We start from the raw sequence: 60948 nt of genomic DNA, 5'->3' as shown, positions 1-60948 counted from the left end.
GAAGGAATACTCAAAATTCATCATCCACAATTCCATCTTAACACCCATTTCCCTAAACATAATAATAATAAAAAAAACCACAAGCCCATCCTGGTAGCCAAAGCATGCAATTTTCTTGCATAACAATTAAGCTGTGGATCAATAGAAATGTGGGAACATGAGTTAGGTAAAGAGCATGAATTGGGTAAAAGGAGGAAATAAAAAATTGATATTTCCATGTTGGACACTTCCATTTGTCGAAGTAATGATTATCCATGTGTTATCCTTTGTTTGATACTGAAGTTTTGGTATGTTTTTCATGCAAGTTATTATGCTTGTAGCATTTGGTTTGATGTCTTAGAAAAACAGTCTCTACAGGGAATGTAAACAAAGCAGGCAAATCAACTGGTTGGATTAGAGGGACACATTTCATCAAAGAAAGTTCTATGTCAAACATATTTACAAGTCACTCATCAACTGACCTATAAATAGAGGATTTAACGGGGGTCAATAAATTCAAAAGATTAAAAAAAAAAAAAAACTCCACTAAAAAAAACTCCACTAAAAATAAATCCATGTGAAGAAAATGAGTATTTTTGCTCATTTAAAATGATTTTTAAAAAATAACACAATTTTTTTAAAAAAATAAATAGCGAAACAATCTAAAAATTTTGGAAATGATTGGTTCAGCTTAATAAGTTTTGCTGTTAACGACATGTAAATGCTGTAAAGTTCAGAAATCCTTCTCTCGTTAAAATAGAATTGCAGGATTAGAGCAATAAGGTTCATCAGCTGGACACAGCTAAGAAAAGCATGATGAGAGAACATCAACAGTACAGAAACATAATAAGGCATCTCTTCAGCAATGGATGGTTTCCCAGGTGCACAGAAATTTGATTAGACCTTTGTCATCCTCTTCGCTAATGCAGACAGCCTATTTTGTGTTCTTTGCCTTTAGCTACTAGTGCTGGAAAACATTTGAAATTTCATTTATTTGCATCAATAATTAAATATAGTCAACTTTAAATGCAAATAATTCTCTAATATTCAAATACTACTTATAGTCAACTTTTAAATTACACGTATAAAGAAATTATTACGTAAATCTAATTTATCAACTCAAGCAACAACAGTTAGCAAATCTTCACATTCATCTTAGACAAATGCCCTCCACTTCCACATCAGTGAACATAGGATAATTAAGTAATTTAATTTTCACCAATCAACCACATAAAGCATGCCCCCAAAGAGATGGTGTTGATGTAAAGTCACATCAACAAGTCCATTTCAACAATTATACCAATGTAATGATTAACAAGACAATATATCATTAGCCACATGAATTGATGTGCTGACATGACAAGTTCAAATGCTTATCTACTAACTACCATTTTAACATATCCGATGCCTAGTTTTCAATGTCATTTGCAATGCCTTCAAAGGTTGTCTAAAGGGACCAAAACATATAATTTTTTTTAAAAAAATCTTTATATACCACAACTTGTTGAGCAAGGGTCGATATAGTGTCAATGCAAAGGTCAATGTTTGTAGTTTTACCAACATTGAGATTAACAAGACAACATTTTGGTTATCAACATCAATAAAAATGCTACCATGTCAGCATAAATATCAATATGACAATCAACATGTTTGACTTATTGACGCCATGTTAGCATACCTACTGACATATACATGTTGATAATAGAATATATCAACACTATAACACTACAGGCCAACAGGAATTCATCATAGTCAATATTTGAGAAATATCAATGGTGAAAATGACACCTCAACCTAATGCCATTTCCAAATGTATAGGTTTACTTGATGCCTTTTTCTATGCCTTTATAAGGAACTAAAAGGCATGTATATTCAAAACTTCTGAAAATTTTTTCAATACCTTTAAAACATTAGAGAGATAAGACACCCAGATTCTTTTACCCATCTTTAATGGCCAACATTAATCAAATTGAGTTTGTCATTATCTTTTTATAACTCATTACAATACATGCAAGATCTAAACAAGTCAATCTCAATAAATACAACAATTACCTTATTATCACAAACTACTTTAGGTCAAATTATGAGTTCATAACACTTAACAAATTATTGTGTAAGCTTAATCTACTTATTAATCCATAAACCAAACTAATAAAAAGCATGAAGACAAAAAAAATGTCACTCCCAGTCACCAGCTAAGAAGATTGAAATTGTTATTTGTCTTATCTTTATTGACCAAGACTATTAATAAATCGATACATCAAATCTACATAAAAATTATCTTTACAAGTAACATATTAACATCGTAAATGTATAATCTCATATCCTATTGCAAGATATAGCAACATCATACAGGCACAATCTAAAAGTCCAAGTCACAACTAACCTACGACTTAGAGCTAGCAAAGTCAATTAATCAATTCGTCCATAGTGAATTCTTAATAAATACAATCTACCTTCTAATATTCCATTATTAATATCCTATCCTTCTTGCTTAGATGATTTTAATAGTTTGAAAAACATGTCATAATATAAATGGTGGATGATTTCATTCCTCAATTGCTACATAATTGCAACTACGCAGGTTTTCACATTCCATCATAGCCATATATTCTCCCCTCCCAACTTTAACAGACATGGTTTGCAGGATAGCGAAGGAAATTTGTTTTTCACCGATAGAACACACCTACATACCACGAGAATGCTGAGATTCAATGTCAGTGTAGGAACGTCAGCATTAGTTCATCACACTTTAAACCCACGATTGTTTTCACAACTTAATATAGTAAAAAATAGGTCTCCGATATTTGAACATAGAGTCACTGAAACAACAACCTGCAAATGATGTTGAGCAACGAGCAGCAGAGAGCTACACTGTTTTGGACAAAAACAAACACAATAGATTACAGGACTCCAAAATGAATTGAATTCCAATACATACATGCTTGAATTTTCAAAAAAAAAAAATCAAGAACAAAGGGCAACAAAGCGGGAGAAAAAAACCCTTTAGTTTCAAATAATTATTTTTCTATATTATATACATAATATAGCACGTGGAGTAACAGTGTCAAAAAAAAGGAAAAAGGATCAATCAAGATTAGATATCTAAGAAAAGGCATAAAAACAAACTTTTGATGGTTGGGGGTTAGCCCGCGAAGCCATCACTGCCCGATCGAGGAACAAAGATCGGGCTCTGACCGCAGGCAGTCTTCATCGCAGAAATCGAACCTCGAAAATGACCAAAGACCAAATCTCTCCCCCTCTTTGCTCAATGGCGGAGCCTCCAGCAGACATGGCGACATGGAGGGTGGCTCTAAGAAGAGAGAGAGGGTTTTGGCTTGATTGAGAGTTCAGATCCCTGCTCAGATAAGATCAAGTAGTTAAGTTTTAGCGTTAGGGTTTTAGTTTGGTTTTATAGTGTCTCTTTTAGCTAGATAACCTAGCTTGTCTTCTTTTTTTGTGAGTTCTTAAATACCCTTGAGTTTGGTTAGTATCTGCCTCAGTCTAATGCATGTTCCGTCTTAATGGCAAGGGTATTTATGGGAAGTAGGATTGTGGGCAGACTAACTAATCAGATCAGTGCATGACATGTCGTGTGATAAAACTACGTACCACGTGTTTTGGAACGACATGTCTCCTTTGCATCAAATCATCACAAAGACTTTTTGTTGCTAGCATAGCTGTAAAAACCAGAACGGCCCGGCGCTTGGAGCAATTTGTGTTGAAGAAAAATAAAAGAATAAAAACACTTTGCTGACGTCATTAAAACCCTGGATTATCCACTCATATACAAAACACAACATCAAAGCATCAAGAGGGTATTTGTTTTTGTGCATTATAGTTTGAAAAATTAAGTATAAAAAAATTATTTTTAGTTATGATTGATTTGATTTTATATATAATATATTTAATTAAACTGTAATTAAAATTATTTTTTTAATAAAAATAATATATTCAATTAAAGATGAAAAATAATCATTAATTCTCATATCACTCTAATATTTTAATTGAATGGTTAATTGATTTTCAATAAAAATTGCTTCTACTTTACTATTATATATAGAATATAGATGGAAACATGCTCTTATACATATAGTTGGATTCTTAACTTTTTAGTGGTAATTAATGGAAAGTTTATACATAATCAAAGTTGATTAACAAGAACTAATTGGAGAGGGGAAATCATTATTCCTCTCTTCATAAAGTATTGTTTATTAGAATAATTTTTTTTAATATTATATTTATTAAAAATTGAGTTTTATAATTTATTTCGATTTGTTTTTTATAAGATTATCTCAATCTCATTATCTGAGGCGCGAGTTGCAAGTTTTTCTAATTCATAGATTTATTTTGAATTTTTTTTCTAATTGATCAATCTATTTCAAGGTTTTTCGAGTCATTTAAAAATTTATTTTAATATAGAAGTTAAATTATATTTTATCTACACTCGTATTATTTTCAACCAAATATTTTTTATATAAAATCATCAAATCATATTATATAATATTTGTATCTTAATAATTTTAAATAAATATGCATGGAGTTTATATATAGGATATCTTTTATGCGTTTGTGTTTTTAATATTTTATTTTTATTTATAATGTTGTTTTCTTATTTAAATATAGTTGATGCTATCATCTATGGATTTAAATAATTCGCAAATTAGAAAGGGTTGACCATGAACTTTATGAGAGATAGTGGTAAGCATGTTGAAGCTTGTGACTTCCAATTTCATTAGGGTTGATAGAGACAAGAACAAATTTCATTAGGGTTGAGGATGGCAGGGAAAGGGATTTGCCATAAGTTTTGATTTTGGAGAACATGTTTTCTGAAGTAACGATGGGTGCAATTATATAATAGACTCGAAATAGTATAGAGTCGTAGGAGGAGCTGAAAAAAGAAAAAAAAATAGAGATTGTTGCTGCAAATATATCAGTTGTGTTTTTTTTTTAATTAATGTTGATGTTCGGGTCAACTTGCATGTACCTCGACTAATCCAACGGGCCCTGAAGTTAACGACCATGTAAGCCTCCAGTGGTTCTGAGATTTGTGAGATTCAAACTGGTAACCTATAGAGAGCAAATTTAGAACTTAATCAGTGAGCTACACCCCTTAAGGTTAAAAGATTTTAGAAAACTAGTTGTGTTTTGATATAATGACTAATGATTAAAAGATTTTAGAAACCAAGCTCTAAAACTATAGTAAAATAAGAGAGAAAACTAATGAAGAGAAGGAGAAAAGAGATGTAAAAAAAACTTGGACAACAAACCCTAATAGAATTTATATAATGGATTATAATATAATTGATGTATCTAAACTTGGGTCTATGTATTTTTTTATGTAAAAATTGATATTTAGTTGATGCAAACACGCTTAAATAAATAAGATAAAACACTTTAGTTATAGTCTTGACCAAGTCAAATAAATTGATTTTATTTTAATTAGATGGTAAAAAAAAAGTGATGATAGTAAACTCACAATTCTTTTATTTAAAAAGAATGACCATGATAACATGGAAAAAAAACCTTTGTAAGTATAAAAAACTTGACAAAAAAAACTAGTTTAAGTCAACTAAAGCTAGCATGATAGATATTTAACATGGGTAATAAAGAGCGAGTTAACGTAAATTAACTCGCAAAACCAATGACCCATTCCACAAGACTGGGACAATACACAGAAAAAAATTGAAGAATACCACAAATTTATTTTAAAAAAATATTGAATGATGAAATCCGAAAAAGAAAATAAGCCACAAAAAAAAAAGATATTGACCTGTGTTAACTTTCTAAACTCGTGACCTGAGTCATTGGACTGAAAGCATTATACATTAAAAAAAAACACAAAACACAATCCCTAACAAATCAAAGGTTTAGGATGAAATTGGAAAAAAAAATACAAAATGATAAAAAAAAATAGCAATTAGAAGAACAAGGATAAAAATGAATAAAAAATAAATTAAAAGGCAATAAAAAAAACTTTCAATTGAAAGGTGAAATCAAAAAGGGAAAAAACTTTAACAAAAGGATAAAAAAAATCAAAAGAATGAGGATTAAATTGAAAAAGATAATACACCATAATTTTGGATTAAGAGATGAAATTAAAAACCAATAAAATTTGCACAAAAGAGTTAAGAAAAAAAATAAAAAAATCAGAAGAATGAGGATTATAGTATAAATAAACAACACATGACAAATTATGATAGAATGATGAAATTGAAAAAAAATCAAAACTTTACAAAAGAGCCAAGGATAAAAATTAGAAACTAAAAGAATTGGGATTAAATCCAAAGGCAAAACAAATTGAGGGGTAATTTTGAATATTTGAAAAGCTAGGCATTAAAATCAAGGAGGAGAGATAGAATAAAAAAAGAGGGGGGCTTTCAGCAACAGACCAGAGGTTTGTTCAGGACACGCATCGGGTAGTCATAGAGAGGTCACCAAGAAGATTCAGATGCTACCTCAGAAGACGCTATTTGGTTGTCGTCGTGGTGCAATGTACACATCAGCTATTTTTTAAATATTAAATTAAAAATTTTCCCCTAACCCCACTTAATAATAACCAGTACCAGAAAATCGATAAATACAAATGAAAATACCGAGGGAATATTTTTGTCGGTAAATTTCCGAGAGATTTTACCGACAAAACTATTTCTTCAGTGTATACCGAGGGAATTGCCATGGGAAAAAAATTAAAACAAAGCAAAAAAAAATGATTTTTACCGACGGAATTACCGACGGACTAAATTCCGTTGGTAAATCTGTCGGTAAATCCATTGGTAAACTGTGAACATTGTTCATCATGTCAATTATAAAGGGAATCATCGACAGAATTTTCCGTTGGTATTTTCCAGAGAGCTCCAGAATTGTTCACCTTCCAATTGCACTGTTAATTGTTGTTCTTTACGGATAAAATCATCGACGGATTGAAAAGTCCTCGGTGTTATTTGGCGGTTTTCTGAAAAAAATCAATTAATTTAAAATTTTCATTTAAATATTACAGACAGAATCACCGACGGATTGAAAAATCATCGGTAATTGTTGGCAGTTTCTGAAAACTTTTAACGAAATTGAAAATTTAAATTAAATATTACTGACGGAATAATTAAAAAAATATTAATATTCAATTATCCGTCGGTAAATCCGTCGCTAACGCGCCCCAATAAAAAGCCTGAATGCCCTTATTTCACAAGAGACAGACTCATTTCTTATAATTCTTCTTCTACTACTTCTTCTTCTTCAATATATGTATAAAACATCAATATCTATTTTTTTTTCTTCTTTTCTGTCCTCATCTCCTTCTCTTTTCCTCCATACTTGGGTATGTCTTCTTCTTCTTTCTTCTTTTATCCTCTTAGTTTTTTTTAATTAATATGCTTTACGAAATTTTTTCTCTCTCCTTAGCTTCACTTGCAACTACATTAAGGTAAGATTTTTCTTTTTTCTTCTTTTTTCATGATTTTTTTCACTATATTTGTTTTTTATTTTATTTTAATTGTTTTTGTTCTTAATAATTGTATAAATGTTGTTGTGAGATTTGTTTTTTCATATGAGACCAATTTTTAGTTGATTTATTTATAGGATTTTTAAATTTTTAGCAATTGCAACTTCATTTTTTTCATATGAATTTTTTTAATTGAATTTATTTTTTCATTTTATTTATTTGTTGCAAATTTGTTTGAGTTGATTTTCTTATTTTTTTTCCAAGCATTTTGAGTATATATTATACAGTGTTGATTTATGTTAATTTAATTATTTTATAATTTTATAAAATAATTTTTTTAAATGTTTTTAAATAATTACCGATGGAATTTCCGTCGGTAAATCCGTTGGTAATAAAAAAATTATTACCGAGAGATATACCGACAAAATAAAGCGGGTACTTTTATTTTTTTATTACCAACGGATTTACCGACGGATAAAAAATTACCGACGGATCATTTTCGTCGGTGATTTCATCGGTAAATTAATTACTAACAGAATATGTGTTTTACGCCGACGGAAAAATTCTGTTGGTAAAACTATTAAATCTAATAATAACAAAAAATACAAGGTTTAAAATGATGAAAATGACTCTTGACCAAAGCTTTTGTTTTTTTTTTTTACCTCAAGGGCATTCTAGTAACTTAACTATGCATTTGAAGTTGAAAATGAAAAAAAAAATCCTTATATAAGGGCCTAATTTTCTTGGTTCTGAGAGTATTTTCATATTTTTTACTGTTTAAAGAATAATTAAAACACCCAAATACCCTATCAACCAGGACAAAGTTTTATGTTTTACTATCACAATTTTGGTGTTTCCGTAAATGACACTGTTATTATACCCTTCTTTTTAGTTTATTTTGTTATAATGTTAATGCGATAGATAATTATACCTAGAATTATATCTAATCATATCGTTTCAATACTATATATTATTTTCTCATATTTCTTTTCCTAGAAGCACAAGTAATCTAACTCTTCACAATGTTCTACAAGTTTTGCAGCCTTGCCATGAAAGACGCTTCAGATCAGCCACTATCTGACCCAAAAAAGCATTGAAAACAAGGAAGGCCATCACAAATGTAGAAAATCTGTGCCCTTTTGAGTTCTGTGACCTTCGCAAAAATAAATCCCTGTTTAAATTTAATATTTTTTTGGAATAATATTTTGGTGTTTTTAGATCATTTTGATATATTGATATCAAAAATAATTTTTAAAAAATAAAAAATATATTATTTTAATGTATTTCTAAATAAAAAATATTTTAAAAAATAACCACAATCACCCTTCTAAACACGCTCATATGAATGCTGCAACTTGTATTTTTGAATAACAAGGTGTTTCTAGACTCTAAACAATTATCAAAAGCTTCTGGTTCGAAGGGTTTTTTTTTTTTTTTTTTAACTTTTTAAAACAAATTGTTAGCATGTCATTTACTTGGCTGCAAAGCACGTCTCATCACAAAACTTTCTTCGCACTATCTGGGCCTGCTGGAATTATAATTGAAACAATATATGAGCACTTGACAATCGCAGAAACTCCACCATTCAATCCTTTTTTCTCTTTATTATGTTTGTGATGAGATAATTATTTTAGCTTATTTTTTTTAAGACTTAAGAAAGTCTATAATAAAATGGGTATTGTGAGATGTCAAACTTAAAATAATTAAATTTAACGATTAGCCAAACTCAAAAAAATATATTTAAGTTCAACCATCGGTTAAACTTGAGGAAACATTAGTCTAGATGAATATATAAATTGAAAGTGTAGTGAGTTAGATGAACCATCATGTCCGTTAATTTAAGTTAGATTAATCAATTGAATCCGAAAAAACAAAGGCTTGACGAGATGCCAAATCTAATATATTTGAGTTCAACTGTCAGTTGAACCCAAAGAAACATGAACCTGGTGAGATGTCAGCTTCAACATACTTGACTTCAGTTGTTAGTTGAACCCAAGATAATACGAGTCTAGATGAATATTTAAACTAAAAGTATAACGATTTGAAGAACCATCATGCCCTTTAACCTATATCATGTTATATCTTTTGTCTTGAGTGTCCACTAAGGAATCCTGCTTCTAGAACGAGTATAAGAATCATTTGTATATGAGGTAATGATTTTTTTACACTTATAAATATACAAAAAAATTTTAAAAGACATACCATACTTACTATCTCATTAATGATATATAAGAGATATTTGTCCATCACTAATGTAATAAAAAATAAAAGACTTTTCAGTCCTTCCCTTCTCTAAATATAACAAGGTTTGGAGGTATAAATACCTCCTGAACCATCTAAGTAAGGGATTAGAATCTTTTTATTTTTTAAAAGCTTACATTTATTTCAAAGTATTAATCATCATAAAATATAAGAACAAATATAATTTGTTTTTGGAATTTAAAACTCTTTTAAGATTTTTATTGTTTTCCCATAAAATTAATGATTTTATTATCAAAGTATCTTCAAGTTTCCTGATTGAGACTAATTTTATAAATATTTAGAATTTTACCATTAATTTGATATTTTCTGAGCTAAAAAGAAAAAAATTATTCACCTAGATATCTTCATTAACCATACCCACAAACTAAATAACTTGTTATATAAATATTCTGGTTTTCAGACATCATCTTAATTTTGGCGATATAAAATGTGTCAATTGATGCCCACATAAATGGTGAGCACATCACAAGACAAACAGCTTACATTCCCGATGTTCTGTAAAAAAATACAATGGCCGCATATCTTTCCGAGTGCCCCAGAACATCCACTCTCTTATTAGGCTTTCCCTTAAATAATAATCTGTGGCGCCTGCAGCGTAGCGCGGGCATTCTGCAAGTGTTATCTATAATTAACAAGAATTTTAGTTAAATTTAGGAGCACTCTGGAAACTTCAATGATCTACCAGCCTTTGGAACAGGTATCAGGATGGAAGTCACAAGGAAAATTCACTTCAAGAATCAATAACGAATCCTTGATTTCCGTTTTGAATGTAATGATTTCTCAGTCTGACATTGAAGTGATGCTGTAAACCTGCAGATATAGCTTGGTAGGACAATGGATGGTTTTCTTCAATAATCTTGCAGTTAATCTTCTGTCATCTTATCACCGGTTGTTGCACAGATGCACTGGCCTTGTTCTGGAATGAGTTTCTTATTCTAGCCTGGAGAACTTCAAGTCTTGATCTCCCATGCCTACGCAAGGGTGTTCTCCAAGTGTAGGCCTGCATATTCGGGCTTTGCACTGCTATTCGCTCCACACTTTGGCCTGTATTGTTTGACTATTTTATTTTCTGGGGCGCTAGCACAGTCCCACTGTTTTTCCCTTCTTACCATCAACAGCATGTCATGGTTTATCATGTAGGATATTTCTATAAAAAATATATATACGTGAAGTAAACGAAACTGGGAATCTTGAAGCCTTTGACTTTTAAAAAGAGCCATAGCATGGCAGATTTTGACGGGCTAAATGACCAAGCATTTGAAATTTCATAGGGTGGCCTAATTTCAAATGTTGGGATTTATCTGTCCTTAGTCAAATCTCAAAAGATCAAGGTGTTGATTGATTTCCACCAATCTACCATATTAGAGGTGTTAAGCTTTCTCATGAGAAAACGAGCTGACACCACCCAATGGACCACACACTTAGAAGAAAAGAAACAGCAGCAAAACTTGACATAAGAAAATAACAAGTTGCTGTTAATTTAGTCACCACGATCCATTACAAAATAAAAAGACAAAATCATGAAGTTGAGAGAAAAAAAAGAGAGAACATCATTGCTTTTCTCTCTTCTTTCTCTCTACCAACCAGCTAGCTTCACTATTTTCCAACAAACAGCAGATCAAGAAGATAAACATCATCACCACCCACTTCCTCTATCCACAAGGTGATAAAAAGCAATCTTCCTTTTATCTGTCTTCTTTTGTTTCTGTTGTTTTGTTGGTAAGTTGCTAGTCTTGAAAGTGAATTGAAGGATGGTTTTATGTATACAAAATGAACCAATCTGCATTGCTACCTCAAAGATGATTGTAACAGATGGAAACTACTGAAGGATTAATAAATAATCTGTTGCCATTTCCTTGTAGCAATACTTGTTAGTGTGTAAAGAACTTCCATATTTCTTCATCCATAAGGTACAGAACATTTCTTTTTCTTTTTTTTCCTGTGAATTATATATGGTGCTGGTTGAGAACAACATATACAAAGTGCGAACAATCCAAGCTTGATGTAGTTTAAAGGTTCTTAGTTTGAACTTTAAAGGTTCATGTTTCTTTTTTTCTTTTTCTTTTTCCCACCTCTGATAATCCGTTTAATCTACCCCGTTCTTTTCTACTGCTCTGTTCTCTTTTTCAATCTTTGGTAATGTTCAATGGAGTTCGGATTTGATTTGTTGTCTTAAATCCTTGGCAGTGTACTTTCTAGTTCTTTTCATGCGTGTATTTGAGAGGATCTTTGCAGTAAGATTTTCTTTAGTCTTGAGGAAAAATAATCTGTCTCACTTTCTTGACATATGAAAGAATAGCAAGTTGTTTCTCTGTATGTTTTATTCTGCTAAATATTTGTACGAAGTGAAGAGGGCGTTAGGGGCATAAATCATCCTTATCATTTCATATATAGATGTCATCTTAAATAATAGAGATAGATTCTAATTTTGGCAGTGTCCCAAGGGGTCAATCTGTTAATTTTATCAAGAGTTATACCCCTTTTCTTGGATCATCGTGATTGAACATGTTCTACTTTTTAGATATATATCCATGATAGGATAAACAAACAAGTGCTCTAGATGTGAATATAGGATTTTACCTCCTGGAGATTCTAGCAAGTTGTTTTGAGAAGGATGTTCTGTTTTCTTTTGTTGCTTGATTCTTGTCCTCATTTCTTTTGATTCATTGTTTAGTTTATTTGGATGCTGTGCAGAGAAAGGGAGATGGAGGCTGAAATGGTGGATCAGTACTGGTGTCACATGTGTTCTCAGATGGTGAACCCGGCAACGGAAGCTGATATTAAATGCCCGTTTTGTGATAGTGGTTTTCTGGAAGAGATGGGCAGCACGAGAGAAGTCAATAACAGTGGCTTTAATTTAGGATCTGAACATGTATTCTCTCTTTGGGATACAATCTTACTGGACCTTACCGATGGCTTAGGCACTTCTGGTTTGAGAAGTACAGCTCAAGAACATATTAGCAGTCCCAGTTCACCATATGAAGATGATGAACTAGACTTTGAGTCTTTACCTCGGAGAAGGGGTAGAAGAAGCTCATCTTCAGTCCAGAGCTTACTTCAAGATCTTAATCTGGGAGCAGAGAATTATGAAAATGACAGAGAGAGCACTGGCAGCAGCAGCATTTTGATATTGGTTAATCCTTTTAATGAAGAGGCAATAATTCTTCAGAGTCCCGATGATATGAACCAAGCTGAAAACCCAATTCAAAACGTGTCAAGTTCTTTCCGGGACTACCTTATAGGACCTGGTGTGGATTTACTGCTACATCATTTGGCTGAGAGTGGTCCTAACCGTTACGGGACTCCTCCAGCAAATAAAGAAGCAGTTAAAGCAATGCCAACAGTTTCCATTAATCAGAATTTGCAGTGTTCAATATGCTTGGAAGAGTTTGAGATTGGATCTGAAGCAAAGGAGATGCCATGCAAACACAAATTCCATGGAGAGTGTATTGCTCCATGGCTGGAACTTCATAGTTCCTGCCCAGTTTGCAGGTTCCTAATGCCCTCAGATGATTCCAAGACTGAAGTAAGTCAGTGGAGAAGTGACGCAGACACAATGGAGAACAACGATGCTAGAAACACTTGGGTCCCTATCTCATGGCCTTTTGATGGTTTGTTTCCTTTATCAGGATCTCAAAATGGCGGGAGTTCTATTTCAGCACCCTCGTCGACTACCATGCCTGGAAGTACTTCCTTCACCGATGAAACTTGAACACTTGGTTTTTTGTTCCTTTCTCTGTTTCCTTGGCTTTCTTCTGTATATTGCCATCTTATCCTAGCAAAATGGTACCCTCTCCATATGTAAATGAAGTAATGATATTGGTGCCTTTTTGTATTGTGTAAGCAATTTTGACACATGATGATAAGATTCCATATAACTAGATTTCTGGAATTGGATTTGGGCAGTCTGGTTGACAAGTAGCACAGAAGAGAATTGCTAATAAATAATATCTTGTCTTGTTTGGTTGCGGTTAGAACAGTAAAGGGGAAACATGCACATAGAACGCAAGAATGTAATTTGTTTCCCTAGGTAGTTCTAAATCCTAGATTTTAAATCTGAGCTGATGATCTGCTTGACCGAATGACAGAGACCTTACAAGTCCCTCCTTTTCCTTTGCCGTCTTCGTCTCTGTCTTTGTTCGTTAGATAGAAAGACAGATTAGGCTCGCGAGAAAAGTTGATGCTGCTCATTTCAGGTTTGCAAATTCTTTCACCTGATACTAGGACTGCAGACTCAGAAATCTACTGAATTTTGGGCCTTGGAGCTTAAGGAAATGAGAGAAGGAGTTCTCAGAATTCCGCAGGTTTTGACGCTGCTTCTTCACTTCTTGAAAGATCTGTCCAGAAGAATGAGATGCCACTGCAGACAACACTTTTTTTAAAAAGTTGATTGCTTGAGTTGCTGCGCTTCATTTGTTACCGTCAGACTTGACGGAACCTTTTCTCGTTGTGGTTGGATTGGCTCCAAACTAAACAATGCAGCATTGCATTGGCCTCTGGGATTAGAACTGTTTACTACTAAATAGGCCAATAATATTTTTTAAAGGTGAAGAAAAACTAATGAAACATGGAAAAACAGAACTCATAATGCATCTACGCAGAGCACAAAATAAATTGCCAAAATTGTGAAGATGCTCTCTTCAATATTCAGTTACTTACCATTGTTCCAACATCACTTAAATTGACGATAAACTATTAAAAAATTAGATGCCTCATCATCTGTAAAATCTTTCAACCCAATCTGTCCACAATATGATCACTGCACTCGCAAGATCTTGATAACAGAAGCAGTACCAATCTTGTGCAATGCTACAACCGAGTCTCCTGGCTTGCACAGTCCCTTCATCTTCGCATATTGGAAGGCCATCTCAATTGTTTCTTCAGTGGACTCACTATGATAAACCTTTCCTGATACTGAGGTCAAAACAGGCAAAAGACCCCGGTAAATAAGGCTATGCCTCGCTGGAGCTTCATCACTGCATGACCCCTCGAAGGAATCAGTTCTAATATCTGGAACGATCATTGACAAAATTGGCATGCTTGGTCGGTACTTAGACACCAACTTTGCTGTGGTTCCACCCTTGGTTAGAACTAAAATAAATGCTGCTTTGATGGTGTTTGCTGTCTTGACTGCTGAAGAAGCCATACTTTCTAATGGGGTCATAGGCATAGGAGCTGTTGCCATAATTGTCTTGAAAAGATGCCCATAATCTATGAAGTTCTCAGCCTCCATGCATATTCTAGACATGGTTTGAACAGTAAGCTCAGGGTAGGCTCCAGCAGCAGTTTCTCCACTGAGCATCACACAATCAGTACCGTCAAGAACTGCATTGGCAACATCCGTAGCCTCAGCTCTAGTAGGCCTTGGAGACTTGATCATGGACTCCAACATCTGAGTAGCAGTCACTACAGGCTTTCCTTTTATGTTGGCCTTGTTTATCATCACTTTCTGAGCTAGGAATATTTTCTCAATTGGAATTTCCATTCCCAGGTCACCTCGTGCAACCATAAATGCATCAGAATTTGCAAGAATGTCATCAAAATTAGCAACCCCTTCTTGATTTTCAACCTGCCAAAATATAGAACCAAAAGGTCAATTTGATGATAGTTTTGCTTCAAGACTGTAACTCAGCAGCATATAGCCTGTTCTTAGCTAATCATCATGGAGTCACTATGTAGGCATTTCTATGTTATTTGTGTCAATTAAAAATTCTAAATCCTAAGAAGTCACCCTTTAGTTCTAACAGAGAAAATTAAGGCCCATTTTGAAAGTTAACTCTAGAGGCAAATTGGCATAAGATTCAGATATTATCAACTTACCTTTGACATGAGAAGGATGTTCTTTCCATCATTCCCTAGCAGCTTTCTGACCTCCACGAGATCTGAACCTTTTCGAACAAAGGACAGTGCGATCATGTCAATCTTATTAGGGACACCCCACTTCAGGATATCCTCCTTATCCTTCTCTGTTAAGGTAGGGAGATCGACGACAACTCCAGGAAGATTGACATTCTTCTTCTCACCCAAAACAGCAGAATTTTCACAGCGACAACGGACCAATCCTGAGTCCTTGTCACAAGCCAAAACTGTTAGTGAAATTGTGCCATCAGAACACAAAATAACACTTCCTGGCTGAACATCTTCAGCCAACTTCATGTAGCTCATACAGATCATATTCTCATCACCCTTTAAGCTATAATCAGTAGTGATAAGTATCTCCATGCCCTGCTTGAGCTGCACAGGCTTCCCATCCTTCAAGAATCCAGTCCGAATTTCCGGTCCCTGTACTCATCACAATTTGAGAATATTCATAGTCAGTCAAGTTCCAAGTATTGCACTAGAATTCAGAAATAGCTGGCAAAATTCAGTATGATCTTTAAATCATCTCATGGCAAAATAAAGACATTTAACTCATTATTGAGAAAAAAAAATAGGGCAGCATCCAAGGTAGAAGATATTTTTGCAAACCAAATCCAATAACCATAAAAGAACATTGATTCCCTATGCAGCCTATCCCCCCAAATGCAATTATGCAAAGCTTCACACATAATCGACAAGTTTTTATTCTTTTAAAAGCAGAGAACATATTATGTAGAACTAAACATGCATTCCATTGTCTCTTTCCATATGTATTGATTGTACTAAAACAATGGCTAAAGGAAGTTTATACTGAGAATAATGATATGGGACAGGGTTGGCCTAAAGAAAAAATTAGTAATTCCCACAGAGAGAAGCACATCAAATTGATGATATTGGGCACAGAAAAAAGAATGTTAATAATCTAATGTAAATTTCACATGGGAATCTCAAGAGAATTAACATCAAATTAGCAGCAATATTATCATGGAAAATTAAGGAACAAAGTAACAGAATTCAAAGAAAAAACAAAAAAAACACTCTAATCCCCTAAAACAAGAAACATTAAGAAATAAAAAAAAATTTCTATAAACAAACGCTAATGCATTAAATGGAGGAAAAAAAAAAAAACAGGAGTTAAGAGAGATATTGGCACCTTGGTGTCCAACATGACAGCACAGAGAATGCCAGTATTGTTCATGGCAGTCCTAAGATTATCAAGGGTTTCTTGGTGATAAGCATGGGTTCCATGCGAAAAGTTGAAGCGAGCAACGTTCATGCCAGCCCTTAAAAGCCTCTCAATCATCTCAACAGACCTTGACTGTGGCCCTAACGTGCATACTATCTTCGTCTTTCTCGTCCTCTTGTCCTCCCCTACCATCAAGCTTTGACCACCCAGAACATTCTCCATTGTCTCTAATTAAAAACTTGCAGAGAAAACGAAAACAGAGATTTTTATGTTACTACAAAAGTAGTGGAAGTCTAAAAGGGTTTATGGAGGGTTTTTTAGTTGGAGAAATGGTAAGGACAAGGGCTAAGGGCTGTGTGTGTGTCTATATAAGGCTAGGATTTTACTTGCTGGTTAGTCCCAATATTCATGGTATTAATAAAAGTTTAACAATTTAAAACTCTTTGTGAACGAGGGAGATAAAGAAATATTCCCTTTTTTTTTTAAAAAAAAAGAATAATTAGTATGCCTTATGAGTCAAGGAAACAAAAGGAGAAAAGTTCTAAAATTTTGTTTTGCTTGTTTAGGAAAACAATTTCTCGAGGGACAAACAAATAGATATTAATCATTGTTTAAAACACTGTTTACTCTCTCAATGGATTATAATAGTGTAATTTTTGAAAATCTTTAATTTGATCCTTGAATATTTTTGTTGCACAATTAAGCCCTTTTAAGACCAAATTAGAGCCTAATTATGTGTTTTTTTTATAAGGGATAGTTGAATTAAAAGAAAGATAACCAAAGTGAAAAGGCGAGTAACATAAATGAAATTGAAAATTTCGGTCAAAAATTCATTTGAGTCCCTTGTTTATTTTAGCTATTAGGTAACTATTCTTTTTAATTTTACAAAATTCAATTTTGATATCAAATTTTATTTTACTTATTTTCACTTTTTTTTTTGTTGGAGGAGAGAGAGGAGGTCATTGGATTTCAGTTTAGAGAGAGAAAGTGTTCATTGATGAGGAATTTGAACACCAACACAATTGTTTTTTTTTTTTGTTAAATGGTTTCATATGATGAGAAGAGTTAAGATTACGTATTTTCTTTTATCTTGATAACACCTAAAAAATCAAATCTGAACTCGAGAAGTTTTTTTTGTTTCGGGTGCATTTCAGGTTTAAGGGCAATTTAATGTTTTTCGTGGTCATGAATTTGTTTTTTTTCCCCGGCCACCACAGTGGCTAGATTATGAGATGAACAGACGATGCGTTATCTGCTGATGTAGGCGACATGCGATTTGTTTTTTTTTCCCGATGCATGAGGCAGACGACACGTTGTCCACCCCATTAAACTTAAAAAAAATATAGGCCTGTGAGTAGGCCAGACGCTAGGCCTGACTCACTAGGCCCTAGCAATGCTTGACCTGATTTTTTATATTTAATTTTGAATTTTTTAAAAGAAATAATGCATTTGTTGATTTTTTTTTCAAATAAATTTTGTGTTTATGTTTTAATTAGTTTGTGATGATTTTCTTAATGATATTGAGCGTGTTTAGTTTTTAAAGAGTTATGAATGATTCATTTGTGATTTTTCTTAATTTTATATAGATTATATTTGTTTTATTTTTAATATTGATTTGTTTTATAAGATTTTTTTATGTGAGTAGCCTTGCATTGTTTTTTGTTTTAATTCAATAAATTTTATGTGCGTGTTGATTTCTATTATAAATTTTATGTGTTTTTCTATTACAAATTTATTTTGATAGAGAAATTCATTAAACACAATAAGATAAATTACTCGTGTTGCAATGTTAAATATTTTGATCTTCATTTATCACTTGTTTTTTTACAGCATCTCAATATTAGGTTGATGTTTTATTTTACGATTATATATATATATATTAAAAATAGTTTTGGAAAATAAATATTATAATGTCACTGGAGTCCATAATTTGGTTCATAAGCTTGATGTGGTAGCCCGACTTACCCAATTAATAGGTTTGACGAGTTCACCTACTAGTCGAATATGTTTTTTTGTTTTTGGTTTTTTAATTATTTTTAATAGTTTTTTTTTTAATTTTATCCTTTAATATTGGATTGGTTGGGAAATAAACTATACGATTTAATTTAAAACTCGAGTTAGACAAATAATTAAGTTAAGAGATTTTAAAATTAACTCATCATGCACGGTTTAATAACAAAGTCAAAATTTGTTTTGCTCTCTAAACATTTTTTTATAATTTAAAAAAATTATTTAACTCGCGGTATAGCGGACTAATAGACTAGTGCTAGCCATGCCCCGTTCATGCATATAAAAATATAAAAGCAGGAAAAGAATCTTGAAAGAAAAAATTACTTTTTTTTCGTGTACAAGGAGAAAATTCCTCTCATTTGTTTTATAAAAAGAGAAAATTAATTTGTGAGTTGGATTAATTCGTCTTTCCCAAACTTTAAAATAACAAGAAAAAGAAAAGCTGAAGTATATTTTACCCTTGGATTCCTCTTTCCCAAAATTAAATTAATAATAAAATATGGCTAAAGTACATTTCACTATATATTCTAGTGTCTACGTACCATGTAATCCTAATTCCATGAATCGCTAATTTTAGTGTGGAGAGGTGTAATTATAATATGATAACTAGCCCTAGGAGATATCCGGATTGCAAAATCAAATAAAAATAAAAGAAAATAAAATTTATGTAATTAATTAATAATTATTTTATGTTACTAACTTAATTACTTACTAATATCAATTGATAAGCACTCTAGATAAATAAATTTATCTCTTTATTATTCTGTATATATATAACGTGGAAATTCTGAGGGTGATATTAGTGGGGTGAGTAAAAAAATTGAAAAATCAATTAAACCGAGAAAACAAAAAAAAATAACAAAAAAAACAAACCGTGAAAAAAAACTGGTTAAACAGATTAAAATTTTAAAAAAACCGACCAATTTGGTTTGGTTTCGGTTTTATAAGCCTGACACAAAAAAAAAACAGACCGAATCTAAACCGAAAAAAACCGAGTCAAACCAGTTTGAACCGGTTTTGTCCTAAAAACCGAACCGAAACCGGTCGGTTTGAACCGGTTTCGGTTTTTTTTAAAAAAAATTTGGTTTGGTTACTATTTTTTAATAAAAACCAAATCAAACCGAAAATGATCACCCCTAGATATTAAAACATATATTCTGCTAAATATTTTTAAATTTGGATAAACTACAATAACCTTTCTTAAATATCAAAGTGAAATGTGAAATTATAAAGGCCGTCTAAGTAAAATCTTGAATATTTGACAAGAATTCCTTCACATTAAACAAAATATTTTTTAAAAAATCCCTTTTAATTATATCTAAAACTCATTCGATAATATTAAATTCATTCCCTAGAGGAATTTTTAAAGTGCTAAGGACATTGCACGTACAAGAGAATATGGAAGAAGAGAGGAAAAGCTGGGAAACCAATATTCTTTCCTTGATGTTTGGATGACAAAAAAAGAGGAAATTCAAAGAATATAATCAAACACCGAAAGCTTCTCTTCTTCCAAAAAAAAAAAAACACAGAAAGCTTCTCCTTCACAGACTAATGTCCATTGATCTTTCATGTAATAATAATTAATGATTGGTGGAATCGAGTGCTGCACCACCCTAAAGAAGCATAAGGTATAATCCTCTGTCGGTGGCTTGTATGATCAACTTGGACCATTGATTTTCATATCCATTATCAAAATAAAAAGCTCGGTAATACTGAGCTGAAGAACAATGGTAGTCTGGCTAAAACTAAACAGCTATGATTTAACTCGTGTTAAATCATAACCTAACACAAAGGCTTGAAATACCAGCAAGGAGTTAATATCCTAGTTGTAAGACCCGACTGGGTGGGGCCGGCATGCCGACCCGGGCCTAGTCCGGTCCATAGAAAAACCTCGACTTTCTTTTAATGATGTCTTTTCGAGCTTAAACAAATATTTGGGTTGATGCAAGTTAATCTGTTAGACCTGTGATTCAAGTTTTGGACCGGGTCGTGGGAAGAAAAGATAAGAGATCTCGCAGAGCGTGCATACTAAGCCAGAAACAATGGAAGTGATGCATGTTGTCTGATACCGAGGATGCCATTTATGCAGTAAGCAAACAAAACTGATTCAATGATAGAAGAACATGGTGTTGTAGAGGATTCATTAAGAACAAAATCTTGGCTGGCCATCCATTCTAAGAATACAACAAAGTGCAACCTAACCAAATGGCTGAAGCAATGCCACGCAGCTTCAACAGTTACTGGTGCGAAGTGAGCAGAACAGAGCAGCAAAACAGCAGGGGAAAATGGAAGAGAAGATGCCCAGATAAAAAAAGCAACAAACAAACAGCTGCTAAGGACAAAAACATGGAGCGGAAAGGGCATTAATCTCAACGAAAAAGGATTTTAAAAAATCTATTAATCATGCTGGCATGCTCAACAACAAATCAAAGATGACGTAGTCTACATATGCAACTAAACCAACACTGATCACCCAAAATTGCTAGCAACTGCCAGTAATCCAAACAGAATGTCCATGTATTATCCTTCTTCTTAACCAAGAGAATTGGAGACGCAAAGGGGTTGCAACTGTTGAATAACTCCAATTATCAACATCTCTTTCACCAACTTTTTTTTTATTTCATCTTTGTGAATAAAAGAGCTTCTATAAGGTCCATGTTTACTGGTTTAGATCCTGGAATAAGAGAGATTTTATGATCAAGTTTCCTTTCTGGTGGTAAAGTCTTTGGCTCAGCAGATACAGATTGAAATTCTTTCAATAATGTTGTCACTTCTGCATTTACTGTCTTCTTATTAGATTCTTCTGAGACTGTTAAAGAAAACAGTTGACCAACAAAACCAAATATAGCCTCCTTAGGATTCTTGTGGACCTTTGTTGCAACCATCACATGTAGTTTAGCTTCTTCAACCATTCCCTTTAACTCAATGGTTCTTCCTTCTTTCTTAAAAGAAATCTTCATCTTGATGAAGTCAACTCTTAATACCATATCACATCTCCCTAGTTTTAGCAATCTTAGATCAGCTTGAGACTGATATCCTTCCATAAATCATGAAAGTTTTGGGCAGCAGGCATTTCATTTCATCACACTTCCATTGGCTACTGTGACAGCCAATGTAGTAGTTCTTTTCAGCGTTACCTTGACTTCTTCGACAAAACATTAATTAATGAAACTGTGGGTACTCCCACTGTCAATAAAGATTACAAAATCTCTTCCAAGATAGCTTCCTCCAATCCTAATTGTATTATGAGCATAGCTTTCTTCCAATTCATTCAGTGATAGGCCATATTCTTCAATATCTTCAGCATCAATCTCTTTGTTGCTACCTTCCAAAGATTCCACAATTTCATCATCTTCCTCCTCATTGCCTTCTATCAAATGTATACCCTTCTACTTTTCTCCACATTCATAACACTGTCTCAATCACCTTCTTTATTCATATACAAACTCTTGAGGTTGTTTTGAGCTTTATGCTGCCTCATTCTTAACTGGATTGTAAGACTTCTAAGGTTGACTGTTTGTCAATCTACTAGTGCTAACTGGAACCATTGATCTTGTGACCATCTTATTCCTCCTAGCCATAGCAAGATTTGATTCCTCCTGCCATTTGGATTGTTCAAAAGCCTGCATCAACGTGACAAGCTTCAGGATCTTCAACATAGGCTTTACATCTTCTTTAGTAATAAGATTCTAGTAATGTAGGGTTCTTGGCAGTCATTATGGATTTAAGTTCCTCAAACTTCTAAATGTATTTTTCTATTCCACTCTCCTGTGTCAATTTATTGAATTCTTCTACCACATCTTCTTTGCTACCGAATCTCATACAAATTCCTTTTGTAAAATCATCCCAACTAGCTACATCTCTACTACTCTGAATGTACCCTTCAAACTATACCTCAGCTCTTCCTTTTGTGTACATAGAAGCTATTTCAGAATTAACGGCCGAGTACAACAAGATTTTAACTTGGGAAGAAGTCTTTTGGTATCAGAAATCGAGTTGCCAATGAATTTTGCTCGGAGACAAGAACACCAAGTACTTTTACATGAAAGCAGTCATCGGGGGCAGAAGAATAGAATCTGTTGTTTGAAAGGGGTCGATAATCAGTGCGTATGGGATGAAGAATTGCTCAGAACTATAGCAGTAGAGTTTTACAAGATTTTTTTCATTGGATAGGAAGGTTCAGGTTAGAGATTTCCCTTGTTAGGGGCTTTTCCTCTTATTGATCATGAGAGCCGCTCTCAGCTCCTAAACTAGCTAGGTGACTAATGAGGAGATTAAGAAGGCTGTTTGACATGAAGCCATATAAAGCCACAGGGCCTGCTGGATATCAATCTTACTTTTATCAATCCCAATGGCATATAGATGGTTCAGATGTTTGCAACTTCATTAGAACGATATTCGAAGGTAAGACAAATATGGCAGATATTAACAAATCCTTCGTCGTGTTAATTCCAAAGGTGCCAAAGCTGAAATATTTAAATCAATTTTGGCCTATAGGAATTTGTAACGTCAACTTTAAGATTGTGACGAATATTCTTGTTAATCAGCTCAAATCTCTAATGCCTAACCTGGTGTCTGTTAAACAAAGCAGCTTTGTTCCGGGCAGAAACATCACAGATAACATAGTGATGGCCCAGGAGATTATTCATTCGATGAGGAATATGAGAGGAACACAGGGTTACATGGCTATTAAAGTAGACCTGGAGAAAGCTTACGACAAACTTAGATGGGATTTCATCAGAGATACTTTGATGGATGCGGGGTTACCTAGTCAATTCGTTGATCTTGTGATGAAGTGTATAGAAACGACATCACCACTCAGAGTCTCAGAGTATAATGGAATGATTATCCTTCTTCGAGTTATACGGGCAGCGAAAATAATAAAAAATAATAATATTCAAGAATTTCTAGAATTTTATTAGATAAATCCAAGTTATTTAGAAATTTATTACCTGAAGATCTAACTTTTTTTTACTTTAAATAATTTTTTAAAGATTTGGTTATCGCAAACCACAAATCATATAATTTTTTAGTCTCCAATAGTAATTCACATGAACCACTAGTAAAAAATTTCTTAAATTCTTATTTAGACGAGATGGATTGTTATACTTGGAGTGTTAGCTCTAATTTTGTGATTTATATAATTTTTTTATTTAACTAACAATCATCAAATTAATAGGCTTAGTTTTATATTTATAGGGAATCCTAAAACCTTTACAAATTGTAAAATATTTATTTTCCTCTTAAATAATATCTATATATTATTTAAAGATAATTATAGAAATTTAATCAATCAAGTCCTTACTTGATTATTTTAGGACTAGAATCATAATCCCTGAATTAAATACATTTTAGTGTTTAATTTCTAAAATTATTTTTAATCAAGTCACACTTAATTAATTATCTCATTTTAATTTCTGACTAATGGTTCTTATTATGTGTGACTCATTATGTTTCTAATATGTTGGTCCAAATATAAATTATAATTTTAAATAAATAGAATTAAATAAACTAAACAATTTAATTTATTATCAATTCAATAATTAATTAATTTATAGTTGAAGATCAAGTGCATCATTTATGATCCCCAAATACAAAGAAAGTCATAAATGATTTGACTTAACCTTGTTACCTGTACCAAGATAACGTGTAACAAGATTAAAATATAACACCCCCTATATAACATAACTTAGTGATCTCAAGTCTAAGAATCACTTATACAACCGTCATGTGAGCCTTTTCATAAACACATGTGATATATATTTCCATATGAAATTCTCATACGGGTCAGTTCATTGTACGTATTATCTGACAAGCATCTATATATTAGTTTTAGATATCCTCATATCTCAGCTTATTAAATCAGTTGCTTCCTCTTGTAAAATAACATAATATATACCAGTTTCAACAACTCTAATATAAATGTTTATTATTAAGAGAGCATTGATCAGAAACATTTATGAACAATAATACTTTGATGCAATAAGATCTTATAATTATCATATCTTTATAATTTTCTTTGTAAAATATTTTTTGTTATGTGGACTTTATATTTCTAGATTTATTTATCAAATATTAAATTCATAAATTAAATATAAACAAATATTAAAAATAAATAATGTTTTTATTCAATAAAATTAAATATATTTTATAAAAATAAAATAGTATCACACATGTAACAACTAATTCGATACATTGCATATAAACTAACATCAGAATTACGCATTTGATGAATAAAGCGTTCTTATGAAGCTAATAAAATCTGGGTAAGGTTCTTGAGAGGAAAATATACAGAGACTAAAGATCGGGTTCCAGTTATTCAAGCGAGAGGACGAGATTCTCCATTGTGGAAGGCCATCTGTAAGGTGTGGCCCCAGATTATAGAAGGCACGGGTTGGTCAGTAGGAAATGGAAGACAAGTTAATTAGATTTTGGAAAGACAAATGGTTAGATGGATATGGGTGGCTAATTCATCATACAATGGCTGATATCCCAGATGTGTTGGTTAATGCTAAAGTGGCAGATATGGTTCAGGACAATCAGTGGTGATGGGAGCTGTTTGCTCACCTTCTCCCTATGCAAGTGTTTATGGCTTTGGCTAGCCTACGTACCCTCCTTCCAACGTGACTGATAGTGACAAAGTCTATTGGCTTGATTCCCCTAGTGGGATTTTCAACGTGAAATCTGCTTATAATGGACATGATTTTTCAATGAACAACCAGCGTTCTTCAGAGCCTATTTGGACATTGATTTGGAGGTACGTGGAAGGGACCAGAAAGAATCAAGACCTTCCTTTGGTTAACAGTTCATGACAATGTGATGATCAATGGCAATAGAGCACGCAGACATCTGACCAATAACCCGGCATGCGAATTATGTAACCTCGAGCTCGAATCAACATCACATGCATTGAGAGGATGTTTGTTTGCCAAGCGGATTTGGTTACAGTTGGTGGAAGCAAGAGGTAGACGAACATTTTTTGAGGTTGGGTTATTACCGTGGCTGAAGCGCAACCTGGGATCCATGTGCAGTTCATCCAATGCCGTGCCCTGGTCTTTCACATTTAGCGTGGCACTTTGGTATGTCTGCAAGGGCAGGAATGCATGCTTGTTTGATGGAAATAATGTGCCTGTTTGGAGCACCATTGCTGGCATCAAGAGCTTGGCTAATGATGTGTGGCAAAACAATGTAGAGGTCACGGATATATATGACAAAGAACCAGAAACAAGTACAGTTGGTGGGGTGGAAATTGAATTCACACGAAAGAATCAATTTAATTTAAAAACTTAAACTATTAAGTTTAAAAAGTTTTTAGAGATGATATCAAAATTTTAATAATTAAATAGTCATGAGTTCAAATCTTACTATTTTTATTTATTTGATAAAAATTAAACACAAAATAGTGTAGACCTGTACATATTTCAAGTTCAAATTTTTTTTACTTGAGAATATATTTTAAAAAGTAATATAAATTATATATTAAAAATTAACCTAACAACTTAAACTATTAGTTCCATATATTTCTTTAACAAAGTTAAACTTAGATGGAAGTAGCAAAGGAAACCTAGGGCATATATGCAGGCGCAGGAGGCTTAACTCGGAATGAGTTTGGTTCGTGGATCAAGGGTTTCGCTAGTTATAGGCAGTGGTTGCAGGGCTTGAATTGGCCTGGATGCTGGGATTTCAGAAATGAATCCTCGAGTTAGACTCCAAGCTTGTGGTGAATCTCATAACTCGAGAATATGGTAAAGTAGATGCAAATTTCTCTTCGATCATCAAAGCAAAGGAACTTCTGGCACGTGAGTGGGTGGTGAAAGTTCAACATGCCTTTCGTGAAGCTAATGCTGCTGCAGCATAGTGGCTAGCTAATTTAGGCCTATATATCCATGAATCCTCTAGATAGAAATAATTGGATTATAAATGACCCTCGTATGGGTTTGTATTTGATCTTATTCTATGACCTAGTTGGGTCTACTCGACCCCGCTTAATATAATTTCTTTCGGCTTTGAGCCTTGATTTTTATTAGAAAAAACAGGAAAAAAAAATGTGTGATATTATGGTAGTTTTTCCTATTACAGTTTTAAAAAAATAAATTTAAAAAATAAATTTGTTTAAAACTACTATTAGATGAATTTTTGCATGAAAAATAAAAAAAAAATAGTTTTTCATGTTGTAAATATTATTTTCAAGCAAATGAATTTGATCAGAAATACCTTTTCCATTAACTATTTGAAAATCAAGCCACTTTTAATACTATATTTATATTCAAGTGCTTCCCATAATTCAAAAAAAAAAAAAATTAATGTTATAAAAGATACAAGAAATATTATCAGATAAAGCATTTAAAATATCTTTATTAGTAAAATCTTCTTCACTACAGAAAATCACACCACTTGAAGAAACAACTACAATAGTTGGTCCTTCAGCCCTTTCAATTTTAGAATCATAAAAAAAAAACTAATTTAATAAGTTAAAATTTCATTTGTTGTTGCCAATAAAGAAAGATTTGACCAGAAAATTTTTCAAGTTTGCTAGTCGACGATGAATTTATGATGTCCATAGCAACAATTAAGCAAACAAAACAAAGTTTTTTAGGAAAAATAAGGAAAATAACATGTTTTTCTCTTCAAGATTGTTGGGAAATTAAATGGGAAGAATTAGGCAAACAAATGCAACCAAGATTTCTTTTACAAATCAACAACTAAAGAAATATATTAAAAAAAAAGAAGAACAAAAGTAAATATGAGAAAGAATAACAGACTGTTTGGAATATGGAAATCAATTTAGTTTTATATACTCCCATTGTTCGTTTGCCATTCATTGGAGAAGTCCCCTCATCAATGTGGCTCAAAAATGCAAGGTAATTTCTTGAGCCAGAAAAACCAAAGTTTTTTTTTTTGTTGAAGAAGTGAAGGAGAAGGTAGAGAGGAATTGTAGGGTTAATGAGAGAAAAGAAAGACGAGTATTTTTTGAATAATACTTTTTATTTGGAATTATTGCAAAAATCAAAGGTCTCCCCTCTAATATGTCAATGCTATAAAAAATATTCCAAATACATAAATTGATTTAACAATTAAAATTTAATTTAATTTAATTTCAAAGGTTTCAAACATCCCATAAGGGTTTAAAAGAAGCATTTAATTGTAGCTCGCAATAATGTTATTCTTAAAGAGAAAATGCTTTATACAAGAATAATTTTAAATATAAGATCAGCCTTGTCTTCTAAGATCAATTCATTAGAATTTTTTTATGCATAAAAAGCTCTGCAAACCTTCTAAGCATCCCTTTTGTTTTCTTTAATTAATAAAGTATAAAAAAAAAAGTGTAGTAAAAGTTGAGAGAAATATTTAATAAGGAAGATCTTAAAATATTTGTAGAGATATAAGATATAATAAGTGAAATGGAAAGTGTTTTCTCTCTGTGTGTGTTATATATATATATATATATATCAGTTACCAAATATATTTTAAATAATTAAATAAAGTAAATTATTTTAATTAACCCACTAAAACAATTAATATTAATTATATTAATGCTAATCATTTAAATCTTATACAACACATTAAAGTTTTAAACAACAAGATGAATAAAATTTATTAACTATTAAAAATAAGTATTATTAATTATAATTGTATATCAACACTCAAGCATTTATGGTGTCACAATGTTCCATTATTAATTTATGAAGATGATCAAATGCTATTAATACATAGTATAATTTGGATCTATTAATAATGTTAGATCCAAACTTTTTAGATTTGATAACCACACCAGACACAAGTTTGACTCAAGCTATTTGGATCTGATAACAATATTAGACCCAAACGTCATGGGTTTGACAACTATTAAATTGAACAATTCACTTTGAATCAGCTCTCATGTGGTTTAATTGAAACTTGAGTAAACAAGAAGTCAAGTTGATAGATTTCAAGATCGAACTATTTAATTGAATTTAATGATATTGTCAAAAAAATCTTTATACTCAACATTTTTTTTTTAAGTTTAGAAAAAAATAATCTGACCCACAACAGAGCGCAGAAAAATATACTAGTGATAAATAAAACCGTGGTGTTGATTTTCAGAGGTTATTTGAGGGGAAGTTAAGTGTGTGTTTGAAATTGTAATAGCAGTTGCGATTCAAATTATTTTTTGTTTAAAAATATATCAAAATAATATAAAAAATTATTTTTAAAATTAACACATCAAAATAATTTAAAAACATATATAAAACATTTTTAATAATTTTTTTTTAATTAAAAAAAACAAGATTTTCCAAACATACTCTATTTCTCAATAGTGACGAACCTCTGAACTTCAGATTAACAAAGGGGTTGGTAAGGTAGATCAAAAGGCTGAACTTGTTAATTAACAAATGATGGAGAAGGAAAACGCCCAAACCCACTCTTCTTTATGTGCTGTTGGGCCTCATAATGGCATGGATTTCAATAGCATACCAATGAAATTGTTTAACAGCAGTCAGATGAGAGGAGAACAGGGCATAATCTGCGTTCCCAGAATACCAAGGGGTTGTTGAGAAGGGTGATAAAAAATATTTTAAATTGTTTTTAATGTATTTAAATAATATTTTTTTATTTTTTAAAATTTATTTTTAATATCAACACATCAAAATAATTTAAAAACATTAAATTAAAAAAGTTATGCAAACATTAAATTTGCTTCAAAAAGTTATGCAAAACTTTTAATCATCCCTGTATGTATAGAGATATAAGGTACACTATGTGAAATGGAAAAGTGTTTTTAAGAATTTTTTATCGTGAGAATTATGTACTTATCATAAGCACATGCTATATATATATATATTTTTTTATTCGAGGAAACCTCATTCCCCGAAAAGCGTATTTTGTGGGCTCAGATGAGCGAGTAGAACCCTGGCTGTCTCAAGCTCTTACAAGAGATACACGCCATAACTTGAACTCGAGACCTGCTGTGCAGATCTCAAGCCCTTTGCCAACACACTACGCCTCTTGGAGACTATATATACACTCATCAAAGATACGAGTTACCAAATATATTTAAAATAATTTAATATAGTAAATTAATTTAATTAGCCCACTAAAACAATTAATTATATTAATGTTAATCATTTAAATTTTGTACAACACCATTAAATTTTTAACCATTTAGGAGGTAACCTAGTGGTAAGAGTTTGAGATTAAGGGGTTTGCTCTCATGTGATTTCAAGTTCAAGCCCTGTAGTTGCTAATATGATGATCACTGGAGGCTTACATGATCGTTAACTTCAGAGCATGTGGGATTAGTCGAGGTGCGCGCAAGCTGGCCCGGATACCCACGTTAAATAAAATTTATTAACTATTAAACATGACTATCATTAATTATAATTTTATATCAACATCCTAGCATTTATGGTGTCACAATGTTCCATTATTAATCTATGAAGATGATCAAATGCCATTAATACATAGTATAATTTTATATATATAAAATGGGTAGCCAGCCATTGTGACTTGCATATTGCTAGCTCCCTGGATATTCTTGCATGGCAAGGCAACAAATATTTTTTAGAAAAAAATAGGTAAACAAACCAATGATTTTGATTCTGCTTACATTTTCACTTTATTAACTGAAATGGAATTGAAACTTTATATATGCTCATCTCTTTTTAAATTGGGAGGAATTGGAGGGGCAGATCTGAAGAAAGATATGCAGCTGAACGAGAACCCTAGGGTTCAGTCAGTGTCCACAACTTGGCTAGCCCACAAGCGAAAGCGTCTCAGAATATATGCTCAGTTTCATGATATTGACTCCTCCTTGACTCTTGAAGAAAGCAAAGGGGGAAGAGAGCGAGTGTCTAGTGCTTGCCATGGGAATTATATTAGGAATATTAACACGAAAAGGATGGCCTGGGAAGGATGACTTTTATAAAGCAAGCCCCCCATTGGATCAAGTATACATGCCAAAGTGATCCAGATTGAAGGATTCATGGTACTGGTTCGATTATTAATTCTGCTCAAAGCACAGTGCACAAAAGAGTTGTGCCTCTCTTATTTGCTTTTTTTAATCCGGGTCAGTTCGGTGGATTCGATTCGATTGATTCGGCTCGGTAGATCAATCCATGTTAAAGAAAAAATATATATATAAAAAACCAAGTAGAAAACTCGAGTTATCTAGTTAATTAATATCTGATCTGGTAAAAAAGTATAAGAGAAACAATTTCTGTCTCTGTTTCTGAAAATCTGAAGAAAAGGAAGCAAATAATACCAAACAATTCCTCAATAATTAGTTTATAAACATTCCCATTGGCATGCAATAAAGAAATATATGTTTTGTGGCTCTACGAGGACTGCTATACATGGTATTACAAAATCACTGGTCTTTTCTCTGTGATTATTAAATTAACTATGAGATTCATCAAATATTTCCTCGAGTTCATGATTTGTTCTTGAAGAATATTCCTGAAAAAGTAAGAGAAAAGAGAGCCCATTTGGCCTTCCAAACATGTGGAATACTGAACCTGAGTTCCAAGCATCCTCAAAGTACCCTTTCAATTGGTTAGGATAAGCTACAAACTGTACTTAATTGAATAATATAATTATATTCCTTGTGATATTGGGTATAATTTGCAACTTATCTTAAATTCTAACGCAATTATATTCCTTCATCATGGTTTATGTTGATTTTAATTCCTTTCTGATGATATATTAACAGCATTGGAAACTGGGTGGGTTGATGTTGTGAGTCTATGGCCGGCATTGCAGTTCATAAGATTTAAACTCTTGAGATCTTACAAACATGATTTATTACATTATCAAGAACAGAAAAGGATAAGCATTAAACTATGAAATACGACCCTCCATTTAGTTATGAGATCTCTTTGATAAAAAATAAAATAAAAATTGTAGCTTATTTGTTCTTATATTTCAAAAGTGTTTTAAAAAAAGATGGATTTTTTTCTTCAAATTTATTTATTTTTTTGTAATTTTTTATCGTTTTGATGTGTTGATGTCAAAAATAAATTTTTAAAAATAATATTAATAAATTATTTTGATACATTTACAAGCAAAAACCACTTTGAAAAGCAATCGCTATCACACTATCATACAGGCTCTTAAATCAACTCAACAACCCGATAGTTAAAATTTGAAACTACTAGTAGATAAATGTTGTGTTAAGATTCTAAATATGAGGATTAAGGCCATAATTTAGGGATAATAGAAAGTTGAAAATTGCATGCAATTGCTTAAGATTAAATCGTATTGGAATTGCAGTTATCACTAATCACTATTAGATTTAACAATTTTACTGACAAAAATTTATGTCGGTGTTTACACTAACATTCCGTCTATGATTATTTTACCGATAGAATCACGGATGAAAACTGTCTGTTAAAAAACTATTTGTTGGTAAGTCTGTCATTAATAAATTACCGATAGCTTTACAGACGAACCATGCACGCCAAAAATGTTTTTACCCATTTCAATACATTGGTAATTCCCTCGGCGAGTTACAGTAGCATTTGCAATAATTATTTTTCAACTTTCTAGAATATACTAATGGAATTATTCAACAGTTGTAGAGGTGTTTGCTGTAGTTCTTTTCCAAATCTCTAGAATATACCAACAACATTATTCCGTTAGTAACCTCATTAGTAATATTTTAAAAATATTTTCCTAAAAAAATCTATTGAACATAAATAGAAAATAATTAAAAAATTGAATTTATATAAAATTCAAGTATTTAAAAATCAATTATCTTAATACAAACCCAAATATTTATTACAAATTAATTTATACGTTCATATACAATAAGACTAGAATAGAGATGTCGCTGGAGGAAGAGGAGGAGGCTAGTCATCCCTAGGACCATAGGGCCAATAAGAGAGTGCACATATACCACTCATATGTGATCTCATATCCGTGATCATTTAGCGAAGTTCTTCATAATCCACTGAGAGTCGTTCATATTTTTCATTGAACTAGACCGTACGTTCTTGCACTCCTTGATCTAATAAGGTCACTAACTCCAGAGATTGAGTGCTCAAGACCGATTATGAGCACCTAACGATTGAAATACTATGTGTCATCTGTAAGTTCTCAGCCGTAGTGTTAGAGAGTCTGTACATCCAATTTTTATTGGATCCATCAAACGATCTTGCCTCTAACCACAAATCTGAATCAAATCCGGGTAGGTCGAAGAATCATCCCCGTATCTCTCCTTCAATCAGTTGCTATATGTTTCCTGGAAATAAAAAATAAAATCATCAAATTTAAATAAATAATAACTTAAAAAATAGTTGAAAACCAACGTACCACAAAGTGTTTAGCTCGACTATTGATGAATTGATGCACCCTTTTTTGGCGGTCATCACTTTGTACGTGCATTTTCAAAAAAAAGCTTTATTAGGTTTGGCTCACGTCCAAAAGTCATAGCCTGCAAGATAAAAATATTGTTGGTTAAATATATTTATAAATAACAACAAATTTAAAAAATAGATGTAATTAAAATAAATTTTATCATCCATTGTGAATGTGAAACGAATAAAAACAGAGTTGCTGGTGTGCTTGGTTACAAAATCATGAATTTTCCAGCTCTAGTTCCTCGCACCAGATTGTGACCATCGTATGAAATGCTCGAATGTCATGTACTTAATGTATTCCACCCATATAGTCCTCGAGATGTATGGCAGTCTGAAATTCTTCCAAAACACCACATCATTCTAGCCTGGTAGAGCACTTTCTTTAGTATATTTTTTAGAATTCTTTTGTGCCTTGCACCAAAAATCGTGCAACCTATATGGTACAAACAAATTATATATTTGCAAATTACAAATAAAATTTTAATATTTAGAATAAAAAAAATTTCTTGATTTTGATGTTACCTAATTGAAGCGTAATTCTCTCAAACCCTCCTCGCATCATTATCATTTGCTCTATCCCACTCAAATTTAGCCTTACAGTAAAAAATTATATATATATAAAAAATCAATAATTTCAATAAAGTAAATGAATTAACATAATAAATAGTAAAATTTTATGTTAATACTAATGCAATATGAACATGCTAGTTTCTCATGTATGCTCCAACCGAAAACCATTCCATAAGCTGGAAAATCATTGATAGTCCACATCAAAGTTGTCTTCATCTGAAAAATATATTTCATTGATACATCATAAGTCAAAGCCCTAGATGACCACAACTGCGTCAATTCATCAATCAATGGTCGAAGACAAACATTTATATTCCGGTCCAGACTATTATGACTTGGTATGATCGTAGATAAAAATATGAACTTTAGCATCATATACATCCCCGATAGCAAGTTATAAACTGTAAGTATAACTAGCCAATAAGATTAAAAAGAAGAAAATGAACCGAATGGATTGAATCTCTTTATACATAACCCAAGACGCGTGTTCTTTAATTCCACTGAAAACTGAGGATGTACAATGTTAAAGTGTTTCTATGTTTCACCATCAGAATGATGCACCATCAGTCCATCCACCGCATCATAGGATTTATGCCATGTTATGTGTGCTTAGCAGTCTTTGGAGACATGAATAACCTCTATAGTCTAGGTGTAATTTGAAAGTATCTAGGTTTATTATGTGCAACAAGAGTCTTTACCCTGTCATTTATGGGTTTATAACGAGAATGCTCACATGTCCTGCACTCGGACACTCTGTATTTTTAAGGTAGTATAACATGCAGAAGTTTGGATACATATTAATTTTTTGGTGTTCTAGACCGAGGGGTTTCATTATGGACTTAAAAGTATAGAAGTTCTATTTTAGTCTGTTCCCTTCAGGTAAAATGTTTCTCATTCATTCAAAATTTTTATCATAATCAACTTCATTCAACCCATGATCTGACTTGATAGTGAACACCTGTGCAACAACCGATAATTTATTTTGATTTATGTAACCATCCTACAATGGTTCGTTAGAATCTTTCAAAATGTCAAAAAATCTGGTCACGTTTGTATTAGGTTCTTCATCTATGATTGAATATTGACCGATATGACCATGATTCATTCCCATCGCATCCATAATCATAGTCCTATAAAGATTATTATTGTCATCTACAACTCCATGCACATTGCCAACACTAGAAGTTGACTCAACCATCCTTTCTACCATGGTTTCATGGGGAACATATGGTTCTTTGCATGCATACCAACACAAATATTGCTTCATGAACTCTTTTTATAGAAGATGTATCGTTACAACATCTGAATTGAGAAACTTTTTTATTTTTACACCTCTTGTATGAACTTCTAATACCACCTCCACTAATATTTCTTAGATAAGATATTGTGTAATTAATAAAACCCTGAATCTCATTACAATAATTCATCATCTGCAATCCTTGGGGTGAATCTCGATACATTCATGGACGATCATCCATTACTTCTTTCAAACCTATATAAAATAATAATGACAACATGTATTAATTAACTACGTTAACAAAATAAATTAGCAAAAATATTGGTTTAACTTAAGATTATTCAATCTATTTAAATACTTCTTTTAATTCATTATCAGTTATCTACATAAATAAAAATTTGTACACATATACTAAAAATTACAACTTGGTAATAAAATTGAAAAAATATAAAACGGACCCGTTAAACAAGTCATTATTTATTTCATCACAAAACACCTAAGTCGATAATTCGACATAAGTTTCAATAATTTATAAATAAATAAAATTTTACAAAAAATATAAAACAAACCATAACATGTACAAATCATAAATCCATATAACAAGTTTGTTTGAAAAAAAACTATAAAACAAGTAAACATCCAAACAAAATATATATACTACAAAAATATGCAAAAAAAAAATAACATTTTAAAATGGTGTTCAAATTAAAAAAAAAATGATAGATTTACTTACTTAAGGTGGAGAATTCTTAAAAAAATTTAAATCAGAACACGGATGTTAACAAACTGAATGTTGTGGTGGCTGAAAAAGTTGTGAGAGGTTGAGTTGTGTTGAGATTAAAAGGGATATATACCAACGATATATTCTCATCGATGGTTACCACCACATTTAGTGATGAAAAAATTGGTCAATAAATCTCACCGCAATATACTGTGATGTTTTTATTTGTAATTGTCAAATTTCTAGTAGTGAATTTTACTTCTTTTTAGGATTCTAGAATGACTTTGGTCTTCCTTTAAACGAGGAAAAAAAGAACTTGAACAAGCATGTCCATAAATTCTAAAAACAAGGTCACAATCTTTTGAAAAAGCTATGCTTTGATGCGAGAATAGCATTTTTCATCTGCACTTAATCACAATTACATACAGCAGTATTAATTTTTGTAAGAGGACGGGGGGTGAGCAAAATGTGAGGCGGCTATAGGAGCAGGTAACCTCACTCCACCAAGAGGCGCCTAGCTAGCTAGGATCCATCACATGCCTTTGATTGGGATCATTTTCCAGTTGATTAGTCTCATATTTTATGCATCAATCACGTTATATATTTCTCCCTACTAATTACCATACGAATCCTAACTAGCCTAGCCTATATATATAACTCTGATCAACTCAATCTTTTTGACTAATGCAGACTCAAACTCTTATAGCTGATTACTTTTCTTCAGTCAATCATGACTCTAGATCGATTGATCAACTTTCTTTTGATTCCCATGGTTATTTAGGACTTTAAACCTAGTCATTTACGTTGTTCATGATCAAATTTAACTTTCTTTTCCTTGTTTGATAGTGAACAATTAGTGTTCTTCCATAGTGAATATTCATGGATGTTTATTTTTAGTATAAACAAAATCATAATTTCCAAATAGCATGAAACATTAGGGTTTTCAAACTATAATACTAGGTGATAATCATGGTAATCGCATCTTTGATCCTTCATATTAAACTGGACAATCTTGTCGAGAAACAAAATCAAACGATGCACTTTTAAGCATGCATGTACGAGAAAGAAAGAAAAAATCAGAGGGCTTGGACTCCCAAAACTAGAATATGCTCCTTAAGTTGTATAGAAAACAACACAGAACATGGCCTGGAAGCTAGTTGTTCCTGTCAGTCTAGTAGTACTGAAAACAATAGGTACAAAATGGTGCTCATGCAGGACATATCTCAGATAAACCTAAGCAAATCTCTAAACATGACATTATTCCTAGCTTGTAAGGACACAACACTAATCATGAAGGCAGAGAGGCATCTTACTAAAAACTAGCAAAAGTGGGGAAAAGATTGGTGGGAACCCATTTTTTGTGGCTTTGGGGTAGAAAGGAATAGCAAAATTCTTGACTTGAGAATATGACTCAGTGGTTTAGTTTGAGTTGAGGTTCTAACGGTTCCATTCTTAGAATCTTTGACAGCTTTATCCTTCCCCACCCTCCTTTTTCCACGAGGAATACATTCCGTGGTCATTTCTCACTTTCAAGCTCTTCCAACGCAGTAGCACATGTGGTCAACAAAATGCAACCAGTCGACATCTTGCACATATAACTCTCTCATGATTGCCTAGTCCTTAAATTTGATTCTAATCAGTACTGATGTTTTTTCCTTCCTTCCTCCCTTTCTTTTCTAAGCTTCTTCTTGTCCTCAAAAGTAAATTTATAGGTTAATTTAGTATCCATAAAGGGCAATGCAAGTACAAGAAAGAACAAAAAAAATCTAAAAATCCAAGTCCTTTCTCTTACCAAGTGTTGGGAAACATCATTATCGGGGAGAGAAAGGTAGCAACTGTTAGATAACCTAAAGTAAAAGTCAGGTATTCTCTTGTGCCCTACGAAAACCAGAGAAGAGAGAGGGAGACAGGGAGGGAGAGAGGATTGCCATAGAGCATTAGCAATGCTAAAAATGCCATTTTGGCAACATCAACCCGCAGAGGTAAGTAAGTACATCACCTTTACCATTATGGGATACGTCTGTGTCTCTAGACGAGAAGTGAAAGTTAAAACACCATGTTTATTCCATTTAGAGCCAGGCATTAACACTTCGGAATGTTACCTCAGGCAACAAAAACACACTACTTCAATGATCAAGCATATTGCTTACATAGAATTAAAACACACTCCATTTACAGCCAGGATTTGTATATTTTCAGTTCATTAGCTATCAAGGAAAAAGATAAAATCCGCAGCTTTTTTCTTGTTATGTTACATGTTAGTCATTGTTGTTACAGAAAGATGATCATCAATGAATGTGCAACTAATTCACACACACTGATTCAGTGATGCTCATACCATTTATTGCGTGGATCTCTGCTAGAAATTCATAATATCATCATAATCCTAGCAAGATTCAGAGTTGATGACACTGATTTCGTTTAGTGAAAGCGACTTAATTTTGTAACTTGCAAGGTACACTATCACGCCTCTTTTCAATATATTCCTATTCACATGCCAGCAAACTATTTAGGAATTCTACGTTAGTACTTTACCTCAAGGTTTTTCCACAGATTAACCCCACAAATCAGAATCAAGTAATCTTCCTAAAAAGGCCAATTGGAACTAATGTGAAGATTTTGTTCAAGGAATACAAATTTTATTTACGTTATTATTAACTAACGTCTAATAATTTCCATCATTGGCAATCGTTGTTTTTATGCATCTCTTGAGCACTCAGAAAACGCTCACATTCATTGATAAATCTTATGTGTGTATCAAGTGGGTTTAACGTAAGTTGGTGGATCTGTTCTCCATAACTTAATACTCGAATTTATTCTGCATTAGCTGTTGATCATGTAGATAATATTCTTTTTTTTTTAAATAGGTATGGTATAATTCCTGATGATAATCTCCAGAACAGATCCTTCATTGCAATTCAATAAAACAGCATAAGCATAAGGAACATGCAGTTGACACATGCACAGCTTTCAGAAATGCAAATCCAGAAACAAATCAGATTATTTTACTCGAATCTAAAATAGCAGTTTGACATTTGACAATCTATGTTGTATGCAGATATCTCTTTTCTTCAAGCAGCTAATTAAGATGTATGAGAAGCATATTTTCAAGTTAAATCAAAAGCTATCCATACTATATCAAAGAATTATTCCAACTTAATAAATCAAGCTATCTTTATAACACTTAAGAACCGTTTACTGAAAATCAAACAAAAGATATCTGAAAATAATCGAAAAAAAATAAAAATAATATAAAAGAGAGCAATTTGAGAGTGTATAGATTCATACAAGAGAATCTGGCAAATGAAGGCGCAGTCAAGGGCAAGCTGTCATCTCCGGGCAAGAACTGTCATGTCCTTCATCAAATGCAAGGAAGTAAGTACAAGTCCCAAGTGCTTAGTATTCGTCGGTGCGGGGCCAACTGTCTTGTGCCGATTGAAGAATGAAAAGAACTGGGGCCCTTTTTCTATTTTTTTCTGTGGGGGCTGAATCAGTACCAAACTTACTGAAGGAGACAAGAGAGAATGTATTCCTTATTCCATTCCTTGCCTTCAAACAATGTCCAAGGACAAGCATCTTTCCACCATTTTCTTTTTCTTTTTCTTTTTCTTGTTTGTATCTAATTACTAAGTTTCCAGGTGCCTCAGTCAAAAGAATCTACTCCTACGTTCTTCAAATAAACCACAATAAAACAAGGGTTTGTGTTTCCATCTACTCCCTTACAGCATAGATAACATCCAGTTAGACCTCGTTTATAAATGGTTAGTTTCAATACATCCATTGACAGCTGAAAAAGACCCAGAAATGAGAGGGCGAAGAAGGTCTCAAGACAGAGATATGGATTCCCCTAATCCAAGTCAGAAAAATTCTTCAAATATTCGGGAATTAGATTCTTGCTTTTGACAGACAGACAGACAGACAGACGAATGCGAATGCGCACACCTGAAAAAACTCTGGTGGGATCAATTCTGGTATCTAATGCAAGGCTTTTACATGTTTCGGACAGTTAAATGGGCTTAGGAATTCAAAGAGATAGTACTGTCTTAGAATAGAAGGTGGAGCTAGAGGAGAGGTCCCACATTTAATAAAGTAGCAAGGACAAATCTCTTTCCATGTCACTGTGAATAATGGATTCCATGCCCCTCCAGCACCCCCACCCCCCAATTAGTGCTATAAAAGCATGCTTGAGCAGACCTTTGGTTTGTGAGCATTGGTTGAAGGAGATAACCAAGAGAAGTTGCAGAAAATCCTACTTCGAAATATCCTGCAGTGGAATTGTAACTGAAGAATATCGCATAATCAAGTTCAAACAGAGAGAGAAAGACATCAGGTAAATACGCTACTGATCTTGTCCACAACAGATACACTATCAGTGCTACTACAGCAAGCTAAACTTGATTGGATTTTTAGGAGATAGAAATGTACCAGCATCAAGGAAAGAACATCCATTCTTCTTCAAGAAATTCAATCCCTCCTGAAAGACATCTGTTCCTGCAAGTTGGGAATGGCCCTGGGGATTCTGGACTTGTCCTCTCAACTGATGCAAAGCCTAGACTAAAGTGGACACCTGATCTTCACGAGCGGTTCATAGAAGCAGTAAATCAGCTTGGAGGAGCAGACAGTGAGTATACAAAAAAGGTTGAAAAATCCAACAACAAATATAATAGTGAATTCAGCATACTCAAACGTTGTTCTTTATATTTCAGAGGCCACTCCAAAAACAGTTATGAAACTTATGGGAATTCCTGGACTTACCTTGTATCACCTAAAGAGTCATCTTCAGGTAAACCATTTGACATTATCTATCTAATCATCAAGGGAATATATCTGTCACCAACCAGTAGCTGCTTTTATAAGTTGTTAAATAGAATCAAGGCCCTCTAAGATATAGCTCTCAAGCCAATCTCGGAGAAAATCAAAAGAATGCCAGCCCTTTTATTGTTAGAATTGATTATGGCAATCTAGTGGTTCCACTGTTTCACTATTTTTCTTCATTTGCTAAATTTTTGTAGAAGAAAAACTCCATGCCTTGATGCTTCCTTTCTGTTTACAGATAAAGAAGTACAGAAATCTTGTGCTTAGGAGTGTCAACAGTAATTAGTGGAAACCCAAGTAGTAAAAACTACACTGTATTATGCAGAGCTTGAGAATAATGCCGCACGTCTGAATGCTATAGTCTTGAATTTGTTTAGACCCACACAATCAAATAGCACTAACTCCACTTTTTCTTGTCAGAAGTACAGACTCAGCAAGAACCTCCATGGACAAGCTAATAGTGGGAGCAACAAGAGTGGTATGAAGAACAATGCCATAAAGTTCTCTCCATATGTTTTCAACTATTGATGAGGAATTAAAGATAGTTGCTCTTTTCTAATGGAAGGGACAAATATGTAACTTGATGCAGGTACTGTTGCTGTGGTGGGAGATAGAATGCCTGAAGTAAATGCAACCCACATTAACAATCTAAGCATCGGATCACAAACAAATAAGTATGATGAATTCATTTGCTTTATGTTCATTAGTCATTTTTCTTGTATTGCAAAGCATTATTTTTCACTAAGACACAATTCTTAAATCCAGAAGCTTACATTTCAGTGAAGCACTACAGGTGCAAATTGAAGTGCAAAGAAGGCTACATGAACAGCTTGAGGTACTGTTTCACTATCAATCTGAGTAACTACATTTCAGCTTTTCTTATTTGTTTGTGAAGATAAGAATTTTGTCTATTTCCTTATTTCAAGTTGACTAACTTCGTATTTCAGATTCAGAACTAAAGTATTGTCTTTCAAATTGCTATCATTAATTTATCTCTTACAAACACAAAGGTTGTAGAGGTAGTAAAAGATTTTAGCTACATTCTGGTAATTTGTTCTGAAATGAAACAGGTGCAGAGACATTTACAGCTCCGCATAGAAGCACAAGGAAAATACCTGCAGTCAGTGCTAGAGAAAGCCCAGGAAACACTTGGAAGGCAAAATTTAGGTACGGTGGGACTTGAAGCTGCCAAAGTTCAACTCTCTGAACTGGTGTCCAAAGTGTCCTCTAAATGCCTGAATTCTGCATTTTCGGAGCTGAAAGATCTGCAGGGTCTGTGCCCACAGCAAACACAACCGACCCATCCCAATGATTGTTCAATGGACAGCTGCCTGACCTCCATTGAAGGGTCACAAAAGGAGCAAGAAATACACAACACTGGAATGGGGTTGAGGCCCTATAATGCTCTCTTGGAGCCAAAAGTGATTGCAGGAGAACATGCGCTACAACAAACTGAACTCAAGTGGGGTGAAGACCAAAGAGATAACAAAATGTTCCTCAGCTCAATGAAAAATGATACAGAAAGGAGAACCTTTTCAGCAGAAAGAAGCTGCAGTAATCTATCCATCGGTGTCGGACTCCAAGGAGAAAGGGGGAACGTGAGCAGTAGCTTTGCTGAGGCAAGATTTAAGGGAAGGAGGGAGGATGACAGCTTCCAAGATAAGACTAGCAGAAGGATAGATGCAATTAAACTAGAGAACGAGAAATTGTCCCCGGGGTATAGGTTACCTTACTATGCTACTAAGCTGGATCTGAATTCCCACGGTGAAATTGATGCTGCTTCAGGTTGCAGGCAGCTCGACTTGAACGGTTTCAGCTGGAACTGAGAAGGTTCACATAGGGTAAAAGTCGATCAGGGGATGATCCACCAAGGCAGGATAAAAGTCAACATGAAAACATTTTGCTTTCTCTTTCGGGCCAATAGGCTAGGAAACAATCACTTAAATCTCAGTTGAATAAGTTGCACCAGCAGATGTAGCTTGCACTATAATGTAAATCAATCCAACAAGTGTAGCCTTTCTATCTTATATATCATTTAAGAGCTAATGAATTACAGGTCCAGAAATGGAAACATTTAACTAAGCTGTCAAATGCTTATTTTCTAGTAAAGAACGAGATAATAAAATCTACTCCTTAATCATCATAAAATTACTCCTTTTTTTTCCCATTCATATTACGTAGATCAAGAACGATGACCCACTGCCATGGTTCCTAATTCAGTATCAACACTGAGGATTTCAGAGCAAGCAACATGGCATTTCTATGTGATTTTCTATTTCATATTGTGTTTAATGGACTCATAGAGTAACTGGTATTTATCACGGGAGTACTATAAAATTTATCATCCTCATATATTTTGGATTGATGATATATTTGTTACTTAAATTCCTGTGATTTCTATAGATTTATCCCTCTATTTTTTCTAGTCTTAATCTCTTGAGCCTTGGAGAATCTGAACGCCAGCTTGCTTCATGGTAGCTGCTGATATATCAAACATGGCTGCTTGAAGGTCAAGAGTGATTGCAATTAGGGTAAGAGTGATTGCAATTAGGGTACTAATAAGAGTTGATAGATACACGAAAGAGAAAAACAAAGAGAGAGCTAGAAAGAGTTGAGTTGAGTAGAAAAGAATTTTCTCCTCCTCCTCCTTGTTTTATTGTTTGTATTGTTTCTAAACTTGATTAATGCAAACCAATAGCTCCATGGAGTAGGCAAGTTGCCGAACCACGTAAATTGTGTATGTTTGTTTCTAGAATTTCCTAACAACTGGTATCAAAGCTTATTCTTAAAAAAGAAGGGTGTTTGATCCAAACTAAGAAATCAAAGTTTTCAAAATGTGTTTTTGAAAATACCATCGTGTAGGGGAAGAAGATAGGAATCCATTGGTGAAACTCCGGTGAAGAACCAACATGTTGCATGCCCGAACGCGCCATCTCGTGCCAACGAGATGTTTGCCCACGCGCTACATGCGTGCCACACTCCTTCTTCACCCATTCACCCTTTTCTTACCCGAGCTGGTCGCCACATCATCATACACGTCATTGAATCTGCACAGTCGTCTGCCACATCACATGTACAGTCAGCAGTACATGTTAGTATTTGCCACGTTTGATTTTGGGGCCGTTTTGCTTACATGTCTGCCACGTTATTTTAGCTACATCAACATTGAGGTTTTGATTCAATATGACAGAGTCATTGTTTTACCTGAAACGTGGCTTTGATCTGCACCGTTCATTGGTCTAAAAGTTTGATTGATCAGATTTGAGCCATTCAAAGTCCAATTTAGGTGATTTCAAAGTCGTTTCTAACATTTTTAACCATTCCAGACACAACTGTGAACTTGGATTTAACAAATTCAAATTCAAAGATTAGTGGAAATGGCAGATGAAATAAAGGCTGTTGGAACTGAAAATTTTGATGGGATAGATTTTGGATATGGAAAAATACAAATTGAAGACTATATATAAGAGAAGAAACTTTATCTTCCTTTGTTGGGGAGAAAACCAGAGAATATATAAGAAGAAGAATGGTTAATTCTTGATAGATAGGTTTTGGGCATTATCTGGTTGTCGTTACCAAGAAGAGTTGCTTATAACGTTATAAAAGAAAAATCCACTACAAGATTAATATATGCCTTGTCTGGGATGTATAAGAAACCATCAGCAAATAATAAAGTACACTTGATGAAGAAGTTATTCAACTTAAAGATGACAGAAAGCACATCTGTCACACAACATCTCAACAACTTTAATAGCATCACAAATCAATTCTTATCTGTTGAGATTGAGCTTGATGATAAGATTTGTGCACTGATTTTGCTAGTTTCACTTCCAAGCAACTAGGAAGGTATGAGAACAACCGTGAGTAACTCAGCCAGAAAATCCAAACTAAAATATAAAGACATCCGAGATTTGATTTTGGCTGAAGAGTACGTAGGAAAGACTCAGGTGAAAGTTCAAGTTCGGTTCTCAACATTAACACTCGAGGGAGAAGACAAGATAGAGGCTTATCTAGAAACATATCAAAATCCAAATACAGGAGTAAAAGCAAGTCTGGACCTAGAAAACAGGTTGAATGTTGGAATTGTGGCAAACTCGATCATTACACGAGGAGCTGCACAAAACCAAAAAAAACCTAAGGTTGACTCTACAAATACTACCATTGATGAGGTACAAAACGTTTTGATTCTTATTGTTCGAATCCAATTGATGATTGGATTCTTGATTATGGTGCTTTATTTCACTTTACACCACACCACGAATGATGCAAAACTATGTTACTGGAGATCACGGTGTAGTTTATCTAGGCGATGGACAACCAATAGATATTGTGGGTATAGGAGATATGCAAATCAAGACGATGAATGGATTTATATGGAACTTACAAAATGTAAGACATGTTCCTGAATTAAAGAAGAAACTGATCTTTGTTGGACAACTTGACGATAGTGGTCATTCAATCCTTTTTTCTAGAGGTATGTGGAAAGTATCGAAGGGAGCAATGGTTTGGCTCATGAAAAGAAAATCAACAACTTGTATATGATCGCAAGATTTGCAGACATTATTGCCTCTACTGAAGTAAAAAATCAGGCATAGCTGTGGTGCTGTAGACTCGACCATATAAGTCAAAAGGGGATTAAGATACTTCATTCGAAGGGAAAGCTGCTAGAGTTAAAAAAAAATATTGATCTAGACATTTGTGAAAGTAGTATTATTGGAAAACAGAAAAAGCTCAGTTTCTTAAAGGTTGGCAAGACCTTAAAACTAAGAAAGCTAGAATTGGTACATACAAATTTATAGGGACCTTCTATAGTGGCATCTCTTGGAGGTTTTTGGTATTATATTACTTTCAATGATGACTTCAGTAGGAAGGTATGACTACTTTCTAAAAAATAAATCTGATGTGTTTGAAACATTTAAGAAATAGAAGGCCATGGTTGAGACTGAATCAGGTTTGAAGTTGAAATGCTTGAGATCTAATCATAAAGGAGAATACATTGATGGAGTTTTCAAAGAGTATTGTGTTGTCAATGGTATCATAATGGAAAAGATTATTCCAAGCACACCACAACAAAATGGCATTGTTAAATGAATGAATAGGACCATCAATGAACGAGCTAGAAGCATGAGGTTGCATTTAGGGTTACCTTAAACATTTTAGGCTGATGCAGTTCATATTGCAATTTACTTAATTAATCGTGGATCATCAGTTCCTTTAGAATTCAGATTGCCTGAGAAAATATAAAGAGGAAAAGAGGTACAACTCTATCATCTAAAGGTCTTTTGGTGTGTTTTCTATATTCACATAGATTCTGATGCTCACAACAAAGTAAATGCCAAATCTAAAAAATGTTTCATTGGTTATGGAGATGAAGAATTTGGGTTTCAGTTTTGAAATGATCAAAATAGAAAGATAATTAGAAATAGAAACATTATCTTTAATGAGAAATGTTTTTACAAAGACAGATCAAGTGTAGAAACAGACATAGCTGATTTAGATATAAACCCACAAAAATCTGAATTCATAAGATTAGAAGGGCTTCCTGATGTTATCGCGCAAAATAAAAATAAAAAACCTTTATAAGAAGATTCAAGCACATCTGTACCCACTACTACTACACAAGAAGATACAGGTCTTCAAGGACTGTAAAACCCCCATAACAAATCACACTTTTTCTAAATTATATTTTATTGACAAATGGTGGTGAACCACAAACTTATAAAGAATCAATACAAGATGAAAACTCAAGCAAGTAGGAGTTAGTCATGAAGGATGAGATGGATTCTTTGTTGAAGAATAAGACTTGGGAGCTAACTACACTACTTGAAAAAAATAAGGCTTTGAAAAACAAGTGGGTTTATAGGGAAAAGATTGAGCATGATGGAAGCAAGCGGTTCAAAGCAAGACTTGTTATAAAAGGGTTTCAATAAAAGAAATGGATTGACTACTCTGAGATATTTTCTTTAGTTGTGAAACTCATAACAATCGGAGTTTTTCTGGGGATAGTAGCTGCAGAAAATTTATATCTTGAACAACTAGATGTAAAAATAGCATTTCTTTATGGTGACTTGGAGAAAGACATTTATATGCAATAACCAGAGGGGTTTGCAATACAAGGAAATGAGAACCAAGTCCGCAAGCTAAAGAAAAGCTTATACGGTTTGAAGCAAGCTCCAAAATAGTGGTATAAGAAGTTTGAAAACTTAATATGCAGTTTGGGGTACACAAAATACCAAGCTAATCATTGTTGTTATGTCAAATATTTTGACAACTCTTACATCATTCTACTATTATATGTGAATGATATGTTGATTGAAGGATCTAGCATTGAGGAGATTAAAAAGTTGAAACAATAATTATCAAAACAGTTTGAAATGAAGGATTTAAAAGCTGCTAAACAAATCCTTGGCATGAGAACAATTAAAGATAAAGATAAAGGCATACTAAAGCTTTCACAAACCGAGTATGTCAAAAACAATTCTTAGTAGGTTTAGTATGGATAATGTTAAACCTGTAAGAACACCTCTAGGGAATCATTTTAAGCTCAGCAAAGACTAATCACCAAAAACTAAACAAGAATATAGATACATGGATAAAATTCCCTACGCCTCAGCTATTGGCTCTCTGATGTATGTTGTGGTCTGTACCAGACTAGATATTGCCCATACAATGAGAGTTGTAAGCCGATATATGAGGAATCCTGGAAAGCAGCATTGAGAGGTGATAAAATGGATTATGAGGTACTTAAAAGGTTCCTCGGAGACTTTTCTTAGTTTCACAGCAGGTGGTTTGAAACTTGAAGGTTTTGTAGACACTGATCTAGCAAGAGATGTTGATAGCAGAAAAAACACTACAAGATATGTATATACTCTAGGAGGTACTTTTGTTTCCTAGAGTTCTACCTTGCAAAAGATCATTGCTCTTTCAACAACAAAAGCTGAATATGTTGTAGTTTCAGAATCTACAAAAGAGATAGTATGGCTACAGAGTTTCCTGAAAGAATTAGGCAAGATAAATGAAAATAGTACTCTTTATAGCGATAGTCAGAGTGCAATCTTCCTTGCCAAGAATCCAGCATTTCATTCCAAGACTAAGCATATTCAGATCAAATATCACTTCATTCGACAATTGCTTGATGACGAGCCATTAATGCTAAAGAAGGTCTGTGGAAGCAATAATCCAGCTAACATGTTAATCAAAGGAGTTACTCTTGATAAACTGAAGTTGTGTAAAGCTTTAATTGGTCTCCAAGAATAAAAGGTGGATATAACGCCATTTGTGTCCAAGTGGGAGATTGTTATGTATGGACACAAAATGGTTATTGGCTGCCATATCAAACATGACTGCATGGTGAAGGTCAAGAGTGATTATAATTAGGTAACCAAATATTAAATATGATGGCAAGAGTGGCTACTATAATTGACAAAAATAGGGAGGATGATCTCCAATATCAGAAAATAGGGAGGATTGTCTCCAATATTAGCTATAAATAGAGGGTACTAATGAGAGTTGATGGATACATGAAAACAAAGAGAAACACATAGAGAGAGCTAAAGAGAGTTAAGTTGAGAAGATAAGAATTTTCTCCCCTTCCTTGTTTTGTTGTTTGTATTGTTTCTAAACTTGATTGATACAAATCAGTAGCTCAATGGAGTAGGCAAGTTTCCTAACCACGTAAATTGTGTGTGTTTGATTTCTAGAATTTCCGAACAACCCCTCCCCGGATGATATGTAATTAATTAACCTCTTTCAATCTCAAAATTTGTTCCTTTTTTTTTTGTTTGAGAAGAGATTGAAAATGATTATGTAGTAATATTTATTATAGCATGTCATAGAGTTCAACTATGAAGATTTTCCTATGATGCATGCAGTCATTGAGTGTTAGATTTGAGCTCTAGACCAAGCAATCTTGTGCTTAAGGTGTTTCATCTGAAGCTTATACATTGGCCTAATTCTACCATCACATACTGGTCTATCAATTTTCTTTTCAAGTTTTTAGGATTGTCAAATGAAAATGGCTAACCAAATAGCTTCCCTCAAAGCTAAAGACTCAACTACCGTAGCATCCAAAGCTTATATATGTCACAACATTGAGTCCTATTTTTGCCGTATAAGATACTAGATTAAATGCACCATTAAAATTAAGTTTAAGCGTATCACATGGGGGAGGTTACACGCATGACTCATGGCTGGAACTTCTGAAGAGTGAGGTTGCTGCCACTAATGTAACAAAAGGGTACAATGCTTAAATTCACGTGACTAATCCAAGGCTTTGTCAATAATCTGGGATGGCTCCCTATCAACAGGGTTAAAAAAAAACAAATCTTTCCTTGCCTCTTGAAATATCTAGCAAAGGAAGCATATTAAAACTACAAGATTCTCAACTAAGGGTGAACAACCTTCAAGTATGTTTTTCTAAAAGTTTTTACATTATATTATTCATGAAATAAATCTGTTATGTCAATTTTTTTGTGATGCATACACGGGACTACATGCCTATATAGAATCTTAATCATCATTCATTTCCTAAATGATCATAGTTTTTTCTTCAAACTAACACATAATCTAGATTGGCTCTCAAATACTTAATACTCATTTAAACTTGTTGGTATCATTCATAAATTTTTAGACTTCTCAACAAACTTGTGCAATAATTTTCTAACAAATGGCTATTTATTTCCTAATAGATTGAACATATATTATATGGAACATAGACATTAGCTTCAGTCAAATCTTCTAAACATAATAATTTGCAAACTCATATACTTCTCAACCCAACTGTTAAATGACTTAGCCAAATTGTTAGTTGTATTCTTAACCTTAACTAATTCATTAAACAAATGGCTTGATCATGTCTTAGGTTTGATGTTTTTCAACCAATTAAGAGCTGCTACATTCACATCTTAGATATCTTTCAAATAGTTGTTTGTATAAGCTTTTGAGACAACTCGAAACCCAATCTTCATTTACAATCCATGGAATCCCTTATTCTTTATATTGGTATAAATATGCATTGAATAATGCATGTGTGTTGCCTTACTAAATATCTCTAAAACAGCTTCGGGGATACTATAAAAATCAATAAACAAATATTTGATAGTTAAATTATATGAAATAAAATAAATAAATAAAACAATTCATTATTAGCAAGTGTTTAACAAAACAATAAATTATACCTTTTGCCTAGATATGATCCAAAAAGGCCTGTTATGAACAACATTCTTAATTGATCCATAAAGAGCATATAAGAACTAGCACCACGTATCATTGTTTGCTTTAATAATAACATACACAACCAGAAAAAGTTCATTATTAGCATCCAACCCCATAATTAGCCTTAACTAATTCATTAAATAAATGTCTTGATCATGTTTTAGATTTGCTGTTTTTCAACCAATTAAGAGCTTCTGCATCCACTTCTTCGATATCTTTCAAATAGTTGTTTGTATAAGCTTTTGAGACATTCCAAAACCCAATCTTCATTTCCAATCCACAGAATCCCTTATTCTTCATGTTGGTATAAATCTGTATTGAATAATGCATGTGTGCCGCCTTACTAAATATCTCTTAAACAGCTTCGGGTATATTATAGAAAAAAATAAACAAATATTTGATAGTTAAAATACATAAAAATAAAAATAAAAAACAATTCATTATTAGCAAGTGTTTAACAAAACAGTAAGTTATACATTTTGTCTAGATATGATACAAAAAGGCCTATTATGAACAACATTCTTGATTGACCCATAAAGAGCATACAAGAACTAATACAACATATCATTGTTTTTAGCTTTAACAATAACATACAGAACCGGAAAAAAGTTTATTATAAGCATTTAACCTCATAATTGATAATAATACACCTCTATATGGACCTTTAATAAGACACCTATCAATCCCAATAAATAGTCTACATCTATTTATAAACTCATCATTCATAGCTTTCAAATACATATAAACTTTTTGAAACTTGCATAGTGAATGAACATCTAAATTGAAATTAGAGTCATACCCTAAAAAAAACATTAAAACCTGAATTATGTTATTTTAAGAATTGTGTTTATCTTGGGAGTCTTTTCTAAGACTTTTTATGATTTTCTTCAACTAACTCATTGGCCTTTATCCTCGCTCTCCATAATCTCATAAGGTGTGGTTTAATCATATATTTCTCATCTAAAATGGTTTTAAGTACTTCATTTGAAATATGTTGGCTAGCAATAATAATTGGTAGCAATTTATTAGCTAACCAAGTTAAATTCATTGTTTTAATATATGCAGGCCTAATACACTTTGCTTATCTCTCTAGGTCTTTACCAAAAATGTCTTGATATCAAGAATAAGAGAAACATATATGCGCCATGAACAACCAGTACCTAAATATGTTGCAACAACTTTCTTTTTTAATTAATGTACCTTTTCATATGATAATCATGTTTGACGTTATATTATCTTAGAACTTCCTTGAAATGAGTGATAGTTGTGAATATTTGACACTCTTCAAATTTGATTGAATCATCAATTGTAAACTTAAACCTCTTATATTTTAAACCAGTAATTGGATCAACAATTCTCTTCTTTTGTTTTTTTTTTATCTCATTATCACTCACATTATCACTATTATCAGACTTCCCACCACTTGTATCATCAATATCATCATCACTATTATTAATATTCCACTCATCTTCAAATTCTTTCATCAAAGATTTATCAAAATGAACATCATATTATAGAATATCAATTCATTTATCTTTAAATTAATTATAAAATCCAAATCCTTCCTCATTAGTAGAAATGTAATCATTATCTTTCTCATCTTCATAATCATCCTTACCTTCATTTTCATCCTTATTTTCTTCATTTGTACCAAATACATTACTAGTATAAATATCTTCTTCTTTATTTGTTCTTGAAGTTCTAACATCAGTTGTAGCTCTATCACGCACATCAATATTAAACTATCAATTCCTAAATTATCAGCATCATCTTTATCTTTATCGAGATCAATATCAACATCTTCTTCATCATCAAAATCATTATCACCATTGTTGATATTCCATTCATCTTTAAATTCTCTCACCAAATATTTACCATATTGAACATCACATTGTAAACTATCAATCCATTTATCCTTCCTCGATAATAAAAGTGCAATCATTATTTTCTTTATCTTTATTGGAATATACAACATATTATAGATACGATGGAGTTAAAGTTTGTAGCTGCTAATTAGTAGTTCAAGTTAGTTAAGTTAGTTATAGCAGTTAAAGATTAGTTATAACAGTAAAGGTCAGTTGCAACTGATCGAAAACCAAGTCTGTATATATATATTCGCATCATCTTGAAGAATCGATGAGCAGAACACATATTTCTTCTCTTAAGTTTTACTTTTCTCTTCTCTGTACATACCATTCTTGTGCGATTTTCACATGGTATCAGAGCGATATTTCTGATAATCAAATATATGTCTGCACTTTCTTTTCACCATCTTTTTTATCTTTCCAAAACTTCACAATGTCTAATCATCTTGAGGATAATGCTTCTACGGCACACAATGATTCATCTAGTGTCTCTGTTCAGAATCTTTCTAATGACTCATCCAGCTGCTACTACTTGCATCCTTCGTGTGGCCGGGCTAAGATCTAACAATCTTGTTTTGTCATGACTGATGAATTCAATCGCCAAAGATATTCGTAGTCGTCTTCTTCACTTCACAACAGCTTTTGATATTTGAGAAAAACTGGGAATTAGATACCTAGAAGTGATGGACCAAGGGTTTTCTGTTTGAAGAAATCTTTAAGTTCTATTTCTCAAAACTCAAAATCTGTCACCGAATACTTTAATGAATTCAAGGCTTTGTGGGATGAATACATCAGTTATCATCCAATCCCAAGCTACAAATGTGAAAATCTTGATTCTTGCTCATGCAATATTCTGAAGCATCTGACGGATCGACAACAATTAGATTATGTTATGAAATTTCTTATAGGTCTTCATGATTCTTATTCTGCAGTCAGGAGCCAACCATTACTTTAATCTCCTTTTCCATCTATGGGCAGAGTTTTTTCTTTACTTTTGCAAGAAGAGAGTCAGAGGTCCTTGACAAATGCAGTTAGCATTTCTGTTGATTCACAAGCAATGGTTGCTGAACAATCTATAATAAATCCTTTAGACCAGTTCCAAAACAGCAGTATTGTTTGCAGTGGATAACCTTTGAATTTTTTTGCTAATATGTAGTGTGGCAACAAATCTTTTTTCTCTTGGCCCCTTCCATCCATGAGGGTATCCAATTAGCTGAAAGCATTTATCAACGAGGTGTCATGAATAACCGTAATGAGAGCAGATTGCATCAAATTTTCCTTTCTGTTTAGTAAATCGATTGGCGTATGTTGGAACTAGTCTTACTTTTTTATTCAATTGTTTTGCCTAGAATCCAGTTCAAGGTTCATTTGCTAAATGGTCAAACGGTTCCAATTGTTTTTACTAAAACTGTTAAATTTTCTCCTGATATCATTTTACACAATATATGTTCCATCCTTTAATGTCAATCTTGTTTCTGTCTCAAGATTAACTGCTGATAATACTATTGGATTGTTTTTTCTTCAAACAAAATGTATCATGTAAGACCTAAGCAAATGGAGGATGATTGGGTGATTGGGCTTGCTGATATTGAATCTGGCTTATACCATCTTCGCAGACCCCTTGATCAATCTAACAACAAATGCTTGCCTCCTATTTCATTAGTCAAATCATGTATCATTACCTCTGATCTTTGGCATTTTCATTTAGGCCATATTCCAACATCAAAAATTAATCTCCTAAGTAATTTCGATTCTTCAGTAACGATTACCAGCAATTTTATGTATGAGATTTACCCTTTAGCTAAGCAAAAAAGGCTACCTTTTCTTCTGTCAAAAAATAAATCTAGTCGAGCTTTTCAATTGGTTCACAATGATATTTGGGGACCTTTTTCTGTTTCTTCTTACTCTGGTTATAGATTCTTCCTTACCATTATTGATGATTACACTAGATTCACTTGGTTATTCTTAATGAAATCCAAATCTGAAACTAGAGCTATTCTTACCAACTTTCTAGCTTATGTTCATACTCATTTCAACACTACCATTCAGACTCTCAGATCAGACAATAGACAAGAATTTAATATGCATGTCTTTTACCAAGAGCATGGCATCATTCATCAATTATCTTATGTTGAAACACCTGAACAAATGGAAGGGTTAAGAGAAAACATCAACACCTATTGAATGTAGCCAGATCTCTCATGTTTCAGTCCAAACTTCCATTAACTTACTGGACAGATTGCATTCTCACAGCCACTCATCTGATAAATCGCACTCCTTTATCCATTCTCAACAATCAAATACTATATCATGTTTTGTTTCAGAAACCACCAACTTATGACTATTTCAAGGTGTTTGGTTGTTTATACTTTGCTAGCACAATCACAAGCAACCAAGGTAAATTTCAGCCACGAAATGCATTTTTCTTGGTTATCCTCCACACATCAAAGGGTACAAAGTCCTTGACTTATCTACTCTCAAAACCTTTATCCCTCAAAATGTAGTTTTTTATGAATCTACATTCCCATCTATTCCAGACACAGTTTATACACCTCTTGTATTTTCAGACTTTCCTTAAACCTATGATTCCATCTCTTGTACCCCAACTAAATCAGCTCTTCTAAACTTTATTCCTCCTGAAAATCTACCTTTAGTGAATTCTGTTCTTGCACCTTCTTCTTATGACAATAATGATGTTCCTAATCTTAGAAGGTCTGAAAGAACTAAGCATTCACCTAATTACTTAAAGCAATATTATTGTGGTAATATGGCTTAGATTCCTTCAGCAAATCTGGTATTTTTTAGCTGCTCTTTCTCTGGTAAGCCCTACTCTATATTCTTATTCTTATCCGATTCCATATTGTCTTTTAAACATAAAGCTTTCACTTTTGTTGTTTTATCTATTTTTGAACCAACATCTTACAAACAAGCCAGCTCTATTCCTCATTGGCAAAATGCCATGAAAAATGAAATTAAAGCTCTTGAGAAAAACCCAACTTAGGATCTGGTAGTTTTACCTCAAAACAAATCTGTTATTGGTTGTAAGTAGGTATACAGAGTGAAATTTCAAGCTAATGGCAAGGTTGAAAGGTACAAAGCTAGATTGATAGCTAAGGGATGCACTCAACAAAAGGGAATTGATTTTTTTATACCTATTCTCCTGTTGCAAAGATGACAACAGTTAGAGTCCTTCATACTATTGTTGCTGTTAAACAATGGCATTTACATCAACTTGATGTTGATAATGCCTTCTTGCATGGAGACTTAAATGAGGAGGTATATATACAATTGCCACCAGGTTTTTCCAATCTAAATGATTCTCGAGTTTGTAAACTCAAAATGAGCTTATATGGACTGAAACAAGCCTCCAGACAATGATTTTCTAAGTTGTCTTCCTCTCTACTACACTTCGGTTTCATATAGGCGAAGTCAGATCCCAGTCTCTTTATCAAACAAAATTCAAACAGTCTTATAGCGGTGTTAATATATATTGATGATGTGATCATAACTTCCAATGATCTTGCAGAAATAACTACTGTGAAACAGTTCCTTCGTGCATCCTTTCCTATAAAAGATTTGGGAGAGTTGAAATACTTTCTAGGTATTGAAGTAGCTAGATCTACTAAAGGCATTGTTTTTTTGCCAAAAAAAGTATGTTTTAGATGTGTTGGCAGACAGTGGTTTTTCTGGTGCTAAACCAATCAGTTTTCCTATGGTATCCACTTTGAAACTCACTACTCATGATAATAGTCCTTCATTATCTTATCCTTCATCCTATCGAAGACTCATTAGCAAACTTTTATATCTCATAATCACATGACTAGATTTATCATATGTAGTCCAAGCTCTCAACCAATTTATGTCCAATCCTCGTATAATGCACTTGCAAGCTGCAAAGAAAGTTCTTCGATATCGTAAGGCAATCCCAGGTTAAGGATTATTTCTCAAAGTTGATTCTGATTTGTATTTAAAGGCATATTCTGATAGTGATTGGGCTGGTTGCATTGACACTAGAAGGAGTGTCACTGGTTTTTTAGTTTTTCTTAGGGATTCTCTCATACCCTGAAAATCAAAAAAGCAACCACAGTTAGTAGGTCCTCAGCAGAAGCTGAATATAGAGCTTTGGCAACTACCACATGTGAGCTCCAATGGCTAATTTATTTGCTGGCTGATTTCCATGTACCACACTCTCAGGTTGCATTGTTGTACATTGATAGCTAACCTGCTTCAGAAATTGCCTCAAATACAGTATACCATGAAAGAACTAAACATATACAACTCGATTGTCATCTCGTTAGGGAGAAATTGCAGGAGGGTTTGATTAAAATCATTCATATTCCCTATAGATTTCAATTGGTTGATGTTCTCACCAAACCTCTCGATTGTCTCCATTTTCATCATCTTCTTAGCAAGATGGGAATGATGAATATTCATTCCAATCTTGAGAGGGGATGTTGGAATATATAACATATTATAGATACGATGGAGTTAAAGTCTGTAGCTGCTAATAAGTAGTTTAAGTTAGTTAAGTTAGTTATAGCAGTTAAAGATTAGTTATAACAGTAAAGGTCAGTTGCAACTGATCGAAAGCCAAGTTTATATATATATATATATATATATATATATATTCGCATCATCCATTCTTATGCAGTTTTCACAATCTTCATCATCATAATCATTCTCAATTTCTCCTTCATCCTTATTTTTTTTTTACCAAATACATTAGCATAAAAAATATCTTCTTCTTCATTTATTCTTAAAATTCCAACATTAATTATAACTTTATCCTCCATATCAACATTAGAAATATCAATTCCCACACCATCATTATCTTCTTATCTTTATTGAGACCCATATCCATCTCATCTTTCATATTCCATTAACACCATTTTATTCCTTTTGGCACCTTCAAAAAAAAAGTAAAATACTTGGTTTCGAGTAGCCTGTTATCTTTGGGATTCCCTAAATAACACTTTGGCATTTTCATTCTTAAAGGGGCACTGATAGAATTGTTGCACGTGTGCGGTGTCGTAGCGATCATCCTTCTGGATCGGAATTTGTACGGTAGAAAGAATAAAGAATTCTTATCCTTTCTTGGTTTAAAAAAGATTGGAATTGCCACCTAGTATTTTGGTTATTAGAAACCCCAATTGACCTTTAGAGTCTGGATAAGAGGATTGGTTATATAGTGAAAGGATAAAATCAACCCTGGTACATCCTACCTAAGGTAAGATGCATTGTTTATTTGTTTAATTATTACTAAGCTGCTGTTTTGTTTTTCTATCCATCAGTCTATCTATTAGTTAAAATAGGTCTGCCCTAGTAAAGCGAACCATAGTTTTATGGATTAATCATAACATTTCTAAAGCCAAAATATTTTTTTTCATTTTTATTCTTCTTAATATTAGGAATATGTCTCATGTATAAGTTCATAATCTTGGATGTTAAAAAAAATGACGGGGTTATATTTTATTTATTCTAGCTTGATATGTTTTTTAATATTGAAAATACACCTAACGTATAAGTTCATAAATCCAGATATTAAAAATGAAAAGATTGTTTTTTTTTTTTTGAAATATATGCCAAGTCCTCGTGACTTTAATAAAAATTTTATTAAATCTATAATGAATGCAAGATATAAAAAAACTCTGTTTTTGTATTTTTTTTAAAATGCTAAATCATGCAATGTATTTTTTATATATATATTTATATTTTTTATTCTTGTATTAAAAATGCAGACATGATTTTTTTAGAAAACTTGGCCATATGCAAATTAAACCATAAATGTATTTTTTAAGAAGGATTTTTTGTTATTTTATATATATTTTTTAAAATGATTTATTTAATACCAAGAAAGCACCTTATATATAAGTACACAATCACGAATATTAAATATTAAAATTATGTGGAAAACATAAAATTGATTGTGAAATAGTCCTTTGAAAATCTGAGATATTATTGAAGTTTGAATAAGGCTGTGTTTGGTAAAACACAAAAAAAAATGCAAAGCTGCTAAAGAAACTCTAGGGTGTATAAGACATGTCCTTAGCTAACAAACAAAGGCTTTAAAATTGCTTTAAGGATGTGTTCTCCAAACACGACTTAAGGACAAAAAACATATTTTTCCTTTAGAAATCTTTGGCAAAACAAACATGCCTTTAAAATTCTGATAGGCTCAGCCCAACCACAGGGGTTGGGCTTCCCAACTCAAAAAACACAACCCAACCCAGAAACGAAAAAAATAAAGATCAAAAGGTTTTTTTGTTTGAATTTTACCAAGAACACAAATAACATTTTCATGAACCTAGAAACCAAAATGAAAATTCAAGTCAAATTGCATCAAATCGAAGGCAGAGATAGATAGAACATCAATAATCAAAGCATAACAAGGCATAAAATAAGAAAAATAAGCTATAAAACACATAAATTGGTCTTGACAATCTTTGACCTAAACCCAGGTGTTCAAAACTAATTTGGATCGATTGATCCAAACTAACCCAGGTTTATGCTTTGATCGGAGCTCACAAAATAGGCCAGAAAACCGAATTATGAGAAATTAGAAAAATGACTCAAAAAGATTCAAAAGGAAGAACCCAAAAATTCAATAGAAACCCAAAAAGTTAACTAAACCAAGAAATAACTAAAGATTCAGAATGGTGGCCTAAACCTTGCAACCATAGTTCAAACATGCCTATTACAACTAGCTTGAAACATGAAAAACTCGAGAAGACAAAAAAGAAACAAGGCAACCAAACTTTAACACATAACTTTAAATAGATATTTTCTAACTTTAACACTGTTACATTGGATTAAAATTGTTTCTAATTAAACCAAACATGAATATTGATTGCTAAAGAACCAACAATATGCCTAGAAAATAAGTTGATAGTCATCATTTTAATAACTCTTATGCAACCACAATCCAAATAACCAAGTTGAACTTCCTAACATTATTGTTGACTTTATAATAATCAACTAACATAAAAAAATGATTATAACAACATCAAATATGCATTCATACATCTTAAGCTTACTTTTTAAGAATCACATATATCATTTTCTTTAACAACTAAATTTGCTTTATAAAAACCGAACAAAATATATCCATTGTATTTAAAACTCATAAATAATCATCACAAATAGAAATTAAACAATCAAAATGCAATAGAAATTAAAGGAGAGGTGTGCTTATTGAGCTACATCATCTCATCAAAATTCAAGGTATACCTTTTTCAATTGATAATGCCTTTTGGTTTGGGACTTTTTGCTCCTTGAAGCTCCAAATCCTTGGTGTTTTCAATTTCTAATCCTTGATTCACAAGTTCTTTTTTTTTCCTTATTTGAACACTGTTTTTCTAGTATTTTACTATAAAAAACTTTTGGTGTTTCTCTTTTATTCTCTTAGTAATTTCCTTTCATAATCTAGGCTAAACCAGGAGGTTACAAAACCATAGTGGTTTTTCTTAGAATCTAGGTGGTTATCCTTTATATCTCTCTTCTATAATAGATTCATGAAGGTTGTGATGTTTTTTTTTTCTTTTAAATTGAATCTTCACTAAAGAAATAACTTCCATGCTAATTCATTTATAGATGTTTTTCTTTTTCAATCTAAGTTGACTGGGTAGAGTACTTTGAAGAAACCATTATGAAGTTTGGGATATCAATACATCATTCTTGGACCTAAATCATGTAAAGAGGATGAAAATCTATTATTGGAATCAAACCATACTCGAGTTGGAACTCTATAGCTCCATATTCATTGATTAGAAGGTTAGTCGTCAATTAGCTTGAATCTGTCAACGCAGAAAAGATTGTTTAGGGATAAAATATTATCAATTTCATCAAGCCAAACAGGGTATAAACATTTTATGTGAGTGGCATAACTTTGTAGATGTGGTGTTTCTTAGGTGTCAATTACATCTACTGGGGTGGTTGGAGATGATGCATTTATTCATCTAAAGATGATTTTTCGATTAGCTTTTCGGGTGAAGAAGAAAAAAAAACAATGACCAAATGACGCTTCACTTGGTTCCTTCATTTAAGTTTGAATGACGCGTCGCTCATTACTAAACCCTAAAAATTAAGGTTTTTAATTAGGTTTTATTAATTTTTAATTTTGTCCTTATTCTTCTAATTTCAGCGTTTATATCCCTAATTAAACTCTTCAATTGTCGCAATTGGATCCTTGCAAACATTGGTTAGAATCCTTTAACTCGCGTGCCTTTTACAACATAGTCATTAGTTTGTGTATTATACAATGGACCAATGTTTGCAAGGATTTGATCAATTTTAATCTTGGAATACGCACACCCATTGCACATTGAACCTTGATTTTGAAATTCTTCCATTTGATCTTTAATCAATATTCAAACTTTAAATTTATTTCAATTAAACCATTGATTGCGCCAATTAGGCTTTTTACAAAGTTCAATTGTGTCATTGATCTTTCACTTTTTTGAATTGATATGAATTAGGCCTTCAAATTTAAATTTCCTTCAATTAAATCCTTAATTGAATCAATTAAACCCATTAGAAGTTTAATTAAGCCTTTAAACTTAAATAATTCTTCTAATTTTGGCTAAATTGACTTTCAAACTTAATTTTGCTTTAATTAGGTTCTTAAACAAATCAATTAAACCTATTAAAAGTTTAATTAAGCCCCTGAACTTAATAAATTCTTCCAATTTTGGTTGAATTGACTTTCAAACTTATTTTTGCTTCAATTAAGTCCTTTTTAGTCTATGTTTTCAATAATATCCCAATATTAATGTCCATATAGTGTTTTGACTTGTTTGTAACTTAAAAGTTCATCTATTTATGACTTGGAAATATTTTTGTATTTTGAATTTATGAATTTTTTTTAGAATATTTCAAAGAAAAAAATGTATATTTTTTACATAAAACAATTTTAGAGGACTTAAAATTATGTTGTGACAAGAATTAACATCAACATATAGATGAATCTTATCTTTACCTTTATACATACTAAATACATGTACTATCAAGACATTATTAGAAATTCTATTACTTTTGTCATATGTAAACTGAAATCCCTTCAAGTCTACATAGAAACTTGATTGCATATAAATTATATGTCTATATAAAACATATAATTAACACAATAATATCTTTCTATATAAGTTGAATTGCCATAATGATCAAATATATTTGGCATTTTATAACCTGTATGGTTTACATTGAGATGTTTAAAAAATGATATAGATTTTATATATATGTGCTAACAGACCACACAAACATAACAAATGAAATATTGGCAACCTATATAGTTGGTGGGTATAATTTGATGTGACGAGATTATAAAACTAAATAAAGAAAAGAAAAGAAAGGTCAACTAACCATAAGCATAATGAACTTATGCTAACAGACCACACAAGTTTATTGTAACTCAAAATATATTACCCGTGCCTAATTAATTAGGTAATCATTAATATAG

The 60948-nt window shown here is 32.7% G+C and overlaps 3 protein-coding genes and 2 long non-coding RNA genes across 12 annotated transcripts; 2 read left to right on the top strand and 3 right to left on the bottom strand.

The window, feature by feature from the left end:
• Nucleotides 1–363: 363 nt before the first annotated feature.
• On the bottom strand, nucleotides 364–3470 carry LOC133668076 (uncharacterized). Of its 2 annotated transcripts, none has more exons than XR_009833627.1 (2): nucleotides 2815–3470; nucleotides 364–946 (listed from the first exon to the last, which is right to left on the bottom strand). It is a non-coding gene; the product is annotated as an uncharacterized LOC133668076 (long non-coding RNA). The 2 variants fall into 2 exon arrangements; XR_009833628.1 differs by lacking the exon at nucleotides 364–946 and adding an exon at nucleotides 2176–2665.
• A 7675-nt stretch (nucleotides 3471–11145) lies between these two features.
• On the top strand, nucleotides 11146–13574 carry LOC133706263 (E3 ubiquitin-protein ligase SIRP1-like). 4 transcript variants are annotated; one of them, XM_062131758.1, is made up of 3 exons: nucleotides 11227–11345; nucleotides 11482–11592; nucleotides 12377–13574. In XM_062131758.1, exon 3 carries the CDS (start codon nucleotides 12387–12389, stop codon nucleotides 13392–13394), a length of 1008 nt encoding a protein of 335 aa, XP_061987742.1. In that variant the 5' UTR covers nucleotides 11227–11345; nucleotides 11482–11592; nucleotides 12377–12386; the 3' UTR covers nucleotides 13395–13574. The 4 variants fall into 4 exon arrangements, with proteins under 4 accessions (XP_061987741.1, XP_061987742.1, XP_061987743.1 ...); XM_062131759.1 differs by having other exon boundaries at nucleotides 11228–11345; nucleotides 11545–11592; XM_062131757.1 differs by lacking the exon at nucleotides 11482–11592 and having other exon boundaries at nucleotides 11146–11345.
• Nucleotides 13575–14274: 700 nt separating this feature from the next.
• Nucleotides 14275–17088, bottom strand: LOC133706261 (pyruvate kinase, cytosolic isozyme-like). Its single transcript, XM_062131756.1, has 3 exons — nucleotides 16695–17088; nucleotides 15503–15964; nucleotides 14275–15251 (listed from the first exon to the last, which is right to left on the bottom strand). Exons 1-3 carry the CDS (start codon nucleotides 16947–16949, stop codon nucleotides 14439–14441), a joined length of 1530 nt encoding a protein of 509 aa, XP_061987740.1. The 5' UTR covers nucleotides 16950–17088; the 3' UTR covers nucleotides 14275–14438.
• A 17813-nt stretch (nucleotides 17089–34901) lies between these two features.
• LOC133668157 (uncharacterized) lies at nucleotides 34902–39202 on the bottom strand. The gene is made up of 2 exons (XR_009833636.1): nucleotides 38890–39202; nucleotides 34902–35135 (listed from the first exon to the last, which is right to left on the bottom strand). It is a non-coding gene; the product is annotated as an uncharacterized LOC133668157 (long non-coding RNA).
• Nucleotides 39203–39791: 589 nt separating this feature from the next.
• On the top strand, nucleotides 39792–42498 carry LOC133668156 (myb-related protein 2-like). 4 transcript variants are annotated; one of them, XM_062087893.1, is made up of 7 exons: nucleotides 39792–39931; nucleotides 40012–40222; nucleotides 40308–40384; nucleotides 40840–40894; nucleotides 41006–41090; nucleotides 41182–41251; nucleotides 41487–42498. In XM_062087893.1, exons 2-7 carry the CDS (start codon nucleotides 40021–40023, stop codon nucleotides 42240–42242), a joined length of 1245 nt encoding a protein of 414 aa, XP_061943877.1. In that variant the 5' UTR covers nucleotides 39792–39931; nucleotides 40012–40020; the 3' UTR covers nucleotides 42243–42498. The 4 variants fall into 4 exon arrangements, with proteins under 4 accessions (XP_061943877.1, XP_061943878.1, XP_061943876.1 ...); XM_062087894.1 differs by having other exon boundaries at nucleotides 40837–40894; nucleotides 41197–41251; XM_062087892.1 differs by having other exon boundaries at nucleotides 40837–40894; nucleotides 41185–41251.
• The last annotated feature ends 18450 nt before the right edge of the window (nucleotides 42499–60948 follow it).

The sequence above is a fragment of the Populus nigra genome, chromosome 11 (assembly GCF_951802175.1).
Source record: "Populus nigra chromosome 11, ddPopNigr1.1, whole genome shotgun sequence".
Classification (NCBI taxonomy): Eukaryota; Viridiplantae; Streptophyta; class Magnoliopsida; order Malpighiales; family Salicaceae; genus Populus; species Populus nigra.
The sequence above is the reverse complement of the archived record's forward strand: the minus strand, read 5'-3'. Positions and strand labels throughout refer to the sequence as shown.

Bases quoted from the DNA above. Each gene is read 5' to 3' on its own strand.
- LOC133706263 (XM_062131757.1), top strand. From the start codon at position 11,203: ATGAAGTTGAGAGAAAAAAAAGAGAGAACATCATTGCTTTTCTCTCTT. The intron at 11,346-12,376 runs GTGATAAAAAGC...GATGCTGTGCAG, and splicing joins CCACTTCCTCTATCCACAAG to AGAAAGGGAGATGGAGGCTG.
- LOC133668156 (XM_062087891.1), top strand. From the start codon at position 40,021: ATGTACCAGCATCAAGGAAAGAACATCCATTCTTCTTCAAGAAATTCA. The intron at 40,895-41,005 runs GTATGAAGAACA...AACTTGATGCAG, and splicing joins TAGTGGGAGCAACAAGAGTG to GTACTGTTGCTGTGGTGGGA. The intron at 41,252-41,486 runs GTACTGTTTCAC...GAAATGAAACAG, and splicing joins GGCTACATGAACAGCTTGAG to GTGCAGAGACATTTACAGCT.
- LOC133706261 (XM_062131756.1), bottom strand. From the start codon at position 16,949: ATGGAGAATGTTCTGGGTGGTCAAAGCTTGATGGTAGGGGAGGACAAG. The intron at 15,965-16,694 runs GTGCCAATATCT...TGATGAGTACAG, and splicing joins CTGTCATGTTGGACACCAAG to GGACCGGAAATTCGGACTGG. The intron at 15,252-15,502 runs GTAAGTTGATAA...ATATTTTGGCAG, and splicing joins ACATCCTTCTCATGTCAAAG to GTTGAAAATCAAGAAGGGGT.